General features: G+C 38.4%; 2 protein-coding genes across 8 annotated transcripts in view; one reads left to right on the top strand and one right to left on the bottom strand.

Moving 5' to 3' along the window:
• Positions 1 to 6,672: 6,672 nt before the first annotated feature.
• Positions 6,673 to 47,990, top strand: GRAMD2B (GRAM domain containing 2B). Of its 7 annotated transcripts, none has more exons than XM_015615170.2 (14): positions 6,673 to 6,895; positions 30,432 to 30,554; positions 32,577 to 32,658; positions 32,975 to 33,041; positions 34,018 to 34,121; positions 37,573 to 37,668; positions 38,364 to 38,435; positions 38,557 to 38,637; positions 39,278 to 39,389; positions 41,066 to 41,188; positions 41,367 to 41,454; positions 41,959 to 42,060; positions 43,571 to 43,664; positions 46,725 to 47,990. In XM_015615170.2, the coding sequence occupies exons 1-14, from the start codon at positions 6,771 to 6,773 to the stop codon at positions 46,758 to 46,760; spliced, it is 1,305 nt and encodes a 434-aa protein (XP_015470656.1). In that variant the 5' UTR covers positions 6,673 to 6,770; the 3' UTR covers positions 46,761 to 47,990. The 7 variants fall into 7 exon arrangements, with proteins under 7 accessions (XP_015470656.1, XP_033376363.1, XP_015470655.1 ...); XM_015615169.2 differs by having other exon boundaries at positions 6,674 to 6,895; positions 46,719 to 47,990; XM_033520472.1 differs by lacking the exon at positions 46,725 to 47,990 and having other exon boundaries at positions 43,216 to 43,664.
• Positions 47,991 to 60,650: 12,660 nt separating this feature from the next.
• The window catches only part of ALDH7A1 (aldehyde dehydrogenase 7 family member A1), a 15,940-nt gene continuing 4,501 nt past the window's right edge, over positions 60,651 to 72,089 (bottom strand). The window contains exons 5-18 of the mRNA XM_015615204.3: positions 71,168 to 71,291; positions 70,403 to 70,535; positions 69,751 to 69,795; positions 69,342 to 69,419; positions 68,360 to 68,457; positions 67,306 to 67,347; positions 65,596 to 65,690; positions 64,679 to 64,763; positions 64,296 to 64,402; positions 63,493 to 63,609; positions 62,940 to 63,037; positions 62,705 to 62,778; positions 61,922 to 61,997; positions 60,651 to 61,151 (exon numbers count right to left, since the gene is read on the bottom strand). Of these exons, the coding sequence (XP_015470690.1) occupies positions 61,097 to 61,151; positions 61,922 to 61,997; positions 62,705 to 62,778; positions 62,940 to 63,037; positions 63,493 to 63,609; positions 64,296 to 64,402; positions 64,679 to 64,763; positions 65,596 to 65,690; positions 67,306 to 67,347; positions 68,360 to 68,457; positions 69,342 to 69,419; positions 69,751 to 69,795; positions 70,403 to 70,535; positions 71,168 to 71,291 (1,227 nt within the window). The 3' untranslated portion in view covers positions 60,651 to 61,096. The remainder of the gene's footprint in view (positions 61,152 to 61,921; positions 61,998 to 62,704; positions 62,779 to 62,939; positions 63,038 to 63,492; positions 63,610 to 64,295; positions 64,403 to 64,678; positions 64,764 to 65,595; positions 65,691 to 67,305; positions 67,348 to 68,359; positions 68,458 to 69,341; positions 69,420 to 69,750; positions 69,796 to 70,402; positions 70,536 to 71,167; positions 71,292 to 72,089) is intronic.

Below are 72,089 nucleotides of genomic sequence, written 5' to 3' on the forward strand. Positions count from 1 at the left end.
TTGCAAATGCCTCAAAAAAATGCTCTACACTGGACAAGCATATACAGCAAGTAACTTGGAATGAAAGAAATTAATCAAAGCAAAGAGAAAGGAAAAACCAAATAAAGCAATATCCAAGCTGCAAGTAGGAATTTTGTTTCTTAACAGTGCCAATTCTGTGCTCTTCATGAAGGAAGGATATGAGGCCTATGTAAATTTAAATAATTCTAAATATAAAACCTTCAAGGGAAAATAAATGCTTTAGCTAAGCTTTAGCTTTTACCTAAGCTATAGCTCTTCTTTGGCACTGGCAAGGCTCCTTCTAATTATTCCTAGGCAAAAAGTCTTTTGCTTTCAACACAGTTGCACAGAGAAAGACTGCAGATAAAACCATGCCTGTGTATACAGGGAAATTTACCTCTGAAAAACCATTCAAAAAGAAAAAGTTTATTTTAAAACAAATTGTATCTTTTTATTTTGCTTTCAGGAAGCAGTCTACTGCACAATCACATAAGATTAATCTTGTATCTCTAACCATTATTGTTTGTGTTACATAAAAATATATGGTAAGAGGTAGGAAAGGACCATAAAAACAAGTGGGGGCAAATTCTGCTTGGGACTACATGAAAGTAGTAAACCACCACTTTTCTTATACAAAACAGAAAAACAGGTTTGAAGTGCTTAAATTTCATGGATTTGTTTACTTTACTCCGGGGCTAGTCTAATCACTTCCTGAGAAAATCAAAGCAACCAAATCCATGAACTATTCAGATTATGATTACTATGGCAAGTTTCCATCTAGTGAGGGTTTTCCATGATTCCTACCTGCAAATTAAGTTCAGGGTTGAAGAGGTTGGTCTGACAGTGACTGGATCAGAATTCTGATGAAGCTTCCATTCACCTAGTTAGGGTTTTGTATAGTTCCTCAAATGCCATTTCTATTTTAATAATTTGCTACATGGACATATCAATAAAGCTGTCCTTGTTGGCGTCCTATTGCCATGTTGTTGTTGCTTTGCTGACAACTGTATTACCAGCTGATATCTCTTCAAGGTTATTATGGTCTCATACATCTTCTTGGTGCTGCCCCTCCAACTGAACATTTCTGGAATTTTCTATTTTATTCACTAATGCTTTGCCCATGCACCTTTTGAGAGGGGGTGTCACTATACAGTCAGCAATGATATATTACACGGTACATACCTCATTTACCAAATAAAATGTTTAATAAAACAGAGGTTTAGCCAGGAGGCAGCTAGCTCACCACAAAGATGACAGTAGTATGGATAAACAGAAATTTCCAATATTTCACAATGCTATTCACCAAATTAATTTCTTCCTTTCACGTCAGTAGCCACCAGCTTGGTAAAATATTTTCTCACTCCTAGCAACATTTTACTCTAGGTCTGTCAGTAATCATCATCATTGATACTGAAAGTTTGAAAACATCACCTGGAAAACTTATCAGATTCAGCTGTGTAAATAAAGATATTAGGATTAGTATGACACTACTGAAGAGAATAGATCAATTCATATTTTTTAGTGGACTGATAATATAATAAGATATATAAATAATAGATATAATTTAGAGAATGGGAAACACAGCCATTTAAAAGGCTGAATTTATTTAACTTTTTAAGCATACCCTACAAAGATCCAGTCTTTATTAATAGCAATGGTCTTTCAGTCAACTAGATTAAGTGGTTTTTTTCTTCTTAATAACAAACACAAGTCTCTCACACATGGCAACAAACTCAGTTTTTATCTCAGATGCTTTTCATCTCACATTTTCCTATCAACTTCAGGTGCTCAAGAATTAAGGCTTGAATTTTTAGACTTCAGTGTTTCCTTCTGTTAAAAATTTGCAGTCTCATCTTCTAAGGTAAAGTTGCCTTTCATAACCCCACCACATGAGACTATCTTCTTCACCCCAATGGCTTTTTTCCAAATTCATTGGGTGAGGGTTTGTGTCTTAAAAAATGTTTTCCTGCCTGGAAGTAGAGGCTTCCAAACACAAATACAGACCTCCGAAAGTTGAGCATATGGTAGTTCCAGGATGAGGAACTGGATGTTCATACAGTAGAGTAATTGAAACACCATCTACTAAGGTGACCACCATGAGAGGGAGCAGAAAAGACATAGTTTTAAGAGTATGTTCTAACAACAAAATTACCAAAGAATGAAACAATCACTGTCTTCTGCAAATATGGACACCACACCATTCATTTCTTTCCTGTGTACCTCTAGGAGTAATTCTTCTATGCTACATCATCATCTATCACTCTCATTCCACCTGACCAGTTTTCCGCCTCCTTGCTCCACAAATTTGTCTGTGATTCTACACATGAGTTCTGGTCCCATGCAGCATTCAGAGTAGCACAGGAGGAAGCACAGCAATTGCCTGTAGCACCCCACATATTCAACATAGCATTTGTGTAAGTTCAAGCAGGAACAGGCAAAACTACATACAAACTGAGTACTGCAAATCAAGCACAGAGTAGAACAGATGAAACCCCTGTTCAATAGGAAAACCAAGAAATCTAAGATCAGAAAAAGGAACAGAATATCAAAAACTAGATATAAAATTTACCTAAAAATTTTAGTGATTTCACTGATTTTAGTGATCAACATGTGACCCATATTTCCTTCTGAATTATTTGTGGAAAGGTGCACTTTTCACATGTCCAGCTCAGAGGAAAAAAAATATTAGTTTTTTTAATATATTTGGTCCAAGCAGAAAAAAACCAAAAAGACAATCCTAACCACAAAGGACAATGTCAGTTCCTAATCAGAGCAGCTGTTTCTGTATATACCTCAGGAAAAAAAAAAAATTATGAGAGCTAAACCCATAAAGCAAGAACTCACCTCCCCATTATTCTAGGGATCATAATAGACTAGTTATGCAGTCCAATTTACAGGCCAGTAGTTCTGAGACTCAGAACAAACAGATAAAATGACCGCTCATTGATCTCTCTCTGCTCCTTACTAGAAAACTTATAAGCTTTTGCTGTTACACTCCAGGTAAGATGCAACTCTTATAATTGTACAGAATAATGTTCACTACCATCTCAATTCACTAGTATGACCTTCAGCCACACGTTCAGCAGCTGGTTTATGGCTCATTTGGTTCATTCCTGAATACCCAGATCGCACCACTTTTTTCTTCCTATCCCATAACGTGAGATCATTTAGTAAAGACATAAGAACTTACAGTGTGTGTAACACAGTTGGCATTGTTAATATATTTCTGAGTATCTCTATCTTCAGAAGACATACTCCAGGGACTGAGAAATCAAGAATAATCTACCATTTCTTTTCCTGTAGTAACTTACTTTCTTTTAATAAAAAAAAAATAAAAAAAATGTACATTTTTCAGACAAGTTCTAACCTTTTAGTGACAACTGCTGCAGACTGAAAATAAAATTGTATGAGGTTCAAGGACACCAGCCACATTTTTTCCCTCTCTGCCTGCCTATCAGAAATAATTGCAACAGTCCTAGACTCCACAAGATATAGTCTAGCAGATAAGTGATAACAGAGTGTCAGTGACAAAGGTCAGAATTAAAGGGCATAGTTTGATAACTGAGAAAAATAAGGATACACTTGGCCAAATATGAATATGGAGTTCAAGAAAAGTAGTCTAAAGAAAGAGGAACTCAATAAATAAAGGGGAAAAGTTGTTTTCATCGTATGAGACAGCAAGAGTTAGAGAAAAAATTTTCTCAAGATTACAAGCAACTGAGCTACCAGTTTCTTCAGAACATGAAGAAACAATTCTCTGGGGAGAAGTCCATGTACAGCAGATAGCCACACCATCAGGAGTATCAACTTCTTCCCACACCTGATCCATCGCATGAGAAAAGATACTGGTGTCTGTTAACTACTGCTAAGAGATCTAAAGTGAGAAGCTAGAAAAAGTAAGTTCTGTATCTGCCCCACATCTCTATTGGTGACACTTCTGTAGGTATCTAAACCTCCCTTGACAATATCTATATATACCAGGAACCAGAAAGACATGGAGTGATCAACTGCTTTTAAATTTGCCTAGTGGTTATAAACTACATAGCTTTCATATCCTTGCATCAAAAACAGGCAATCCCAAAGATGGTAATACAGTTTAGATCCACTTGGAATAAAAATTGCATGAAGTCTTATCATTTATACAGCATTATCAAGTCAACCCTTCTGGCCTCCTAACTACAACCAACCACCTACTACTTTCCCAGCCCTAAAATGATCTCCAAAACAGCTCAAAATCACAGTTGTGCAGAGGCCCTAGAAATCAATAGTAAACTCAGTTTGTGTGGACCTGATAATAAGGAGAGAAAATAATTTCTTGCACATATGGTGACCACTGTACCTTTTCTGTCCCCTCTAGAAATGCATCTTGTAGGCCTGCTCCCTTCATCAATCCAGGGAGTTACTGCTGCAACATTCAAGCTAGGTAAGACCTCTTAATAAGCAAGAGCAGTGAGAGTCTCAGGGCACTGTCACACAAACCTTTTTTTCTACACATGGCCATACGTAACACCAATTGTCACTGCAATAAAGCTCCTGAGGTGGAATTGGCAGTGTTAGGTTTATGGATGGACTTGATTTAAATGATTCTGTGATTCTATGTAAGCAGGCCTGAGCTGACCTAAACAAGCTGAGTAACATCAGCTGTTGTAGGCAGGAGCATTTAACTCCCCAGCCTAGCACTCGACCTGGTTAGCATTGCACTTGCATGGCAAACCTAGAAGCCCTTCAGTACAGGCATATGCAATAGTCATACAATTGCAGGCAGGAAGGCATACACTTACCACTTACAATTGTGGTATAGGATGGAAAACAGACATTTAGAAACAAGCACGGTACCCTGTACAAAACTGGAAAACCTGTACCGAACAGCAAAGATACATAAAATTGAAGGAAGGAATCATGTCATAGTTTTTCCTTGCTAAGAATGTTCCTGCAATTACTCATTTAGGGAAAAAATTCAATTACCCTCTCACTGTACTTGCTCTTAAACACAGAGAAAGAACACAGTTGCCATTCTGACTTTTAATGAAGGGGTTTCATTACATTTTACTGTACAAATAGATTGCTTTCAAAGATAAATATGTCATATTAATGATTTACAAGCTCACTATGTCACTTAAGTTTTCTAAACAGTTTTAAGAATGTTTCCTTCTTTGAAAAGAATAAAGACTTCCTATCCTAAGTAAATAGATAAGAAAAACACAACAGTCAAGGCAAATTCTTCTTGTGACTAGAAAAGGAAAAGGCTTTTGTATTTGTTGAAGGTTATATCACTTGTTTTATGGAAGAGTAATAAAGCACAGAGACTTTGCCTAGGTAGGCAGCCCTGTGTTTGTGATCATGCAGGATCAAGTGCAGATTAACAAAAAGGCCTAGAAAGCAGGAAACCAGTATGTACAGCATACTGACTCAAGGAGGCATTAATTCAGAATCCCTGTTACTTAAATACAGCTCCTTAAGTTCAGGTTCATGGGGAATACTTAAAGATGATGGAAAGTATAGATTTTATTCCTTTTCTGCCTTTTTTCTTAAAAGTCTTCTCACATTTATTTGGAATTTTTGCTTCCAAGAAGTAGCTCTTTCATCTTTACTTTTCTTAGCTATTATGCTAATCCTGTATTTCAATAGTTGCTGTTTCCCACATTTATAGATTTCATTACAATTTGCTTAATACTGATCACAAACAAATTTTATATTAAATAAAAAGAACAAACCTCTAGGCATTTAGTTGTGCAAAGAAACTAAAAACAAAAGAAATTAAAAAAACAGAAAAATACATCAGTTTGGTTAGATGTCTTTGCATTTGCAAATAGAACCTGTGAACAGTGCAAATGGATTTGTACTGTTCCACAAGTTGTTTACAGATGTTAAAAACAGAAAGAGTGTATTACTTTAAACATCTTTGGTCAGTCTCACAGATTAATCTTCATTACTATGCGAGTCCAAGATGAAGTTTAACAGAATTTCTAAATGCCTTGGGTACTAAATCAGTACTATTAAGAGGATTTGCAATATAAAGAAACATTTCTGATAATTTCATTCCCCAACCTAATCATTATAGTAATCTTCAACAAACAGAAAATCATGTAAATTTGCAATTAATGAAGGGGTTTCATTACATTTTACTGTACAAATAGATTGCTTTGCCAATTCCTTAGGAAAAACTGGTTAGAAAAACTGGTTTTGTCCAGTTGGGTTCCTGTGTATTGGGAATTAAAAGACTACTTGTACTTAAATTTAACTGCAATGAATTGATTTTACAGCAGCTACATGCACACATGTGGACCAATCTGTCACCAGATAAACAATAATTTTGGCATATTCACAACAGGTGGGTGTAGTCACTTCTTAAACATATACAAATATGTTATTCAAACTTGTATACTTAGAGATAATTCACAAAGTGGAATATATGACAGATGATGTTTTAGGGACAAACCTGAAAACAAAACATCATTTGAAACAGAGTTCTTGTTTTACACTTCTCAATTCATCCAAATAGGTTATTGTTGTTTATTATGAAATTTCAAAGACACAGTTCACCTAGATTTGATGATTTTTGTATTCAAGTAAACTTCAGAAGTGCTGCAGATAATAAAGAAAACTCCCTTATGATGTCACAACACTACGTTACTCATTAACTGACTTTTTAAACCTAGTTTGAACTGGAGTCACACCAAGACAGCACTTCCTATAGCACTGGAAGGCTGTGAGTTCCAAGGCTCACTCTAGAATTGAACTTACCTAAGTCTGCAGTTAGCTCCATTAAAATGCTGAAAAAAGGAAGCTCCTTGGAGGACTCCGTTTTTCTTTCTGAAAGTCACAGCAGCTTCCGAAAATCAAGTAATGACACACCGGCCAGTCCTACAGAGAGTGTCGGATCAGTATTTATAAGGTAAATCCTAATAACGTTTGAGAGTTTTGCATGTGCTCAATGATGGGGCAAGAGGACAGCAACATAGGAAGGCATTGGGACAAGTGCACTAACAAAAATATGCAGCTAAGGAAGCTTAATATGAGAAGGAAACACATAGAGATGATTACTTCATGTGTGTTACATTTTTGCATTGGGAAGGGGAGCACTACTGTAAAGGAAAAATTTGTCATGGAGGACAGAAGTGTATTGTTTTCTCCTTCCTTATCTATTGACACTGAAATAGGGTTTTGAATGTCTATAACATTATATACTAATAAAACTCAAGTTTTAAAGTGATCTCTACGGGATCACATAAATACCTATAATATTTGATATCTGTACAAAACAAATGTAAACTTTGTTAGATCAGGGAGTTTAACAAAATATTTTCATGTGTGTTTTGGCCTAAAGGAACTTCATAATGTTTATTAAAGATATTTTCAAAGTAAGTGCCACCTTGTTTACAGGAAATATTCATGGAACTAGAAAACTTGCTAAATGAATAAAGGGTTTCCTGATAGAACATTGCCAAAAAAAAAAAAAAAAAGAAAAAAAAAAAGAAAAAAAAGAAGAAATCTGTTTTCTTACTTTGTAAGGGTAGACTTGTTGAATTGCAAATTCCCTCTATGGTGCAATTCATTGCAATGCAGAGCTCTGGATAAATCATGCACATTATAGACAGCACAGAAAAATGAGGGAAGGCAATGTCAGAGGGCTACTGGCACTTACTGCTTATACTTCCCCGTCTCCTGAAGGAGCAGGACAAGTAAACACCCATGTCAACCCATCATGTTCAAAATATCATTAGACATCTACTGGTTCTTAATCCGCCTGAAAATTTGTTGCCAAGGGCTGGTCCTTAATTGTTGTATGGTGCCAAACAACCCTGAAGAGTGATTTGGAACCTCTACATAGTCTTTGTGTGGCTGAATCACATTTCTTTGTGGCTGTGCACAAGTTCTTTATATGGGGTGACAAATCTTATCACTAATTGGGTCACTATTATAAAAGAGTCTGTTGGCCTATTTTTTTCTCTTTTGAAATATTATTAAGGCTTTTTACATTATAGCTGCATATCACCCTTTCTTCCAACTTGAATGTCAGATAATGTCCAATAGTTTGAACAGAGAGATAACAGAGAATCAGAAATTTTAAGTTTTAATTAGAGATTTCAAAGACTCTTATCTAGAACTAATTATTTAGAGCTTGTTTTTTTAAAAAAAAAATTTCACATGACTTTTTAATGCCTCTTGATTGCATTTTCCGGTTAGGAGTGGGACATAAGTACATACAGAGGTATTCAGAGGGTGGCAATACAAGTTGTTGATTTTTAACCACTTCCTAATTTGGACAATATAAATTTTGTTCTCCTTTCTGTGTCCTGTCCAGAACACTGGGCAGACAGATGTACCTACTTTTTTATTTACCACTAAATAACCAGTTCACAAAAGGTTGCCATATATGCTCTGGGGGCAATGTGATCAGACCTTACAAAGAGTTAAAGAGTCCTTTAACCCAGATTTCTCAATAATCAACCTGCCTGCCAAGTATTGAGTGGTAGGGGCAGGCCTTCTAGAAAACCAGTTTACTCAGTTGCTGGTTCAGTAAGGATAATGAGATCATAAAACCCTGCTGTGAAACTATACCTCTATCAATAGCAAAGATGGAGTAGCAGGCTGAAAATACTAGACAATCTAAAAAGAAAGATGCATGACAGCACTCAGTGAGCTAGATGGACTGAGCTCTCACCAAACTTGCTCTTCATGTGTTAGTTACAGTCATGACACATTTATTGAAAATGAGCCACATGAAAAATCATGGAAAATGCTTTTGGGAAAAGTAAATGGAGGCTCTCCATTTTTAGGTACTATTTTCATACAATCCTATTTATTTAGAGCATATTTTCTATACATGCACCCACAGAGAAAATCTACTGTATTAATGATCGTTCTTGCTCATTCAAATTATTCATGCCTCAGGACAAAAACTGACTATACGCCTAAGTTTTTATATACATCTGTTTTCACCTCACTGTAATTGGCACCATGTGGATGAGCATGAATTTGGCAGAAACCAGGCCGTTATTAACATTTCATAAAGGGGAGCTCACAGTTTATCACCATGGCAGCATGTTATTCCTGACATAGAGCAAAACTGATTTCAGAAGCAAATTAAGGCTCTGGAGCTAAAGCTGAGTTGTCAGCCTTGCATTATCGATCGTAAATTTGTATTGACAAAAGTACTGGACACATGTCTTTGCAGCATTTTATCAGCATGAATGTATGAAGTTGTTCTAACATTAGAATAAAACATGTTCCAAGAGGCCAGAGCAAAATATGGGCTAAAAAAATAGGGATCTCAAACTCCCATTTGGAGCCCATCCCTATAATATAAGTCAATAACCTGTATCCAGTTCTCCTAAAATTTAGAAAAATCTCAAGGATTTTGGTTTTGAATAATCCTCAGAGTGACTCTAGGAAAAAAACCCCAAACATATTAAACACAAGAAAATTAGTTTTTTCAGCAATTTAGATCACCAGTTCTGTGAATGTCATAATGCTATGTATGTTTATACCAATCCTAACAATAACCACATTGCAGGTTATATATTAAATGCTTTTTAAAAAAAAAAGAAGGTTCAGCATTTGTCAAGCATATTGCTATTAGGTAAAAATTACAAGCAAATTTTTAAAAATTATAAAATAATGTACAACATGGAGAGGTTTGTTTTTTAAATATCTAATGAAAATGGAAGTCAAAAGGGTTCTTGACTCTAGCTATGATCCAGCAGCTCATTTGGTGCACTACAATATGCAAATAAAGTAAATAGAGTACTCACATTTTGCATCTGCAATCTGGCATTAATATTTACCTCTCTTTTGCTTATAACAAAATATCAGAAAACTCTGTAACTTGTAACTAGTAACATAAACTTTAAAGATGGTTTTGATACAGACGGGTTTTTGTTTGGATGCTAAAAGGAACCCTACACACAGATTTTTTTGACAGAAAGCATTTTTAAAGGAAATTCTGCATTGAAATTATATTCCTCAGAATCTTCCAATGTACTGCTGTAAGACTGAGGCTTAGCTCAGACAAATTCAAGAAGTCATGTTAAAAAGATAGGCAAATACCATCTACTAAAAGGTCTGCTGTTTTTATAGCTCAGTTATGAGCACCTGAAAGACTGGAAACCACCTTACTGCTCAATGGCTTGCATTTGGGATTTGGCATTCACCTTTTGTGGCCTGACTAGAAAGACATATTTACACTTGTTTCGGTTTCTTTTTCCCCCAGAGTAATATAACTCCTAGTTCTAAATGAGACAGAACAGTAATTGTATAACCACAGCCAAACAGCTTATTATTCACAACTCCATCTGATGTAAAAGCTGTGTGAAAATTGATAGTATTATTAATTCTTTCACATTATCTTGTGTTCCTCACTTTAACCTTACTCTTCTAAAGTTAAAACAAACCTTTCCTATGCTTCTGGGCACTATAAGCCTGGGCACTATATTTTCATGCAGAAGATTCAATTTATCCTCAAACAAGAAGGTTTTCATTTTCTTACATACTTAATGTACCATACTGCTGCACTTCAGATACTGCCAGATGACTAAAGGTCTTTTTCAACAAAATTATCACCATATTTACACATATCATGAATGCTTGCATGCATGCAGGCATATGTGGCTCCAAAAAGGACCCACACATATTCCTTTATGATACATAGATTAATTACATATATCCATGTACCTCATTCATTAGATATATATCATCTGTTTGATATCCTAAACATACAGCTGTAGTTGGATTTAAATTTTTGTCCAAGTCATCTGTATACAGACATGTCACACTTGGATATTGTCCAGGACTTCCTTGCATTTTTATAATCAGAGGATGACAAACCAAGCTAATGTGACCCACCAGAATAGAACAAGCAATACTTACATTTATTTTATCTTTTTTAGCATAGCTGGACAATATATTAAATTAGAACATCTATTTCTTGTATTAAAAATGGAAATATATTTTTTAAATTATAAATGGAGAAAGTGGATTTTGCTGCCATGAGATTTCACACATTTTAAATTATAAAATCTAGACATCGCAGTATTCTAATATGTTAGCATTGCCATTCATGAGGCATCCAGGCCAATATACTGCATGAAAATATGCCATAATGGCTCTCTTTTTTATCATGAGTTAAGAGGAGACACTGACGTGTGTTTTTCAGCAAAATGCCAACTGGCTGAGTGCTTTCTTACAGCTAGCCAAATGGAACTGTTACATGTCACAAAGCTGCTTTTCCCAGAATGTAAGAAAGTTGCCGTGAACAAATTGGAGCAAGATGAAGGTTCCTTTATTTCAACGGTTCTACTGTGTTTTGCCATTAACCCTCCGTCCCATACTGTTCTTTTGATCACCATGGCCACAGTAAGACGCAGTGGTGAGGCTCACAGTATGCAGAGTGTCTTCTGTGACTTTACACGGGTCATTTTGAAGGTCATTGTCTCAAAAATGGCAGTAAACGTGCTGATGAGTACATGCTCACTGGGAGGTGTGCTGACACCACATTACTAAAACCCCACAAGTTTTGTGTGGCAGTCTCTCCCTTTTGTCCTGCTGGGTGTTTCAGCACACCCAACAGTTTCAGCATGGAGCCACAAGGAACAGCCCCAGCACACTTCACCATTTGTGGTAAGTGCTCCAACTAGCTTCCAGCACAGCTTACTTCATCCGCCCCATGCACTGCCCCGTCCAAAGGGGAGTTCAACTAATACAGTAATATATGCTACCTTAAACAAAAACCAGGAATTGATAGTCAGATAAGTCCAGTAAACAGCTTGGAAGAAAAATATTAGCTGATATGGCTATCTATAAAGTAATTTCAAACTTTTAAAAACAAATAAATTACTAAATTCTTAATCCAGGCAAGGAACAAGACTCAACAGGCCAAAACTGCTTTTCAGTCCTTACAAAATTGCACCATTCACTGTGTTCTCACCCTAGTTATCTTCCACAAACTATTTTGGACCTTGTCTCCATCCATTTTGAGCATACTTCAGGTATGCTAAGTAACTTGAACACTGTTTTTGAACATTCCTGCTTGAATTAGGAGTATCATCAACACCTCTCTATACAGCCTTCATAAGACTATTGGTGTTCAGGTGGGGGGATATATATTTATATGTTTTATCTGAGACTAAAGATAAGATGAAAATGAGGAGAAACAAGAGACAGGTTTACGCTGCTTTTCATATTGAATAAACTAAGAAGTAATGGCTTCAGATTGCAGCACAAAGGATCAAAACCATGTTGCAGATGATTGAGGACATCCCCTAGCTGACAGCAAACACTGGAACTGGTGGCCTGGACACACTGATGATGTTTTAAGAAAAACTTAAAAGAGAAGTATTACCAGGAGTGACACAGTAATAGCAGGCCTTAACTTGTGACTCAATAACTCAGTGAATCTCTCCCCATTCTACTTTTCTCTGATTTCATATGTATCTTAAATCTTTTCATTTTGCAATGCAAGTTTTTTGTACTGTTCCATCTCAAATTTTTTATCCTTTGCTGTGTTATACATAATGGTGAAGGTTCTAATTACTGGAAACCCTGAATCCCCTCTAAGATTTAATGTACTCTTCAAGGAATACATGAACTTTTGCCTATACAGTAATACATTTTTATCACTACTACTGCAGGCATTGAAAAGTAATCCGTAACTTTATGGTGCACTACTTTCTCTCCCCAGTATGCCCTTATGCAGTTAGGGAAAAAGACAGCTCAGATTTTCTGACAATGAATCTCTGCTGGAGACGGCTTGATCTTCAAATACTTGCTTTACTGTATCTGTATATATAAGCAATTATCACAGTACAGTAAAAAGTCCTTTGTACTTTTATTTTCTTTTTATATAAGACTTGATAACAAGAAAAGCTTATGGTATGGCATTCAAGTACATCTCAATCACATGAACAGTTGCATGTTTGCTTTTTTTATATAAGGCACTCCTCCCTGAATATTATTGAGAATCCTGGTATTCAGAGCTTTTACTGCTCAGGAGTGTCCCCCCTCTCTCTGGAGTTGCTGTACCATGTACAGTCTGACAGACTTTGGCCACCGTTTCATTTTCAAATCCTCCAAAAACCCCACAAGCTATAGTCCTGGTTCATTGCTTATTACTTCCACAGTCATTATCAGATAACAGCAAAGTGGACTAAGAATGCGTGTATTGGCAATCTGCCACAACCAAGTCTCTTATCAGAGTTAAGATATTGTGATATGGAAGAAATTACTAAGCAGGGAGCCATTTTTTAGTGCCAAGGCTTTAGGCATCAATTTATTTGAATGTAAGTCTCTTCTGCACTAAATGACTAGACAGATTTATTTAAATCATGTAGCTCTGCATACCTTGAGAATGGAGCCACATGAAACTACGAGATGGACTGAGCTCCAGGACCAAGCAATTCCTTTCTAGTTCTTGCACCACTGAGGTAAAGACAGGAACCTCTGGGAACGAATGAACAGAACAGTCAGTGGTAGCATTTATCTCCTAAATAGGTGGTTAAACCTGATAGACTGAAAATCTAAGCAGTCAAAAGAAAGCAAATTTTATTTATTCAGATATCTAAAAGTCAGATTCTCACGTATTAAAACCAGCACTTCTGCTGAACTGCATATATTTACACAGGAATTATTCAACCACAAGTCTGCCTCAAAATTAGGACTAAATTAGCAAACCATTTTTAATGCAATGTAAAGCCTCCAAAAACAAGATGAGGAGCAGCCACTTTTCCTACTGATTCCAATCGTTCTGTGCACATTTACACAAGACCAATCCTGAGGGTACCTAAAGCCTCACACAGGTTGCTGCACCCAGGAAAAGGGCCTGAAGGATGCCTTCCCCAGCCCTCTCAGTTCCAGCTCTATTCATAGTCCAGGCAGCTGAAATGGCTCCTATTATGTTATGGTTGGATAAAGGAGATGCTGTTATACTGCCACAGGTTGTGTCTGATATAAGGGAACAGGGAAGAATAGCAACATTCTTCCCTTCCACAGGGAAGAACAGCAGCAATCACAGGTACAGGGCCTAACAGGCCTAACAGGCTGAATAATCTCTCTTGTAAATTAAATCTCATTTCCACATGTGCCTTGACTTTTATGTTAAATATTAAATGAACATTAGTTAATGGTGTCTGCCAGAAATACAGACATTTTAAATATTTTCCTTTCTATGCATCTTAGCACGTAGTTTAACTTTTCCTATACTGAAATCAATTAAACCAACATGGTCTAGCAAAAATCATCACAGTAATCTCACATTTTTTGCAGGATCTATATGCCCAAGCATCTATGGCAGTCTTGAGCCATTTCACCATTAACACCTCCTTCTTATTGCTGATTTTCTGAAAGTACTGCAACAATACCTAAAACTTATTTCTTGTACCTCCTAAAGACCAAGTATTCAAAGGCAATTAATTTTCATTCATACTTTTCAATCTGAAATGTACATTAGTATCTATCTCCTACATAGATACTCACTAAAAGAAACTACTCTAATGTACATTTTAGCTCATGTGAATACTGTATATCCCTTTAGCTCATGTGAATAGTCTGCTGTTATAAAGTTATTATGTTATTAATTTTATTAAAATATTAAAATAGACCTTTGTCTAGGCATGTTACTTTGAACTCTCATCCCAGGATTTTCTCTCCTTTGATTGTATACTTACAACCACAGTGTCCGTCTTAGCTTTATGAAAACATTAGTTCACCAAACTGAAACCTAACTGGGTATTAACCAGTAAAAATATAGTAAAGACATTTTTCATTTGTACATTGACAGTTTGTGACTGCCATGCAAGATGGCTTGTGCCAATGCTGCCTTAAATCTTAAATGAGGGCACTCAACTTGCCCCAGAGTTCAAGCCCAAGGAAGGCCAGGGGTAAGCCAGCTTGCTGTTTCTTGCGCAGTATTACATCATTTTGTCAGAATGATTAGAAATGAGACAAGGGCAAGGCCAATCTGGAATCAAATCCGAACAAGGATGTCAAAAAACAAAGAAGAATGTCTTTAAATACGTCAGTAACAAAAGGAAAACTAAGAAGAAGCAGAGAAGGCAGTTACTGAACGCCACATTTGCATTGGTCTTCATTGGCAAGCCCAGCCCTCAGGAACCTCTGACCCAGGAGACCAGGGTAAAGGAATGTCAGAAGCAAGACTTTTCCTTGGTCAAGGAGGATTGGATTAGAGAATACCTTGGCAAATTCTACATACACAAGTCCATGGGTCCTGATAGAAAACACCCAAAAGTGCTGAGACAGCTGATGGACATCATAGCTATGCTCCTTATGATCATCTTTGAAAGGTCATGGAGATCAGGACATTGTGCCTGAGGACTGAAAAAAGCAAATGTCACCCCAATCTTCAAACAGGGCAAGAAGGAGGATGCAGGGACTATCAGCCAGCCAGCCTCACCTCAGTCCCAGGAAAGGTGGTGCAGCACCTCATTCTGGAGGCCCCCTCTATCCACAGGGAGCACAAGAAGGTGATCAGGAGTAGTCAGCACGGATTCACCAAAGGCAAATCATGCTTGACCAACCTGATTGCCTTCCACAATAAAACAAATACCTGGATGGGTGAGGGGAGAGCAGTAGATCTTGTCTTCCTCAACTTCAGTGAGGCTTTTGACACTGTCTCTAACAATGCCCCCACAGGCAAACTCAGGAAGAGAAGACTGAATGGGAGGACAGGCAGGTGGATTGAAAACTGGCTAAACAGCAAATCCCAGAGTCATCATCAGTGGCACAGGCTCTGGTTGGAGGCCTGTCCCTAGTGGTGTCCCCCAAGGTTCAATAGTGGGCCCAGTCTTGTTTAACTTACCCATCAATGACTTGGGTGAAGGGGCAGAGGCCTGCTCAGCAATTTCACTGACAACACAAAGCTGGGAGGAGTGGCCCATACCCCAAAGGGCTCTGCAGCCCTTCAGAAGGGCCTCACCAGGCTGGAGAGATGGGCAGAGAGGAACCTTCTGAAATTCAGCAAAGGCAAATGCAGGGTCCTGCACCCGGAGAAAAATAATCCTGTGCAGCAGCACAGGCTGGAGGCCAAACATGTTGGAAAGCAGCTCTGTGGAGAAAGAGCTGGGAGTCCTGGTAGACAACAAGCTTTCCATGAGCCAGCAGTGTGTCCTTGCAGCCAAGAATGCTGATGGAATCCTCAGCTGTATTTGGAAGAGCATTGTCAGCAGGTTGGAGGATGTGATCCTGCCCCCTCAGTTTGGCCCTGGTGAGGCATCACCTGGAGTGCTCTGTCCAGTACAGGGCTCCTCAGTACAAGAGTAGGAGTCCCTGGAGATGTCCAGCAGGGAGTTACTAAGTTGGTCAAGAGTCTGGAGCATCTCTCTTCTGAGGAAAGGCTGAGGAAGCTATAGGTACCTCCAGCTTCAAGAATGGAAAGACTGGGTGAGGACCTTATCAGTGCCAGGTATCTGACAGAGTGCCAAGGGGACAGAGCCAGGCTCTTTTCAATGGTGCCCAGCAATTAGGAGAGGCAATGGGCAGAAATCAATGCACAGGAAGTTCCACCTGGACATAAGGGAAGAATTGTTTACTGTGCAGGTGACCACACACTGGAACAGGTTGCCCAAAGAGGTTGTGGAGTCTCCCTTGCTGGAGAAATTCAAGAACTGCCTGGACACAATCCTGAGACATATACTCTAGGACAGTCGTGCCTGAGCCAGAATGTTGGACCCACTGGTCCTTTCTAACATGACCCATTCTGTGGTTTCGTGATTTTTCCGTGCAAAAAAAGCAGCGTGGGGTCCTGTTGTTGAGAACGGAAGCTACTTGTCCACTCAAGACCTAAAGCCGCAGATGGAAACATCAGCTAATCACTTCAGAAGTTCACGGCAGTGCAGCAGTCCAGATGCCAGCGTCAGTTTTGGACTACTGTCTGCTTCCACGAGTCACCGGGGAAGAAAACAGGGGCCCCGGCCACCGCCACCTTACCCCCCGGGACCGCGTTTGTGTCAAACCGCCTATCTCCTGTACCCCCGTATAAAACATTAAGGATGGCTTTTATTGGAGCCGGCGGGAGCCGGCGTCTCACACGACAGCGTCCCGACTGAATAATTTAAAGCTCGTAAGGGATCGGCCTCACGGGGAGCGAGAGGCCGCGGAGCGCGCGGGCGACGCCGGGCCCGGCCGAGCGAGCTCAACCGGTTTGTGGCGGCTGCGGCTCCTGCCAGCCCCGAGCTGCGACGGGACCTCCCCGGGGCGGGGCGGAGGAGGCGGAGCAGGCGGCCCGACCCGGCCCGCCGGCGGCGGAGTGCCTTGCAGCGGCGGCGTGAGTCCTGCTGCCCGTGCCGATGGTGCTCATGACCGAGCCGCGGTGCGATGCGGAGGAGCCGAGGGCAGCGCGGGCCGCCGGCCGGCGGGAGAGCAGGGGCGCTCCGCGGCTGTGAGGCCGAGGGCAGCGCGGGCCGCCGGCCGGCGGGAGAGCAGGGGCGCTCCGCGGCTGTGAGTAGTGCCCGCAGCGGGAGAGGGGCCCCGCGCGGCGCCGTGCCCGGGCCGCCCGCGGGGCAGCGCCGGGGCCGCGGGGAGTTGAGGGCAGGGGGGGAGGGGGAGCCCCCCGAGCGCTGGGGCCGCGTATGGGGGCGTCGGCCTGGAAGCTCCCGGGGAAGTCACCAAGGGGACTCCGCCTCCAGGCTTAAATTGGGCGCGAACACCCCCGCTCAGCCAAGATCCGCGCTCGACTTCGGCGTTGAACTCCGAAGTTACGGTTTTAGGAGTAGGGCGTATAAATACTGCTTCTAGTGATTTCACCCAACAGCCTGAAAATCTTTCTGAGCCGTGGCACACAAATTCAGTAGTTGTGCTTTATCACTTATGTTAAAGTTCTCGGGCTTCTGTGAGAAGCTGTGATCCTTTACTCTGGGTTCCAGGAAAACTCAGAACTTTGTCGAAAGTTCACAAAGTCTGATATAGGCAAGAGACGTTAAAATGGCAGTTCATATTGATGTCCCAGAAAACGGAGGATGTCCCTTCTTGGGAAGAAGGGTGGTGGTCACTTGCCCGTCCTGGCATGGTTCCTCACTGGGCTTCTCGCCCAGCGTGGCCATACTCCTATAGTCGCACTTCTGCTTTTTAATCTGAGAAGTACCGTAAAAATTGAGCAGGTGAAGAGGTCGAAAATATTCTTCATGAGGAAGAGGAGGCTCTGCCGGCTGGTAAAGGCTGTCTGCTTGGACTAACTGATGGAAGGTAGGGGAGTCAGAGTGCTCAGAAGGGTGGGAGGACTCCCCTGAGGCTCCTGACCTGCCCAGCCTTTGATGATCACTGGGAACATCAAGAGTTACAGGTCATCTCCTGCTTTGGTCTCTTGCGTCCTGCAGAGATCTCAAGTTGTTTAGTTGCTTGTGCACCATGGCAATGACCATCATGTGAAAATGTTGCTGGACTCAAGCAGCTGTTTCCAGGCCAGGCTGCCAATTCACATGGGTCTTGGCAGTCCCAAGGACAGTGTTTGAGAAGTTAAGCATCTGTAGAACAAGAAACTAAAACAGGTGGGACTTTCTTCTTAAAAGAAATTTAAAATTTCTCCTAATCTGGGATGATTCCTCTTCCCAAAGAATTTTTCTTCACAAATATTTTATCTTAAACATCTTCCAGGAAAAAGGCGGACAAGTTACCAGCAGCTAGCTCTTTCTCTTGAAACAAATTCTGAGGTCTGTGTTGGTTTCGGGGTTTTTTCCCGCAGCTGTTATATACGTGATCTCTAAGCAGATGTATTCCCAAAGTATGTGTATCACAGTGAAATCTGTTGCCAGAAATAACTTGCTTGTTAGAGAGCACAGGGAATCAAAGTGTCTTCTAAGTGTCCTTTATCCTGTATGGTGTAATCACATCAGTGACTTCACACTACAAATGAAACATAATTCCCAGACCTCTAGAATCTTCTGACTTCAAGCCTTGGATCCTGATCCCTACACAGAATTATGCCAGTGAACCTAATGAAGTTCTTCAGGTATGCAAGAGCTGTATCTGATTTTTCTCTTGAAAACAGAACTAGGAGTCCAAAATAGTATATGAAGAGATAATCTTGGAGGCATTGCACATGCACAGGTAACTGACCATCTGTTTTGCCCCCAGGTGTTTAGTCTTTCAGTCCTTCATCAGTTAACAGTTAGAAGCGAGGTCATTCCTAGCCAGTGTGATAAACAGAAAAGTCTTACTCCCTATGATTCTCTAGGTTTTTTAGCTATAATTTTTTGCTGTTCAGTAGGTGTCATGCAGGGAAGAGCTAGGCAGTCTGTTACACTGTAAGATGCAGTGTTCAGCAACAGTAGCCTGAGAGCAGGAGAGTGAAAAGACTGGGAGAGGAGAAAAAAAAAAAACTGGAAAAGTTTTGTCTTAAACTAGGAAATTGTTGAAACATTTGCTCTTCATAAACAAAGTTGGAATTTATTTTCCAGCCCCATTTTACTTAGAAATTTGTCTGAGAAACTCTCGTGTTCATTTGATTGAGAGTTAACCTCACAAGCCAAATTTCTTTGATTTGACTGATGTGATGTTACAGGGGAGGTTGTTCAACTCAAGAAGAGAAGCTTTGATTCAGGTAGAAATGACATTGCTACAAGCCGAATTATTGAAGATTTAGTTTTAGAAGATGTTGTACGTAAGTGTATGTGGATTTGGTGGAGTTTCATTCCCCTCATGTACTTTCAGGGAACAACACGCAACTAACAGAGCTCATGATGATCTCTATTTGAAAAAAAAAATGTTAGCAGGGTGATAGAGGTTTATGGAATCTTTAGTATTTTTTAGAGCACACAGGGAGAGAGATTCATCTGTGTACAGAGATTTATCTGTATAGAGTAATCTGTACTTCCTGGAGGTATGGTTAAAATGTTGTTCAGTTTAGAGGTGAACTTCATAGCTTAACATGCTGCTCCTGCTACTATAAGGGCTCCCTGGGGAATAGGTGTATCTGAAGGGATTGAAGCTGTAAAGGTATTTTGAGTTGTTTTGGGTTGGGTTTTTTTTTCAGGGTTTATTTTTTTGATTAATTTTTCTTAAGTGTTCCAAGATTAGAAACTCAGAAGTTTGTGTTTATCCAACAGGAATTCAGAAGGGTAAAGTATTTTCATACTGATTCAGAAAATGGGCTACTCTGGCATGTTTAGCAATACTTATATATTTGCAAATTTGTTTCCAGTAGATCTCTGTGAGTCATAACCCAAGAGATAACACTGTGTGGAAGATGGGCACAGTTATTATGCAGACCCAAAATAGTGATGTGCCAAAAGTTTGTCATTATGTTGAGCTCCTTCCAAGCAAATAAAAAATTTGTGGACAGAAAAAAACCTTCCAAATGGAGTTCCCTAACCATTACATCCTGATGTGGCCTTGGACCAAAAAGGAGCTAAGCCTTTCACTGTATTTAGAGGATTTTTTTTTAATTTTTTTTTTTTTTGACTGGGAAGTGGGCTGTGTTTCATTTGTGGTGGCATTGGACCTCCCATAGAAGCTGTCAGCCCTGCTTCAGGGGCAGCTGGTGGAACAGATGTTTGTTTGAGCATTAAAAAAAAGAGTGTGGTACATTAAGGAGAAATGGCAGAGGAGTAATAGCAACATATGCCTTGTCAGCATCCCTCTCCTACCCATGCTCGCTCCTGACAAAGTCCATGTAGCACTTTCTGGTACCACTGGTAATATTTGTCCTGGTATGATTCAATCTTGCTGTACAAGTGTGATGTGATGGCTTACAGTATGGCAAGATTCTGCTAATCTTAAGTGGCACTTCTGTCTCCTTATGGTTTCAGAATCAGGTAATGTCCAATTACCACAGAAATTAAGAGACTCAGACTTAAGAGTCTGAAATAAGTGGAAGGTTTTAATTTTATTTTTTTTTTCAGCAAAAATGCATTGAAGGTACCGGGGAAAATATGCTGCTGCAAGCAGTGGAAAATGCTTGCAAGCAAATTGGACACTTCTGTGCAGGGAGTATGTGATTTTTATGGTTTATTTGTCTGGCATATTATTCTACCATAACAGATGTTTCTTAATCACTGTTTATCAGTTGATAAATTAAAGCAAAATTAATTGGCTTACTTGTGCCTAATCAAAATTCACTAATTTTTTTTACGTCTCTTACTTGAGGAAAACACAAAATGCACAGAAAAAAAGGGAAGTTATTTATTACTGACATAAAGTTTTATTTCAGTTTTGATCTAAGTTGACTCCTTTCCATCAGCCAGACTTCTACTGTGGTTTTTTTTGGGTGTTTTTTTTTTTTTTGCAAAGGGAAAAAGGTATAATTATGTACTTTCAGGGGATGAAGACATTAACACATACTAAATATCATATTTTTTAAATTCTTCCCTAGTAGTTCTTCCTTACTTTTATAGAAGTAGTTATAACACATGATCTCTAAAGAAGGAGAGGCTTGAAAATGAAACATTTAAATTTCTGGTGTGACAAGAGTTTTTCAGTCTAGGTTTGAACCTTGATTTGTTCATGATGATGTTTTTTAATAACTTCTGTTTTTTCCCTTTTTTTCTCCCTGCCACTCCTACTTTGTTCACTTTATGTGCATGCTTAAGTTATGAAAGCTGTTCCATGTGTAAATGCATGGTATGGATCTGAAGAGTTATTTTTCTTTCCACCCAGGTGCCTCATGTGGCTAAGGTATTTACTAGTTATATGCAATCTGTGAGAAATGCTTGTTGGGCAGCATGATAACTACAGCTTTGGGCAGCAGGATTTGTTGTTGTTATTTGACAGGTGATGCATAAACATCCCATCACAGTCTTTTTACTTCCGTCTCCATAAATGTTGCAGTCATGTGTTTAGAAATTATGTGCTTATCTAATGAGACCACTGCTGAAACTAATGATCTCTATGCTCTGTACATAGCTGTTGCCAAGTCCCCATATAGCCTTTCCAATGAATCTTTTCTGATCTGTGTTACTTTAACTTAGCTTCTACCTGGCACTGTCTGTCTTTGCCTCAGTCCTTGGAAAAACAGTACACTAAGGTTAGGGAGGTTAGTAAGCTCCAGAAAGAGTGGCAGGAGATAATATGTAGAGCTGTAGTCTGCAGATTGGCAGCTGATAATTTCAGCAGGACAGGGAACACAGAGGCAGACTGAAGCCTTTGCCCTCCATGAATAGAAGAGGGAAACCCAGTTATCTGACTATGAAACAACAGTTCTGTACATCCCCCATAAAATCAGCCATACCCTGGCATGTCCTACATGTGCCTCAGTTTAGCCCTCTGGCTATAGTTTCAGTCTGTGAAAGATAGACCACCTGGGCGAAAGACTCTTGATATACTTTTGTAGCTGCCATCTGTGCTATACTAGAGGAAGAGCTGTTTAGATTTGTTCAGCCTCTTTCTCAACAAGAACGAAGTTTATATTACAAAAGTGCAGTAGATAACAGAATTGTTTATATTCCTATTTGGTTTTGAGAAATTTTAACATACACGTAAATGTGCCAGCATAGGAGAGCATGTTTTGCTGTGGAGGGCAGCTTGTGGCCACTGGAAAGGCTCAGATTGAAGAAGCAGGCTTTGAGAGCATTCAGTGTCATGGTAACATAGAAAACTAGGAAAAAAAATGGTGAAAATAGAAAATCCAGTTGTCCTTAGCAGGTGTCTGGCTACCATTTGTTACATCTGATTCTAATAAGACTACCTTTTTCCAAGACTCTGGAAGGAAAATGATTCCTTATATTCAGTGTCACACAAGATGCTGTTGTGACTGGTGTTGGTTAGACACATGGTTAGGAGCTAGTATTTCCTAGTGTGAAATAGTAGGTTTTGTATTCAATTATCCACATTGTTCTGGTCTTTTTCGTGAACACGTGAGCGGCTCTGTAAGAGTAGTCATAGGTTGAAAAGCTAATGGGAAATTCAGCATTGTCAGATCCTTGGTGAATGGTTCACTTCTGTCCTTGGTGAAATGCATGATGAAATGTCAAAAATGTACTGGGGTATTCCTCAAAACTTCAAACTTTGTCTCCTTGATTAGTATTGTGTATTAAACAAGGAAAGCATCAAAAAGCACAGTAGATAGACACAATGAGAAGTTAATTTTCATCTCATTGTTTTTCATTTGGCTTTGTTGCCCGGTATTCTTGCTGGGGAACCTCACAAAAAAATGTAAATCAGATAGGTAGGGGCATAATCTAACACACTTTAAACAGGGAAATCTTAACAATGATTTGGGTTATCTTTTATCAATGCCAGTTTTCAAAGTCACAGCTTTATAAGAAAATCCAATCCTCCTTTTCTCTGTATATTTGTATATAACTTGTCAGAAGAATCAAAATTATTTTTTCTTATGTATTAAAATACTTTTTGCACAGCATAGTGACCTGTTATTTCTAGATGTACCATAGAACTGAACCCTGCTGGTCAAGGGTTTTGCGGCAGCTTCACTTGCTTCACTCTGCTTTCATCTCTAACTGCATTCTTAGTAGGGCTTGTTAATATAATTGCAGGAGTCTAATGTATTTTTTTATTTGCATTTTGGTTTTGGGGTAATTTTTGTGGTTTTGGGCTTTTGTATTTTGTTTTATTTTTTGCATATTTGAGTCTGATGTAACTACTTAGTTTTTTTCAATAGCACAATTAATGCTGATAAACCGGCATCCAAGTCTTGTAGTATGTTGAGGTATGTTTCTCTGGAACTGTTCTTCCAGAAACCAGAGGTGAAGCTTCAGGCAATGAGGCCTGAATTACGCTTATTCTATGGTGATCAGGCCTCATTTGTAAAGATGCTTTTTTTCAGATAGATACAGTTTGTTTCTGCCTGAGTTAAGGAACAGCTCTGATTGATAGAGGTCTGTAGGGTGGTATTGAGCATACTAATTGTATATAAATACAGTTTTTATCTTTGTGATTAAATTTGGTATTGAGTAATTGCTAGACTTAGCACTAGAAAAGTGCCTTTTCTCTCTTTTGTGCACCCTGAACAAGTTACAAATAAAGAATTTTTTATTTTTCCTTTCTCTTTTCACCTCTGTAAGCTAAAAATAAAAATGTGAATTAAGACTGTATGCTTCCCTTTCAGTATGAATTGTGATTGTATTTTGTCTTGCTTTGGGTTAGATTAGGTAGGCTACAATTAGGAGATATGAAAGTATTTTCTCCTAAATTGTGCATGCAGGTTGGCGAATGATAAGAGCACATGCTTCTTTCCAAAACAGAGCTGAATGAGTGTATTTTGCTTAATTTTCTTTTTTCTCCCCCAGAAGTGTTTCTGTCAGAGATTTCTGTTATGTGCTAGATTTGACTATGCTTATGTTCAGATAAATAGTTGTTGATCATGGAAGCTGCATGGTGGGAATCTTTGGAGTTGAGTGAAGATATATATGAGAGGGCTTTTGCTTTTTGAAGTGGATACTTGAAATGGAAACTCTCGAGAAGACAAGAGAGCTAAATGGCTTGTGTTCCTGTTCTAGTGTTAACTTAGTAAAATATCTTGTTATAGTGTCTCTTGTTTCAGAGCACAGGGAATTCTTCTGTGGCTTTTTTTTTTTCTATGGAACTTGATAGCAGTCTGGTTTTGATTAGACAGGGAATACAGACAGTTAATAATAGATGGTATTTAGAGCAGAGAATTTACATACTTGCTAATGACGTCTGCGGTGTCACAGTGATCTTGCTGATGTCCAAGTGGTAAGGCAGTGTGAAACTTGATCTAGTTATTATGTGAAATGTCTATTCAGTTGAGGAGAAAAACCTGACTTTCTCTGTCCTTAACAGAGTCGCAGGGGTTTCTGTTCAGTATTAACTCCAAAATTTCATTTGCATTTTTAATAAAGACATTGCAACACAAACATATGAAATTATTCACAGGGGAGTAATTGTGTTCCAAGAGATAGATGTGGAATAGAACACAGTAAGCATTTCTGCAATCAATTAGCTAAAAATATAAAATTTGTTTCAGATTTTGAGGCAGTCCTAAAAAATTTTTCATTTCTCTTTTGGTGCTATCTGACATCAAGATTCCAGCTGTACCTATAGGTGTGTTTCAAACTAGAAGTGCCTAGAGAAGCACATGGTGTATGTGCAAGTGCGCCCATCCATATTTGTGTTTTACACAGTTAATGCGCAGCTGTGTAACTCTGCCTCCATTATGCCACATTTGACTCTGATCTCGTGAGAGGAGACTTAGCCTGCTCCTTGAACAACCTGAGGAAGTTAAATCTCAGTCTGGTTCATACCCATTCATATTTACAAACTGACCTTCTCTGTCATGCAGAGTTTCACATCTCTGAACTATCATTAATGCTTTGCTGCTCTCTGTATTTGGTATAAATACATCTGCTGGCTGTAGATTAACTATACAAAAGATATACAAAGTCCTGCACTTCAGAATCAGCTGCTTTATTTCTTTCAGATTTCAGTCTTAAGTACAAGCTGCGTAAGTATATGGATATATACAAACACCAAATGGACACATTATGTCAATCTAACATCTATTTTAGCACGTGTTAAGTAGCTTTCTGCCCCTTTGTGATTAGAGTAGCTGGAGCTTGTTTTCTGTCTGTTTTTATAGTTTGGGAGTCTTAATGATAGTCCATGGTTGGCTAGCCATTTGCATGGTGAAAATGGTATGTGGTCTTCAAAGTAGATTAAATAGCAATTTTAAGAAATTGTTTCTGGGAGATGCGTTATCTCACATAAACAGTGCTGAGTGCCACGTAACACTAGAGCATGGCTATAGAGCTACAGGAGGCATTTTGCTTCTGCATGACCAGACTGTACAGACAACACCTAAATCCTCAATTTGAGCACTATTGCTAGTTTTTCCAGTGTGGAGACCATTCTGATTGTCTATGAAGAAGATTAGCAGCAGGAGGGTTTACAGTGGAAACGTATTTTCTGCAGTCCAGGTGTCAAGTAATTGAACTGTGTACAGTATGATTCAAGCTTATATGATAATACACTTCAGAATCTGATTACACATGCAAAAATGGTTTGTTCAGACTGGTGTGGCATAGAAAAGATACCTAGTAGAATGATGGGGCATGTCTTCTGAAAGAAAAATTTAAGATTCAATCCTAGCAAAAGGTAGTTTGAGACGACTGCTTCTCTAGCACGTGATAGCTCAAGGAAAGTCAGTGTTTAGGAGGAGACCTGTGACCCTCGGCATGCTGAGCAATGTCCTTCCAAGCATTGGTACATTCCATCTTACCCTCTTGTAGTCATCTCTGCTTGAAGCATGTTGCTGATAAGTCTTTTGGATAATGCCTAGATAAATCCCTTCATCCTGCTCCATCCTGCCTTTAAAAACCTGCCAAAGTCTGTCATCTTTATTTGGGATCCTTAAATATTTGGTGTTTTTCCCTTTAAGTTTTTTTAAAAGTAACTCAGTTCTTTACATGCATAGACTCATGTAAGGTAGTAAGAAAGCTTAAATATCAGTATCTCTTAGCAATAGTACTCTTCATACTACTTCGATTCCTTTGTCAAATCCTGTCAGTGTGCCAACAGCTACCCGATAAATCCAACACAACCAAAAGATACTACAGAATGTCACTGTATTTGTTGTGGATATTTTTCTCATGGGGTATACCAAGCATGGTTGTGGACATTTGAGGAGAAATTATTTCCCAACTACTTTGGTTGATCATTTGCACTAATACAGCAGTCTAACTGCTATTGCAAAATGAATACGTTTTGAAGAACATAAGTGAAACTGGACCAACAGGGCTTCTAAGGTAACATGATGATCTAATATATATGTTCCATTCACAGAAGGAACATTGCACCCATTCTGAGTCACATTAAACCCTTGGGAAATATGCTTTGACTCCAGTTTTGCAAACAATTGAAGGTGTACCTAACATCTCTAATTATTCAACAGGTCTTTTTTCCTCCTACATAACTAATCTGCAGTTTGTGGTCTGGGGGTCTGGTTTGTCACAATTTATTGTGGCTTCTGAACTTTTAGAGCAGTTATCAGTTACCATTCCTGAGGGTGTCCTGTAGAAGGAGTTGTATGGCTGCAGGGAAATGAAGATAGTAATCACCATATAGTTCTGGAATTTTGGTCTCTCTTGTGTATGCCTGAGAAGTGTTTGTGTCTGGTTCAGTACTGGGATTGTCAAAGACAGCAGTTGTTCCTTGAGGTTCGCTTTCCAAACTGTGGCCTATTAGCACTTCTCTCTCACATTGGTTTGATTCAGTACTTCTTACTCAAGCTGTATTTGAAGGGATCAGAGGAAAAGTTACTATTTTAGATTAATGTATTTAATATTTTTTCTCTTGAAGAATTCCCATTAATGTGGTACGGTATAACTTTCACAGGGAGTCCGAATTTTTCAAGTCCTGATGAAGGTTAATGTCAAACAAGAAAGTCTGAAGTTCAGAGAATTTTATGCAATTCAAGGAGTTTGAACACGTCTTCCACAAAGCTTTGTTTTCCCAGAAACTACTCAGATCAGAAGAGGTGAAGTTTCTGTGACTTTTAAAATTTATTGATGAATAATGTGTTTCTGAACTACATTGGGATGGAACTTAGTCCACTGCTTTGGTTTATGTATTTCATAGCACTTTCCCTTAAACACAACTAATGTTCATTTTAACTAGCTTAGATACAATGTATGATCACACTGTAAGTGCAGGACTTGGCTTTGAAAATACTCCCTGTGACAACTGTTCTTTATTTGAAAAATAAAGACAACTTCTTTTCTTATAAGTATTATTTTAACAGGCTTGGTGATAGTACCAAATATGTGAGTTTGTTTTCTTTTTTCATTTAATGGTCCCAATTTCACAAAATTCTTTTGCTTTGCCCTGACATTTGCAAATCCAGTTCTTTTATGTGCATCTGCAACAGTTGTAGTGAGAATCACTCATTTTTTTAGTGCTCTTAATCTAATTTATTGTTGTTCTGATTTGTGTGCTCTTTTTACAAAGCATTTAAGAGAACTAACTCACTCATGAAATTGTGAGGATTGCGGGAAGGGAAGATCCTTCTGATACTTATAAAACACCTACTAGTAAATTAGTTGCTGTTTGGAGCTATCAGAAATATAAGGACAAATTTTTCTTTTTCATTTTGTGCAGAAAAAAATAGTTTTTCATTGTGTGCAGAAGGCATGATGATGGGGCGGGGAGGGGGGGGTGTGAAGGATAGACATGGTGAAACAGTATCAGCTGGTAGGAATACACCCGATTGCTTCTGTCAGTGTCATGTGTTTTATGGGTGAATTTCCTCACTGCTGTGCTGCTGTTCTCAGCTGCAGGAGGCATCCTGGAGAGGTGAGCAGGCTGACACAAGTTAGCTCTGTGCTCCCACACACAGTTGTCATCAGGATTAGCGTATTGGGGTGCCTGAGCTCTCTGCCATCTGAAACCAGCTAGATGGAATGGGTTCAGACGCTAGAGGTTGGAAGTAGTAGAAGCTAGTAGGGAAGAAAGAAAGAATGGGTGAGGGAAAGGGAGTAGGAATTCTAAGTGAAAAAAGCAGCAGCAAAGCATATAACCATACTGACAGGTGTGAGTGGTAGAACCTGTGTTGTAGGTTTTTTTAAAAAAGATATTTGTACTATAGAGGCCTCCTTGATCAGCTGGTAGTATTGCCATGTGAGAATAGCAGGCTGACCAAGGCAGTGATAGACACCAGTAAGGCTTCAGGCTAAAGCAACTAATCTTAAAAACAATGCTGTGTTACGTAGTCATGTTCATTTGGGAGCTTCCATGCTAAGCTGCTTTCTCTGAACCTGGCAATTTTGTCTCACCCTGTTCCTTATCCCAGTCATTTCTGGTACTCTCTGGCCACTCATGGAGCCCAACGATTTGGGTAATAGAAATATACCAAGAATGTGAATAAGACGTTTTCAGGATTTGCAGACTTTTGGAATACAAACTTCCCTATGTTTGCAGGGAGCACCTTGAGTTGGTTGTCTATTTGTCTGTCTGCTTAAAATCTCAAACAGCATAAAGCTGCTTGTTTGGGTTTTTCAGGCAGATGGCGTTCCACTTGAATCTCATGAATTGCCTATTTAATTGTCATTTCCATCGACTGAAAATAAAAACTGATGATGTGTGGTCAAGGCAGAGCTGATGCAAGAGTGAAGTTATGGGGAAATAATAGGGTTTTTCCTTACTGGCTTTGTGTATAATTGAAAGGATTACAGCACCAGTAAAGTGTAACTTAGGGAGTAAGAATTTTGTGCCCTTGTGGTGGGGAGTGCTGAGGGTGCTGAGGAAGGCTTAGATATGGAAATAGCTGCTCTATGTAAGTATAAGATGCCTTGAGAATCCTGGCATTTGTCCTGTGACATAAGCTCTAGTTTAGCTGTGAGGTAGGATAACACCTCATTAGACCTCAATTAAGGTGTTGTGAGGCATATCTCTTGATCTTACTCATCAAGCAAAAGATCTTTTTGTGCCCTTCCTAAAAGAAGATTTGATTTGTTTGAGAAGCTCTGTTAGCAAAACTTTTGTCTTGGTAAGAAAAAAACCTGTTCATAGTAAGGACAGTGTCACATGACGACTGTGGTATTGCTGTAAAATTTCACAAATTGAACAGTATAATGGAAAGCTTCTGTAAATGAGGTCATTCAGGCCAGGCATTGAATTAGTGGGCGACACGGTTTGGCTTTCCTCTTTAATCCCAGAGTTTTTCTGGGACTTCATGTTTTTGCAGGCAAGTGTGTGTATGTATTTGTCATGTCATTTTCATTCTTCACACCCTATTATTAATAAAAGCTCTTTTTCTCTAAGTTTTCTGAGTTCTCATTTTGTTGGAAAATTATGGAAAAGAAAGCCAGGGCACGCTTTAATGGCGTATTGCTTAGTCTTCAGACTCTGAGTCCATAACTTTCTGAAGCAGTGGCATGTGCTGTGAAAAGACAATGCACTTTGGTGGCAGCACTGCTTTTGTAAAATAAAACCAATGCTTTTTGTACTTGGAGAGAAACCTTTATTGTGAAAATTCTGCATGAGGACTCTGACAGAAGAGGGAAGTGAGAGGCAAAATAGGTCCTATCTTCCTCTTGCAATATTGAGCCACAAATAATCTGCTAAGCACCGAGTGCTGTCATGCAAGATGTTTTTCTCCTGGCTTGCCAATCAAATTAATTTCCATTAGTCATCTGAGTCTGAGTACTGAACATGGAATGCATTTTTCCTAAACGAGACATTCTCTTCAGAACGGAAGCTAGAGCCACAAATTTTATGAGTACTGAAATATCCTTGGCAGTATTTCAATTTTCCACTCCTCATTGCTGAAATTCCAGTACTGAAGCTCAGATGTATAGTACTGTCAAGTCAGTAGACAAAGATTTTTTCAGAATCTCAGCAGAAATATATATTACAATTTTGTTCTTTAATGTATGCATATATATATATATATATATGCTGACAATATCTATTGTCAGCATGTTGCAGTGGCATCCGACATTACAGTGAATCCTGTAATACACACTTCTATTTATTTGGTTATTTATTTATTTGTTTGTTTGTTTTTCCCCCTGCAGTTCAGATGGAGAAAATGGAACTGATGAGAAAAAAAGGGCTGGAAAATCACCCACTGTGTCGCTGCAGGCCTCTACCAGTGAAATGGAGTATTTTGATGACCGGAAAAAAGTTGATGTTGCTAGGTAATGTCAGAAATGTGGTCAGTTTTCTTCTAGTGAGGTAGTTAGAATGGCTGCAACCCACTTCAAAAGCTAGACTGAGTAGCTGTATTTTTCAGATATCCTAACAGAGGATATTAGCTTGCACACTGTGCAAGTGTATTGGAATCCAGGTACCTTCCTTGGTTGCTCTGTTACCTACTACAAGTAGTCACAATAGAATTTAGACTCTGGGCTGACTTAGTTCCACTGTTCTAGGAAAAAAACATATTTCACTGTTTGGTGCCACTGCTAGTTACATTCCTTTCATAATCAATTTGACAGGCAGTCAAACTGAGCTGCAGTTTTAATCCTGGCCTCTTTCCAGAACAGTTTCATGCTGGAATATTGATTGTCCATGGTAAAACTATGATGTAAGTTTTAATTTTGGACTCTGTGTCGTATATTGCATCAGATTCTTGTAATGTCGCCACAAAGACATTCATTCTTCTTTTGCTGGAGAACTGGAATGCATTTTAAGTGCTTCTAAAAGAAGCTAAAATCCCACATGGATGCTTGAACCTTTGCATCCCTTTCACTTTGTCAACTGAACAGTCAGTGCAAAAGTCACCGGACAGCCTGACACTGTTGTTTTGGTCACAAGGCAAATCTTTTAAAAAAATCACTTAATTTCATGAAATACCTTTGAGGAAAAGGTATTTGAAGGAATACGTTATCGCTTTTTTTTTCCCCCAACAGTTGCAGTCTTACCTCTCATATGCTGTAATTTACTACTTTGGGTGAAGACTAAACATAAGATTTTTGTCAGGCTTACAATTTGTTTTAGTTCTACCTGTACTTTACATGAGCTCACTAATACATGTATTCACATATTTTAGAGTTTTCTGCTATGAGGGACCTCCTGAGGTATGCAGCCAGTTTCTCTGTTAAGTCAGTGTCTAAGTCAGATTGCTACACAATCTCTTTCCAGCTGCGTCTCCGTAACACTCAGGGTTTCTCTTCCTTTCACTGATAAGGTGCTGTAATGGAAATTTTCATAGCACCTTTATTTGCCTACTGTATCTCTAGCAAAATGTGTTTTTCAGGTCATTCCATATGAGTCCTGTGATACGGGGTTTTTTTCTGCTATTCAGTTTGCATCTGAGAGCCTCTGAAAAAGGGCTATCTGATTTTTATACTGTGTTAATATACATTTATTCTGTGCCACATAGCTCTCAGAGAGAGTGTTCTCCTCTTTCTTATTTACGAAACGGTTATCCCACTTCTCTGTTTTTCTGAGCAATCCATGCCATTAATTCTGCCGGTGTAAAATAGGCAAAACTGATTTTACCAGTCATCCATAGAGAATTTAATCTGTACTTGGCTTTTTTAGAGTTGTTTGAAGTTTTGTTTGGTTTTCCAGTATAAATGGTTAGAGCTGTACAAGTACAGCTACCTATACACCTGGCACTCAGAATTCCATTTCATTTTCTGTAAGGTTGCTGTTGTCTTGATGATTTCATTACACTACACTACACTAGAGAGTTCATAGCCATCCTCTGACTTGTGCACCTCTTCTTCTTTGTTGTACTTTTCAAATGAGCTCGCTGCTTGTGTTACAACTTGATAGCTTTCTGTACACTGCCTTTCATCTCAACTACTGAGTTTTGTATCATTTCATCTTCCATTAGTAAGGAATATGCTTGTTTAATATTTCAAACATTATTTAGTATTTCAAACATTGCCCAGAAACGAAGGTGAAGCTAAGCAATGTTATAATTCATTAAGATGTAAAAATGTTTTGAACTTTTTCTATTGCCTTGTCAGCTAGTCAGTTATTAGAATACCTCTTCTAAATTAAAAGGAAGCCTTCATCAGACTCTCATAGCCATCAGACTGACGCAGTTTAAGAAAATACATACTCCTCTGTATCTCTGTAAAATTCTTGATGAATTAGATGAGTTACCTAAAGGATTAATATGTTCCATGGAAAAGCACATCCTGTTGGTAACTTACCAAGAGCAATGCCCTGAAGCTGGGCTTACATCAAATGCTTTAAATCTTCAGGACCAAGAGCAGCACAGATAGTCCAGTCCTGACAATCAAGAGTGACTCCAAGATTGAAAGGAAAAAACGTGCCTCAAATCAGGTAAGGCAGAGACTCTACTTGTTTGTTTACATAGAGTAAAAGTAAACAGGTAACTACCATGACAGGGCTTTTGTTTAGCAGCACTACAGTTCATGGTTGTATAAGGACACAGGTTCCTTTTTCATCAGTGTATTAGAGTCTGGGTAAAGCACAATATAGAGTTAATAGCCACATAGAAAAAAATGAGGATTTCTTGTAAAAGAAGTGGGCAGAGTGGGAAGGTGTGTGGAGGACAGGAAGTGGAGCAGGTCACTTGTTTGTCAGACTGTCTAATAAAGCATGTGTGTTTTTGTTGTGGGGCTTTTTTGTTTTTTAGCTGAAGGCAAATGCACACTTTCATAAGCTGTTTCTAGACGTTCCCATTGATGAGCCACTGAAACAAAGTAAGTGTTAATCCCCATGTTGTTGTTGACTGTGGATCCTAGATAATGTTGTTACTCAGCAAATGTGATGTACAAGAGGAACTACCCAAATTTTGAAAACTTTTAACTCCACTTGCTTAGAGCGACAGGGCCTTGATTCATGTGCAGTAGGCATTGTGTTGTAATCTTGGAAAACTTAAACCTCTGCATGTTTGGTATATTTGGAAATTGTAACCCAATTTGCCATTCCTGGAGAGTAGCCTAATACAGTATTTTTTGGTACTGCATCTTCCTTGATAAAAGCAGTACTTGAGACAGCATTGGTTAAGTGATTAGCTTGAGTTTTTGCTGTTTATGTTTTAAAATTTAAAAACACTAGTAAGGAAATTAATGTTTAAATGTTTAAATAATTTTACTATTATCTATAGTACTTATAAGAAGGGAATTCTACACAGATGTATAGCAAATGTTTCTTGAAAGGAATGCAGGGAAGGTGGTTCATGAGTGAGAAATGGTTTGCTCACTGTCTGTGAAGTAAAAGCAGTATTACTTTACATATGTTGTATCTCTGTTAGACGTCTAGTTTAGACAACGGCCGTAGAGCTGGAAGTTTTATGATGAAACCTTTCATTAAATTCTTCACATTTAAGTAATGCAGTTACCTAGAAGTTAGTAAAAAGTTTTTAGGAGGCTAGGTTGTATTCTCTCAGAAAACATTTTTAACCTTTGGAGGCCAGTTGCACATTACTATTCATTTTATTAATTATAGTTGCTGTCTTTCAAATACTTTGAGTCAAAACTTAGGTCCATGACATCTTCTGATCTTGTCAGTATTAGTTAAACTTACTGAAAACTTCAAGGTTTGACAATGTTAATCAAAAGGTATAAACCTAAACATATCATAGCTTTGTAAAAAGAACAAAACTGAAGCCAAATTGGCTGGGCTTGGCTTGGGTTGTGATTACATTCAAGATTATAGAATATCTATTTGTTTCAGGCTTTACCTGTGCTCTGCAGAAAGAAATTCTGTACCAAGGAAAGTTATTCATTTCTGAAAACTGGATTTGCTTCCATTCCAAGGTTTTTGGTAAAGATACTAAGGTTAGTAAAACATTTATGTATAGAAGGGTAGTGCCATTCTTAACAATTTGCTCATCACCAGAAGTCCAAATTACTGTGCAAGGATAGAATAGTAATACTTCCAAGTTTTATTGAATACAATCACTGTTTATAAGTGATGTTTGAAAAACATCTGAGGACTGTTATTATTAGAGATTGAATCTCTTGTTCAAGGACTTAATGTCTGAAAGAATCAGATGAAAGGAAAGGATGTGAAAGCAGCAGTGAGGGTATTGTCAAATCCATGTAACACAAATGGCAAAAATGTTTGTCTTGGGGTAAGTACTTAGAGGAGGAATGAAGGCTGAAGAGTATTAAGGGCTCCAAGACTATAGTTGGAGCAGTGGAGAGAAGGATCAAACATATTAAGGCAGTTAAAGAGGAAGAACTAAAACTGGCTTCTGACTTGAATAGTGGAGCTCTCTGAAGGAGTCTTCTAGCAGTTCCATTTTGCATAAACACTGAAGAGAATTAGAAAAACCGGTGTGCAAGGTTTTTACTTGTGAACACAGTATGCAGATTACAAATGAGATATGAACTGTTGGGAAGATGATAAATAAGTCTTTCTTGGTGATCCACCTAAATCGTATTACCCCTGTGGTGAATGATATGCATACAGAAAAAACAAAGACTCAAAGACTTGGATCTGTTGATTTGAAGGTTTTGGAGTGTGCTTTGTTTACATAAACTGCTTTGGTTTTGACCTCTTCTGGGGAAACAGATCAATTTGTTTCAAGGATTTCTTTGACTTCTTCCTTTCAGGAGCATCCTTGAACAAAGCTCCTGGTTAGATCCAGTGAATTGAATGCTGAAATCAGTTTAGGGGTTGAGATTATCTCATTTCTCTGCAGTCAACTATTTTGATGGAATGCCATCTGTTGTTAAAAGGCTTTTCATAACGTGAAATAGGTGCAAAGTATGCTTGAAATTATTGACAGTACATTGTCTAGCAACCATATGGGTTATTACAGCACTTAGTCCAGGACTATTGTTGATTTCTAGTTAATGGTTTCTATTAGTCATAGACAGTACATTAACGTGGTTGCTGTATATGTTGGTGAAAGCTATGTGGCACAAAGGAAAAAACATCTGGTTGAATACTGTCATTCAATATTAGTAACAGTTATCTTGGCAATTTATTAAAATTTAGGCTGCTGTACTGGCAATCTTCTGTTCACCATGAGCAAATGTAGTTACTGCAGACTGTGGAACAGCTTTCTAGTCAGCTAAGCTAAATGTACACAAGAATCTGATAGAACTTTACTGAGTAGAAAAACCTGGAAAAAAAATGCAGAATGATGATGATGACATAGTACTAGGAAATTACATTTGTCAACAGGGCTTTAAATTCAGGAACATATATATACACTACATATGTGCTGAAAAGTGAAAACATTTTACAAGATAGGGTAGAATAAACACTGTAAATGTAATTATAGCAATACTGCAAATTACTCAGTTCTGGGTCTTATTTTCAGAAGACATTGCTGGGAAAATTAAGAGTGAAGGTGACAGTCATTATCATTTATTTACAGCTTTGTTCAGCTTTTAAGAATACCACCACGAAAAAAGCTGGAAAATCAGGGATACAGGAAAAAATGATGTCGTGGGTGGGAAAGGAGGAAATCAAGCTGGACAGGAAAAGGAACATTATTAGCAGTCAGATACACTGACAAAGCCTCCAAGACACAAAGCTGCTATTGTTTAAAACTACTAAAACAATTTTAGCTCATGGATAAAGTGTTTTATTGTGAGAAACAGTGGATCTACATATTCTAGTTAATTTTTGACAAGAATTCTACCTGAAAATTTTTTTTTAATGAAAGCTATCATGCAAGGAACAGCGACACAGTTCAGGAATTTTGAGTATGCAATAAAGACACTATGTATATTCAGAACAAAAAAATTGCTTTTGCAGGATTGAATAGGCATTGAAAGACTTTCTTTCCAGGTAGCTCTAATTTGGATATATATGTTGACCTTGAGTCTTCCTTGGATTTAGACATTGTTTTACCCTTTTAAATTACTGTCCATGTTGCCTGCAGCTAAACCTTTTATTCTGAAATAATTATTGTTCCAGATAAAAGTAGCTGTGATCAAACAGTGATTCCACCCTTCCAATCTAATGCTGTGGGAACAGTGCAATATGCAAGTGCTGAATGGAACATTCAAAAAAATGTTAGTTTTGATTACAGTTATGTTATCCATCAAAACTACACAAAGTAGAATGGCATTAACATCTCTGATTTAAAGTTGTTTAAGCTGAATTGTGAACTGAGCCAACTAGAAAAATGGTAAGCTGATTTCATGCAGCTTGTGGTAGAACTTCTGTTTGAATAGTATTTGGCAGTCTTGCAACCAAAATACACAAAGATTTTTTTTTTTTTTACCTGGTACAATTTTTCAGTTCATGATTTCATGTTATTATTCTGAACAAAAGTTAACAAGAAACTGCACAGAGTAACTTCATTCTCTTCCAATGGCATGTTTTAATTCAGTGCTGTGATTGCTAACTGAACAATTTATGGACACTTTTAACTTTGCTTACAAATTTCTCAGGTAGTTCTGAGAGCTTGTGCCAAACGTATTTTTAATAGGATCTGTTTCTTGATCATGGATGTTATTATCCATGATTACTGTATTATAGTATAGTATATTATATTAATATCTAGGATTATTTTATTTGCTTAACTCACTAAACCTCTAGGTTTTTCAACTCACTGTTTCCAATCAGGTTTTTTAACCTTTGTAAATGGGGATTTGTGGGAAGAGCCATGCAGAATATCTGAAGTGAAATACTCTGAAACTTAGCAGACATTAAGCTAATGGAAGCATTAACACAAGCATAACACAAGCAGGAAGAAAAATCGATAACTTTTCAATGGTAATGTAGACTGCCTCCTTGGCACACATAGGAATCAGTTGAAGTCAGGAGGTGTGTCAGTATTGGGTCTTTGAACCTTGCTGAAGGACAAGCTGTGTACTCTCCTGCTTGTTGTAGATCTGTAAGTGGTGAGAAGACTTCTATGTTCATTGTTCAACAAGCTTGGCTTGTCTGATAAGTTCTGAAATATTTGGTTTCTAAACAAAGAAGGATAACTTTAGGATTGGTTCATTTTGCTGATCAGCAGTACACTTAGCCTGTAGTCTTGTGAGAGCCAGAAGTCTTGTCAGGAAAGGAAGACACAAACTAAAGCCCGGATTAGCATTTTTTAAAGGGCAGAAATAAAAGCAGTTAGTTATGGCTTCAGATTATTAGGTTTCTTGTTTCATATGAAATAAAAGTAACCAGAAATACAGTGGAGACATCTTTAAATAGTGAGTGTTGAAAGTGTGGATTATCCCAGTGGCTGGGCTGGCACCTTGGGACAGAGCATGATGCAGATTTGTATGCAAGTATTGGGATTCAAGTGCTACATTGATCTTGTTTCAGATTAGTATACCTGTGCTGTCAGTGACACTTCTGAAGAAAACCAAAACTGCCCTTCTTGTGCCAAATGCTCTGATCATAGCAACAATGACAGATAGGGTAAGTACTGGTAGAGCACAATGGTATTTCAGTGAGAGGATAAAGAAAATAATCTCTTTTTGCCACCTGCTCTCTGTAATCTTTTATTCCCTGTTTTTGAAGAATTTATAGCACCAGAGGAACTGAAAAAGCTGAGTCAGGAGGTGCATACACAGAGTTGCCTGCGTTGTTGGCAGCTCTGTCAGTGTTCTCTCATTTTCTTTTATCTTACCTAACCAGTAATACCTAAGACACACAAAAATCTGTTGTCTTACAGTGATATCCAGGAATTGTAATTACATCAGTCAGTAGGAAATGTGATTATCATATGAGCAGCTTCAGAAACAACACATTTTCATTTCACAAATATTTTGTGGGTGCAGGAGACAGTACATAAAAGCAAGTTTGGGGTTTTGTTTCTTTGAAGTTTTTTTAAAGGATAGGTGAAACATAGCATGGAAAGTGTTTTTAAAAAAATGAACAGATCTGGATTATGCTCTTGTTCTTGCAGCAGAGCATGGTAACTTTTATCTGCCTTTTCTGTGTTTGTGTGATAAACCTCAAACTGTAGGCTTAGAGGGACCGCAGGATTTTCCTGCCATACTAAAGTCCTTGAAAATTGTTTCTTGATCAGCAAAATCACCTGCCAAGTTTTATTTAGATAAAAGGAAGACTGTATGTCTTTTGCAAATAGTCATGGAACTTATGTTTTGCAGTACATGTTTGTCTCGCTCCTCTCCAGAGATACCACCTACAAGCTATTAAAATCTATCTGTAGACATCTTGACGTAAGTACTAGTGGCAGTGAAGATGGTATGTAGCTTTGTGTTCATTATTACTGCTATTCTGATGTGAAATGCTAGATACTTTCTGCTTGTGTTCCTTGTTAACACTGCTGCTTTTTTTCAGGATACAAGCATGGGCAACAGTCCAAATCCCTCTTCTGCAGAAAACAGCTTCAGGGCTGATCGCCCTAGAACTCTGCCCCTGGTAAATGGCTTAGAAGTTTGTTCTTTTGTTGTGTGGCATCTTTCATTGCAAGTACTATTTATAATGCCTGAAGAAAGGAAACTGAAGGAAATCATGGCATCTGTTTCTAAAATTTCCATGAGTCTTTAATGCTAGAAAACAAATTGGAATAATTAGCATAATTATCTGGTGACGTGCCGTTTATATCCATGTGTGTGCTTTGGATTTATTCACAGTCTGTATGTTATTCATATCACTGTCTAGCAGTCAGATTTCACTGTACTGACGCAAAGTCTGCCATGAACAGTTTTCAAAGTGTTTCTAGTAGCAAGTCTTCCTCCGTAAAACTGTTCACTCAACTTCAAGAGCTGTGAAGCCACATGTGATTACCGGAGCCTAATGTGAGTCCAGGAGCTTGTCCTGGACTGACAACTTGTGCAAACTTAGCAATCTTTCTTATAGACAACACAGGAGATAAAGCTTGAATTCTGGTGATGTTATGGAGCTTATTTTTTAATTTGATCTCGACATCTTGGTATCAGAGATTGTCCCTAGTTAAACAGTTCTACGGCTTTGATCTTTGGTTGAGATTCTAGAGGAAATTAGATTGTTTAGATTTAGAAAAGGGCTGAGCCTTTTTGTGATTATTTCTCCCCATCAGGATTTCACTGAAGATTATTCTGATCTGGATGGAATAGTGCAACAGCGAAGACAAGAGATGGAAGAGTCCAGCAGCACAGGCTCACAGACACCAGAGCTGGAATGCTTTCAAGGTGAGTGGGATCATGGAACCCCAAGAGAAAGAGAACGGACTAATTCTCAGTTTTGCTTCTGTATCCCCTTTTGATGTGGAATCTAGATTCTCCACAGTCCTAGAGAATTATGCGGGTTTTGAGGTCTTCCTCAAGGCCCCAGTATACTTACATTTCTGTTACTATGGCCCTCTGCAATCCAGACTCAGACAATGACTTGGTCATCAGCAGATCTAAATTGTCACTACTGGTTCCAGTTGCTTAGTGATGCGAGCAGAGATAGAATGTAGGAGCTGTTCATGCTTTAAAACACAAAAGAAAAATAAACAATCATTACCAATTCTAAAGTAGTTCAAGTCACAGTGTAACTTCTATACAAATAACATTTTGTACCATGGTGGCTTTTGGTCATCAAGGTTATTTTCAATGTATTTTTGTGGGGATTTTTAAACACTCATTTTATTCTTTGCAGCTATTAAGATACTTGAAGATACTATCCAAAGTTGTTCTTTCTTTACCACACTCTTTGTAATCTATTTTCTCAAGTTCTTCACCTAACTAGCAGCCATTCTGATCGAAACTCACTTCATAACTCATACTTCATAACCTCATGAGTACAGCAATACTTGTTTTGTGTAGCTCATGCTGAATATCGTTATGAAAATATAAATTATTCTCTTGTACAATTAATATATGTTAAGATATTAGTATGTTGTTATGTTGTTAGTACTCTGGGTTCCATCTTCACTATAATTTACATAAGAAACCATTTAAAGATACTGTCAATTTTTATAGTAGTTTTCTATCATGTTATTTTTTATTAACTCTCCCTTTTGCTCTGTGTCTTTCGTTCAGCAGGATGATTTGGAGTTATTTGCTTTCATTGGTATTTAATATTTATTGTGCATCTGTCTTTAATTGTGTGGTGCTTTTCATTAAATTGTGACGTCATCGCATGCCACATAAGTGCTTCTCAATAATGTTTTTACTTGCTGTCTTACTTCCTGATAGCTAGTGACTTCTTCAAAACATTCCATTTTCTCTTTCCATAAATGAAAGCCAATACCCAGGCAAAGAACCACCCTAGGAAAAGGAGGTGAAAGCAGGGGTGAAAGGCAGTACGTCTGTCACTCATGGTTGTTTTTGTGCATCATTAGAGAAAATCCAGAGTAAGCAAGGATAGCATAAAACTGAGTGTAATGGGATTTTTCTGTCCCATTTCTTTCAAGATAACATTGGCATTTTTAAAGACAGTCAGGAACAAGAGTTGTAATGTCCTTTTTGAAGTAACAATCCACTATCCCCATTTGATGTTACTGTTAAAGTAATTTAGACTCATTACTCTAGCAAATTCAGGCCTTTTGAGAGATTACTTTTATGACTATAATCTTCTGCCTGGAAATTCAGTAGTAGCTTTTCAACATTTTCATGGGTTGCCATCTTTTAAAAGATCTGGAATATAAATGCAACATGCATCACCTTCTTACAATCCAAGTGCTTCTTTTTATTTGTATTGATGTGGAATTAGTATGTAAGCTATTTCAAGGATACTAAACCAGCTGCCTTCTTTTTACCCAAAAGTACAGAAATGTACCTTTAAAAACTCTCCTCTTTCTCTTTTTCTTGACCAACATAAGCTATCAATGATTTTCTTTGACTTTGTATTTCACATCTGTTAAAAATCTTTCTTTTGACAGATTATCACGTTGTTGAAACAGAGACTCACTTGAAAGTTTCCAAGCCTGAGGCCAAGTCTATTCGTTCAGATGCACATAGTAAACGCGGGCCTGATGGAAAAGCCCGAAACAGTCCTCGAAATGGTAAGAAGTCAAGGACAGATCTTCAGCTGGAATAAATTGAGATAAGTTTGCATAATTAGGTCAGTTCACATAATATGGAAGATGTCTTTCTTTGTTTCTCTGTTTGCATTCTCCTAAACACTGTTTATATTCTGTGGTCTGCTCTCCTCAAAGTAAGGCTTGGTTCTTTCCCTTGCAGGCCACTCTGAAGCCTTCAGGTTCCTCCACAAAGTGAAGTCCCAGAAGCTCTTATCTCTGAACCATGTACTTGTATTTTATGCAATTCTGTAAGTTAGTAATAACAAGATTGTCAAAAACTACGGTTTTCTTATAAGCATGATTGATACCATCTAAGCTTAACTTGAAAAATGGAAATTACTGGAAATTGTGGCCTTTACACTTTCCAAAAATGTGTATATGCATACACACACACACACACACATATATATATATATACATAGATACATAGATCTATATAAGACTGTTGGGATAAGCTGATATTTTACTGGCCATTTACTTTTAAAAGCAAAGGGACTTTAGATTCAGAAAATGTTAAAAGTGTTTAACTTCTTGCAGAGGTTACTTTTGCATGTCACTTAGCAAACATACTCAGGTTTGAGATTTTCATAACTGTCTAAAATACCATTGATGGTATTCCGGAAATGTTTCTAAGAACAATACCTTTATTTTTGAACATGTACAAGTAACAATTTAAATGGCTTTTAAAAATAATTTTGTCAGGTACTGCTAAAGTTTCCTTAACTGATATCCTTTATCTTTCTCTCTTACAGCGTTTGTGTTTTAATACTTTCTACCTTCTACATGAGATATAAAATAAGCGTCCTGGAAGAACGCCTTATGTCCATGACAGCTTTTGATTCACATATTAAGGAGTAAGATAAACTCTGAAAAAATATTGGGGATTTAAAATCTTTTCCCATAGTAAAAGTTCAGTGAAAAAGGTGTAACTTCTGTCGTCAGTCTTAGTGTAATTTGATTAGAATGTTAGAAACATACTTCATACTCTTTGAGCTAGTACCTCTGTCTTGCTTGTATAAAGCTTTATGTTGTCTGTATACCATTTAGAAACTTCTGTCCTGTCACCACAGCACTAAGCCAGAACAAATCCAAACACACCAAGGGGCAGGCATCTGTGTATTTGAAGAGGAAATAGGGAAAAGGGCCATAGTTATATAAATAATTTCTTTCTGTAGCTAGAGTCATGGATGTCATCTGCCTCTGCAGTTAAACAAGTTAGTTTTTTTGTTTCTTTGGATTTTTTTTGTCTCCATGTTTCATAGATAGAAAATACACAAGCATTAAATGGAGAGGTAGCGAAGAGGTATGTGTATTTATAGTTTACCTCTGTAAGTTGTATTGGCTCCCTGCTCTTGTCTTAGGACAAAAGGAGGTTAAATTGGATACTGCTGAGAAGACTAATCAGTTTATTGCGCATTAGATTCTGCCCTAACTCTTCTCCCCTTTTTATAACAGATTTTTCCCCAAGCTGCCCTGAAAAATATGGCTTCAAAAGTCATTTGTAAACTCAGTGCAAAAACTTGCAGCCACATGCAACATGAGTGGAAATGCTGACAGCTGGAGAAGCACCACATGAAAAAGAGAGGGGAAAAATAAAATTCAAGACAGAGCTGACTCAGGCATGGTGGAACTGTTTGCAAAGTGGTTCAAATTTAGCAAGCTCTTACATAAGTGTGCTTTTAATTCAGCTGTCTTTGATTACCCATCCATGACAAAACAGGTCACTCTGACATTGCTCTTGTGGCCATATCAAACAATGACTATACTGTTTATGGTCCAACTGGTCTCATCTGTCATCTGTGGAAAGCAGTAGGACTTGTAAGGCATGTGTCAGAAGACAGAACCAGGTTCTTCATAAAAAAAGGGATAGGATGGAAATGGTGCTCTATCTATGCAGCTTTGCAGTTATATTTTATTATTTTATAATGCAAGAAGTGGGGTAAACCTGCTTCATGTAGTAGGCAATGTCAAAAGCCTTTTTCTCACTTCTGGCTTATTTTTATTACCAGGATACTGTGTTCCTCTTCAGAAACTCTAACACAAGAAAGTCCCGTTTCTGTTGCTCTGATCCCAAACAGTGCAATATACAGGAAGGAAGATCTGATGTGCACTTCTGCAGTGTCAAGGGCTTGGGCTTTCCAATTTCCTCCAAGTCACAGGATGTGGAACTTACGGAACTTTTCAGTTTCTAGAGAATGAGATCATGTAAAAAAATGTAGTCAAGAAGTGACTTAGCACTTTTTTTTTCTATAAACAAGTACAGTTTACAATTTTGCCACTCTGTTGCCAGCTGCATATGTATCCAGTTCTGTTTTCCTCGTTTTTTTGGGTCTGTCACACTTACTATTTCATTCCATTTGACAGACATCAAGTGCACCAAGATTTGGGATCTCACCTGCAAATTAATGCTGATGCCTTTTGTGATGAGTTAACTGCTAATCTTAGAAAATTGGAAAAGGTAACATCATATGATATAATGCAAGTGCTGATAGACCAATCAGGTTTTGCTGATTTTTGGTTCTTGCCTGGGTTTCTATGATCTTTTATGTTGAAAAGTGTTGAGTTATCCCCAGATTCACTACCAAAAAGTGGCATGTTTTCCTAGACAAAGGACTGGTTTTTGGACTGTCAGTTAACCCTGGTATAAACATTGGTATGTGTAAAAGCTTTGCCTTGAGCTGAGACTTACAACCAGGAGAAGTGTCCCTGAGGAAGACACTTTAGGGATAATTATTGCATTGCATAGTGATCTCAACCTTTTCTTTTTTTTCCCCCCCTTTTTTTAATCCATCAGGGATAAGGATTTTGAACTTAACCTTTATTGGTATCTGATGAATTTTCTGTTTGGGGCTTTTGTTGGAGTTTTTGATTAAGAAACTGGTGCTTGCTTACATATGTAGTCAGCTTCTTCACATAAAGTGGCTGGAATCTGCTTGTTTTACTTCAGTAACACAAATGCTGCTGCACCAGTTGTGCAGTTCCCTCTACCTCACCCTTGATTTTTACCATTCTCTAATTGGAAAGCTAAATGTATTTGATGACTTAATTTGGTGACTTGAATTGGAAACCTGTGTGGAATGAGTGGGTGTGTGTTACTTCGTTATTGGGTGTTTTTCCCCTTTTTAAAACACTTTACCAGAGGCTCCTCCGCTGTCATGGCTGGGGCTCGGCTGTGCCCTGCGGTGGGTCCACTGGATGCTGCTGGAATGGCTGTGTCCAGCACAGGACAGCCCCTGGTCCTGGCCCACAGCTGCTGCCTCTGCAGACCTTGCCCCACCTGCCCCCTAACCTTGACAAATGCACCCGTACAGGTGGGTGAAGTGCTGCGTGTTGGGTACACATACACAGGCCAAGCGTGACAAAAGCACTAGTGGAACAAAAACAAAAGTTATTTGAATTCCTGTGTGCTTAAGTCACATGGGATATTTTTGCCTCTGTTTCTAAAACTGAGTCTGTGCCAAGCTCTTTCAACACGTTTTTTCCCCCAAACCAAATGTCTCCAATGACCTAAAGCTAAGACTGTATAATATCACTGTTTACATGTGTGACATGGGTTTTAGAAATACTGCCAAAAAGGGGTTTCTTCCCCCACACCTTCACCCTCTTGGCTATGGAAATCTAGAGTAATGCTGGCTTAACCCTTCTGTATTTTCTGGATAATAATAGTGTGAATATAAGGGGAAGATGCTTACCAGATGGTTACCAGATACAAGCTTCTGCCAAACTGGGTCACTTTAGAGGTTACTGCTTTCTGTCTGCCTGGGACAGGCTGGCAAGATGGTTCATAGGAGACCTCATTTCAGTGGGAAGCCAGCCAGCCAGCCCTTTGAAGCAAGGCTAGGCACTGTCCCACTCCCTTATATAGCATCTGCTTGGAGACAGTAATAGGCAGCTAGATGGTTAGATCATTCAGCTGTTCACAGAGAAGTGACCTTCTGTCCTAAATTAGAGTCGTAAGTGTTGTGCTTTCTTTGTTTAGTGTTTACAGGATTGGAGCCTTAAAGACTTACCTTTATCTGCCAAATATTCAAGGCAATGAAGTGCTCTGCATACAAGCTAAATCAAAATTGCCTGTAGGAGCATATTGCCACATCCTGCTCTAGTCTAGATGAGCAGTGGTTAGAAATCGAATAGCTTTTTGTTCTCTGAGCAAAGTTACTATAGTTGCTTAACAGTTTCATATGCCTTAGTGAAAAGTGCTGGTAACTGGCTGCAACAGCAAAGGTAGTATACATGTTCCAGTATATCTTGACATGTCTCCCCTGTGCTCCCCTGTGACCACAGCACTGTAAACTGGAGCACTGAGATCATCTAGATTAAAAACTAAAAATTACTCTGCAGTTAAAAAACGGTTAGTGCACGAATATGTTGCAATGACTTTGTAAGTGTGACCTTGTGATTTTTACAAGTTCTTCAAACTTGGAGCCAAGGAACTACCATTGTTTAGCAAAATTCTGCTAATTTGGCTTTTAATTGTATTTAGCAGCTTGTTAAAATGCACCATGTCTATCAAAGGATAAAGTATTTAACTGTGGGAGGGCAAATGAGGCCTAATATTATTCATTCACTTACACTAACTTACCAAGCCAAAAGGAAATTCCTGTTTATGTGTTAAGCAACTCTTATAAAATTAGGTGCTTCTTCCTGTCTCCCTTTCCTCAAAATGCCCTTCTTGAGAAAGGGGTGCATCTGGGATAGAAATCATGAGGTAGGATTAAAAAGTGGTATCCTTGATCAGGAAGTACAATGGCTCCTCAAACAGAAGCCTGAACGTAGCTGTGACTGAATCTGTAACCAGTGCCAGCAAGTTACTAAGATACTGAGCTATTGAGAACATAAGTGTCTGGGGATGTGACCTCCTCTCTGCTTTTAATAACAAGGAGATGAAAAGTGGATAAATGGGCTGTGTAAAAATAGGTCTGCTCAAATTATTCTAAAGGATGCAACTGGCTGACATTACTTTCATTGCAACTAAAGGAAGATAACCTACAATCGTTTCACGAAATCTGGTAAATGGGACATGTCTGCTAATGGTTAAAAAACTATATTTTGCTGTGCACACATCATGGCTGAAGCTGTTACAAAACTATTAGAATTATCTATTTAGTCATAGAGCTGTGACTAGGAAGTTTGAGGCTTTTACTGGTTTTTGATCAAGGTGAAAATCATTCAGTTTCTTGTCCCGTTGCTTCTAGCTCTGATTTTTATTTCTGTCTTATTTTCTTGTGACTAATGGAGAAGACAAGCTATAGGAGAAAATTTCAGGAGATATTCATCGTATGAAACTTAGATGTCCTGCTAGTTGATTATCTAGGTGCTCCATTTGAATGCACTTATATTACACTTATTATAAGGGAAGCATTTAACAGGAATACCGTTGGTATGAAGAGGTGTGACAGAACTAACATGCATACAGAGAATATTGAAGAATATGTCTTGTTTTTATTTTTTATTTAAAATACAGTGTAAAAACACTTCTTGCCTCCCAACTCTTTCCCTCTCTTTTTCTAAGATACAGAACAACTTACAAAAGCTACTTGAAGATGGTGAATGAAACATCAATGTTCTTGGACTGCTTCAGACCTCGTTCTTCTGTCTTGACAAACTGTTCCAAAGGAGCTCTGCTGGCCAGAGTTCAAGCTTCTTTATTTTCAGTCCAAGCCAAGCTTAAACTACTGTAAAGCTCATGTCATCATGCAAAAAAGTCAGTTGATTCTTCAGCATGTATCTTTGTATTTTGAAAACATAGATGTAGATCAAACCGTATGTCTATGTTCTAAAAATGAGGGGATTTTTCTTTATTGTGTGTGAATTAATGGATTTTATAGCTTGCTTGATTTTAGAGTTGCTTACACCAGTGCAAACCTGGTGCATATTCTTTTACCTCAACATTTACTTTATGCTTATTGTCATACAAATACAAATGTGAAGAATGTCAGTCATCATTCATGTACTGAAGTGTTGTGTGAATGAGCACATATCTGTTTTAGCTATGATTATGGATTGGTGCTGTGCTCTTCATTTTTACTTGCTTCTCTGCACCCTGACATCCCAAAGATCAGAAAATAGACACCTCTCTGTTTGGGGATGCAAAGTTGTGAATGTTTGAGGTCTGCTCAGTTCTCCAGCGCTGTAAAAAGGCTCAATTCCACTTTCTGTGACGCTGTATCACCACTAAGGGTAAGGTCTGTTTCTACTGGCATTCAGGTTCCGTTGAAGTCAAGCCTGTAATCTGTATGGACTTGCCAATTTACAGTCAAGTTGCTTATGAATAGCAATATGGGTGTGACACACCTGCACAACTTAGAAAAACTGCTTGTCTTCTGTCCACTCATATGGTCTCTGTCCTTTAAGTTAATCAGTATGAAGATCCTCAGCCAGCTTTCCTTGGAGTTGCATGGGGTTTTGGTTGGCTGATCAAGTGCAATTTGTAGTCCAGTAAATGGAAATCTAGTCTTGGTATGTGACTCCAGGGACTGGATATTTCCACATAGTGAGAACTGGCAAATTAATGGTGCAGCAATACAAACAATCAGTAGAATGAATGAAAAAGTGGACACTTGCTTTGTATTATCATATACTGGTTTTTTTTTCCCGGAGTGCCTAAGATGGGGATTTTTAGCTTTCTGATTCACCAAGCAGGCTCATTAGTTTTTAAAAAGCAATATTTAGGATAATAACTACTATCTGTGAAGTAACAATATTGTTTATAATATGCTATGCATTTTATAACCATTTCTGTGAAATGTACCTACTTTGTTTAAATAAACTTTTTTAAAACAAGTGACTCAGTACAATAATTTGGATGAACCCAAGTCCATCCATCAGTTTTGATGAAATGTGATATTCATGAGGCTTATACCTCACAGTACAAAGTTTGTGCAAAACCCAGCACCCTAACACAAGGGGTTAGGATCTGCTTCCTGCTGTAGTCCGTCCATCGTGTGTGACTTCTTTCTGGATCTCAATGACAACAGTAAGAGCAAATTTGGCACCCCAGGGTTTTCAGGACATGTTAATAGTTTTCTCAAATTCCCCAGGTTTTTCAAGTTCTCTCCTTTGAGGGTATTGGATGAGTATGGGAATGTGGAGGCAGCTTGGAGGGCCTTGTGGGCTCCAACATGCCTGCCTGGCTCAAGACTCCACCTGAGCACAGTGTGTAAGAAATTTGTGAGATTTGACTGTTCTCCCTACTGAAGTCTCTGCCTTTGCTTCCTCAGCTATTGTGACTTTATTGGAAAACTCAGCTTCAAACAAAGTTTCCACAAGAAAACTGTTGAAATAAGTGATTATATATTTTTTTCCCCCTTTTCCATACTTTACAATATTACAGCTTATGTAATGTTTTGGACTCTCACCTCATCCTCTGCCTGCTCTTCTTCCCTGCCTTTAATTCTGCACCAGAAATCTCTAGCTCTGTAGTTGAAAAATTGATGCCATGAGTCACTTTTATCAAAGAGACTACAAGAAAACCTGGTTATATCTAGCAGCTGAACTGCATTAGGCTTTTACTTACCTTACAGCGCCAAGTCTGTGCTTTTCTACAGGAGAACAGGGAGAGAGATAATATTTGATAAGTGCCTTAAGTAAATCAGTCAGGCTAAGCCCTTATCATTAGCCACACGGAACAAAATAATTACTGGAGGGAATGAGCAATGAGAGGTGGATGTGTGCCCTTTAGCCTGCTGCAGCAGCATGCCAGGGGAGGCGAGTCTGGACAAAGGAGTGACAGTGTTCTTCCAAGGCAGGAAGGTGAACTACGCTCCAGAGAAAGGATTGGCTTGTGACACAGCGGCCACGTGAGTGCACTGGCACAGTTCTGTGTGACCTCTTCCCTGCGCCTCAGGTGCTACCCTCTCTCCCCCTTTTCCTAGAGGGAGGAGGAGGATATCTTGAGGATGTCTCACTCTTGGAGCAGCAGGGCACAGGTGGGCAGTGTGCAGTACTGAGGTACTTCAGGGAGCACTGCAAGGCTTCACATGGAGAAAGCTTAGAAGTGGAATGATTTAAATCCTGTGATTCAAGCTTGCAGCTGGAGAGGACGGGGCTTGCCCCAGTCAGGTTTGGGAGGGAAGTACTAGCAGCAGGAATAAGTAAGGAAAAGCTGCTTTCCCCCAAGGCTGGAACTCTGTTATTAACAAAGAGCAGGGAAACTTGTGCCAGTGTCTGTGGCAGGTAGTGCATACAGTGGCTACAAGGAGGTGTTTGCCTTTTGGCAAAAGCATGAGTTTGCAGAAGTAGGTGGGAAAGATGTGTGACTTTAAAGTCAGAAATGCACAAAAAATTCTTAGCTCAAACTCTTACTAGCAATTGTTCATAATTTGCTGCAAGGAAATCTGCTTTGAAAAGACAATTTAAAAATTTATTGTGTGTTTGTTTTTCCAGTTTTGTCTACCTGTTGTGCTTCACAGTATAGAGGCTAGAAGAACAGCTGAGTTCTACCAGCCATGCAGGACCTAGTAGTTAGTAGTGCCAGGTTCTGGGAAGATGCTTTGAGTTTGCAGGTTGAAGGCAAGAGGGGCACATCACCTGTGTTTCCTCTAGTTGTAGCTAGTGAAAATAGTAATAAGGATTTGTATTGGCTATCTGGATAGAGGGGTTGTTGAACTAGTTTTCTGTCAAAGTATCAAGTTGATGGTACTGTTGGTGTGAATGCTGCGGCTGGTAGTCTAGGCAGGGAATATGATCTGCTGAAAGCCTCCCTCTCAGCAGAACATCAAAGGTAGCAGCTCCCATTCACATTTGCAGGAAAGACAGTTTTGTATGTGTATTTTTGTTTGAGTATATCTGAGTTTAATACTAGAACTTGCTTTCACTTGAACCTTCATACAGATGTGTACTAATGCTTTCTGCTTCCTGCTACACCTGCACTTCCATTTCCCTGTTTCCACCTCATAGTCGGTTGGCAAATGCTAAAGAAATCTCCAGGCTGGTGTTATCCAGGCCTTTGCAGGCTATTGCTCAGCTGGTTCAGCTGCTAGTGAGGTGTTATTCCCAAATATGTAGGAGATTTTGCATTTACAGAGCAGGTGTGGTGCACAGTAATGATGAGAAAAAGCTGGCTATTTAGACAGGAAAACTAAGCAAACAGCTACATTGAGCAAACAGTTCTTTTTGTGTTCAGTGCCTGTGTGTATGCTTCTATAAGCAGCAGCGGAGTAATGTAATTTGAAATGATTTTACCAGCACCTGCTTTTCAGTTTGCCTGGTGAGACTATCTTGAGTCTGACAGGCAAATTTGCACAAGAGAGAAAATTGACTCATCTCATTTGACACTTCTAGGTTTATGGTTTGAACCCAGTGGAGCGTTCTGCTAAACATGGTTGCATGTAATGAGACTTTACAAAAGGGATGGGTTTTTTGCTTTCTTGGATTTTAAAATCAGTGTAGTATCATTTTATGAATGTAGAGCCTCATAATATTCTGTTCTTTACTGAACAGCCACAAAGAATGTATGTCACTGAATTTCATTTAATTGTATCTAAAGATACTCTCTGTTTATCAGAAGCCATCCTGGATTTTAACAATCAATCAGTCAAATGCGAACAATAGAACAATGTACAATCTAAAGTAGACCCACAGCACTTGGGAGAGTTTATTCCCTGAGCTTCATGAAGTGTTACGATGCCTATCACTATTCCTGTCCAAAATACAGGCATTTCACTTACACAGTTGTTTCAGACTTTCTGATCTTCCTGGTGACATGTGCTGACTCTCAAGTTTCCATTTAGTCAAACCGGCCAGTGAGACTATGCCTACTCATCTTGAATTAAATGTCAAATTATTTGGGTGACAAAGCCTAGATCTAGTGTTTAGAAGACCTTGACTACACCTGCTATTGGTAGTACCCTCAAAAGGGATGATCCCAAGAAGGAACTGATTAGAAGTGTCCTATGAGAGGATACTAGCAGGATTAGTATGATAATCAGAAGTGGTTTTTTCTCCTGTACCTAGTTCCATATCTATTATAGTCTGCAAACAAGGGGTCAGGATGCAGCACCTTAGCAAGCTGACTTTGAACAAGAATTCAAGGTATGTCAGTAAAACCTTTCTCAAGACTGTGTTTTATGTACGAAACGGACAAGAATACTCCAGCTATCCCCTACTGAAGTTAAAAATGCTTTGTATGAATCACATTTCCCAGTAGGGGAAAATAGATGGGCAGTACCTGAGTTGGATGTCTGTTCTCTAAGTAAACACCTGTGCCAAAAAACTTGGAAGAAGGGAGTTCCAGCAGAAATGATTGCCCTCCATATACATTTTATACTGACTAGGCTCGCACTAGCTGCCAGCCTTTGTGAGTTCAGTCTAGATAGTTCTTCCCTCTGATTAATTTTTAAAATTTGTCCACTGTGGGTAGAGCTTCTGCTGATGTATTTTACTGCCTGTGTGACATTCTTGTCTTCCCAGTTTCTGTACTAAGTTCATTTGGAATCTGCTTAAATGTTCATTATGTTCTTAAATTTGAAAAGATACCTTTCCCTGGCTTTACATAAACAGCAAGCTTGTGTCATGATGATGTGGCAGCTGCATCATGTTCTGGAGCTGTGACATTCTACATTAAGCTTCAAACAAGGATTTGATAGTCTTTGGCAATGCAGGTCGTTTGGACTGTATAATAAAGGCTTCTTCAACTCCTGTTCTCACTTAATGGTATTGATAAGGTAATTTTCCACTGACTAGGCATTTTAGCAGTGCTTAGCAGGAGATGAAAGGAAAATCATTCTGATGTGCTGTCAAGTACAAAATTAAAAATCAGCTCTTCACACTATCTACAGGTAGATGGATAAAGTCTCCCTCCAAGAAGAAAAGGTAATGAGTAACTTAATTATAACCTTACGTGCTAGATATGGCATGCAGGGCAAAAAACAGTTCTGAATTCTTCCTGCACTTAAAGCTTGCTGTCGTGGCAATGTGCACACGTGGGCTCATTCCAGAGCAAGGGCAAGGTGAGAAGAAAGTCAGCTTGTACTAACAGCTGTTTCCACGACATATGTAATGAACCACAAACCTTCTCTCACAAACGAAACATAAATGCCTCAGCACTGACTTATGATACTTGCATAAAGAGATGTCCTTCCATGTATTTCCCAAAAACTGTTTCAAGTGATGCCACTGACAGCACACATGAAGAAGACAATATAATCCATGTTAACTGACCTGAAAACGGTCACACTTCTAAAGACTCTGATCAACAGTAATGGCTATAGGGAAGAATCCTGTATGAAAGACCAAGTTCTTGATTGTATGAACATATTGTCCACACTTCTCTTCCAAGTCTCTTCATGGATTTCTGATTCTGCAGTCACTCTTTGACCATCACAGTAAATGCTACCACAAAAACCCACAAAGTTTGTGGGTTGGGGTCTAATTGAACTAAGAAAGTACACGATTTGTGTTAGGACTAAGGATATGAGACTGTTTGTAGCCAAATATTGAGAGCTCTAATAATTTACTTACTCCCTCCTTCTGCTTATAGACCATCCTCTGCCTCCATTTCCCATCTTGTTCTGCCAGATGTAGCCTGGATCCAAAAGCTGATCTTCTAAATAGTAACCCATCCAAAACCAGTTAATTTCCCATTAGAGATATGGATAAGAGTCTGTAAAAGAGCCCAGTATCAAATGCAGGCATGTTGAGCAATGTCTAAAATAATGTTTTAGGAGCCTTGCTGACATCACAACTTTTTTTCCTCTGTTGTTTCTGTAATTGTATTCCATGTAAAGTGAAGCAACATTGGAAACCGCAAGAATATTCTGAGGCAAGTTCTCTGCACGTCTGTCGTGTACCTCTGTGCTTCCCCAGGGAGCCACAGCTGCAGACAGCAGACCAGATCTGTCAGCAGCAGTAAGTTAGGCTTCTACACAACCCTGGTGCCTTTCCTGAGATTAAAAATGAATGTAAAGAAGTCAGCACTGCCTGATCCTTAAGGTTTTAGTCCTTCATCTGCCTGAGTCACTTCAGATTCATTCATGTCCATTCCCTCTGCCATTAAGCACTTAACTGAAGCCAGCTGTGACTCTCCAACCTGACAGCATCTGCTTCCCTTAAAAACCAGTATTACTGTCACCCTACCATCACTACCTTCCTGGTCATGTGCTGCTGCTTCCCATCCCTACCCGTATACCTGTGGTGCAGTATCCCTTATTTTCTTCCAGGAAAATTAGCTGGAGTTATCTTGTGCAAAGTCCACATTGCAAAGGTATGTTGCATCACCTTTGCTGCATCAGCTTTGCTAAATAGATTAGAGCACCTGAGTAATCATTTGGTGGGGGAGTGTGGAAATGATGAGTCTGGGGCACATACACATTCATACCTTACGGGTAGATGCGGAAGATGCTGCTTTAGATACCTATTTCCCTTTTAGCTGCACTTTCCTGTGTTTAGACCAAGGTTGGATAGATGGTTCATACACATCCCTGGACAAAAAAGCAAACAGTTATATCTAGGTTTTGTTAGATCCTGTGTCCTGGCTCAGGTAAGAAAACTTACCAAATCAGGCTGACAAATGTTTCAGGACAGCAACTGATACAGATTTTTTGGTGGGCCACAGAGAGAACAGCATTGTTTCAGAGTGGAGCACATGCCCTGTATGGGAAACAGCAGGATGAGACAACAGCTTAACCAAGATCCTGTTCAGCCTCTGATTCAATGCACAAGCCAAAATCTTACTCTGTAATGCTCTGACCACATCTGTATAAAGGAACTCTCTTCATAATGAAATCCGTCACTGCTCTGTGTGACTGTGGAGCAATTCTTGGAAATGGAAATCTTGTAGATTTGGAGACAGGAACGGACCTTGCTCAGCCAAAGATGTTCTTGGATTGCTCTTGCCTGCCAGTCAGGATATGATGCAGTCAGGCCATCACATTTGTGGCTCTACAGTGTGATGCCTTTATTTGGGACCTCTGATCCCTGGCAGTGAGCCCTGCTGATGAGAAATTGGGAGGGCACCCCAGATGGATGGGTGTAGGCTTCCACAGTGGGGCAGGAAGGGCAGCAGGAAAGCACAGATAGCTCTTTTCTTGGACAAGTAGGACAGCAGAAAAACATATTGGAGAAAAATACAGCTTTTTTCACCCACTTTCCTGGGAAAGAGCTGCAAAGGAAATAATCAGAACAGATTGGGGAGAACCCGATTTTTGTGTCTTGGCTGCACTTACTGTATTCATCTTGCTTGGGTGGAAGAGAGTAAAAATTTATATCTTGAGTCTTAGTTAAGTGGCCCAGTAGATACAGAGTCTCTATCCCCAGCAAATACAAATCTAGAGTAATTAGGCAGAATTATACAAACAGAAACAGTAGAAATTCAGAAAAAAAAAAAGAGCACAAATATTTTTGGCTCTGCTGTCGTGATTTACTGAACCATAACAAAAGTTGACTAATCCTTCAGTATCAAGGAATGAGAAGCCACAGAATCATGCAGTTGATAATTTTTTTTAAAAAATAGCGAGTTCATGGAGATGCTACAGATACTATTATGTCAGCCTAAATGTATTTAGGAAAAAAAAAAAATTGTTTTGACTTGGATAATACCTGCTGTATTTCTACAACAGAACTCAGTGCAATTTCTGGCAAGCAAATCATGAAAGACCATGACTTCCATGTTTTAACCCACATTGCAGAAGACGTTTTCTTAGCAGCTTAAATACAAAATTCAAAATATGTTTTCTGAGTAGCTGAAAGGCATTGAAAACCAAGAAATCATTAATCTTTTGCATATTCAGCAGATTCCAAAATAGCAATATCTCATCATTTTTCAAAAAAAACCCCAAAAAACCAAGCTAAGACCCTGAAGAATTACAAACTTCTCACTTAATTAGAAAATTTGTGGTGTGAAGAATTCAAAAAAGAATTGTGCACAGTATTCTTCAAATCTGGTGTTTCTCATAAGAAAAACACAGCATGGAATAACACAGGCTAAGCACAAGGAAGAGTTACCCTTTCTGTGAACTTTCAGTGTTTGTTCATAAAGAAGAAGGCAGTGAACAGCCGGAAGAGAAAATTATATGATCAGCCTGCAAGCCAGTGTACTTAGACAAACAGTGGCTGACATCAATCTCACAGAGATTTGAAATGCATGGTTTTGCAACATCAGAGATGATTTTTAAAAACACAGAACAAAGAGACTGGTGTGGTGTTTTGGCTTGGGGCTTTTTTTCACAAAACATGCTTCATGATATTGGGACAATTTTTATAAAAAAGAACACATTAAGAGGAACACAACCATCAAAACAATGTTCTGAGACACCTTCCTCTGTGTTTTTGGTGTGTTTCTTTCTTTAATCACAGTAGATAGTTTTGACAGCCTGTTAGTCATGCTCCCATCAATGAATTCTGAGCAGATTTGGAGGTTTGGGGTGATACTGTACTTTGGTGAATATGTCTATCTATGTCTCATCTGCCATAAATGCAAACTTATGTGTTAGCCTTAACTACATCTAGCTCCTTTCCCTGCATTTTCCTCACACAGCAATCCTCTTATCCTTTTATATATTCAAAACCACGCTCTTTCAATTTATCCTATTTTGTGCACTCTGCCCCACCTCCCATTTGCAATAGTCTGACCTTCCACAGCATTCCAAATGTAACATCCAGCAGTTAAAATCCCGGTACTGGGTCTTATCTGTCTTCAATCCTGCTTGGGCCTTTCACATTGGCTTCCCCATCATCAGCATCTCATCATCTTTTCTGGTGATTTTGAATTCCTTATCCACTCTTTCATGAGCCCTTTCATTTTCTGCAGCCAACAATATCTTCCAGCACATTCTCCAATAACACTAAGTCTGCTTTTCAAACTTTGCAGGGAGTCACTTCAGCATTACATTGGCAGGGGAAAAATAAATAAATCAGCAACAGAGCTAACTAAAAAACATGGGAAGAAAACAGGCAGGCAAAATAGAGTCACAGCAGCCAGTGTTGGTTAAGCCAAACTGAAGTCCTCATATTGAGTTTTTAACCCACATGGACTTAGAACGACAGCAAAGCTTCAGAGGATAGTTCAACTTACGTTGTTTCCTGAAACATCACCATGACCTTATTCTGCTATTTCTGCTTTAAACCAAGACCACAAATTAGCAGCTGTCCAGGTCAAACTGAGAAGAGGACTGTGGCAAAGAGTCAGCCCCAATCTCTCCAACACACAATCATGAGCACATACAGCTGTAGGTGAATACAGTCACACAGGAGCTAGAAGGCAGTTTATATTCTGGGATTCTGCAGGAATCGTGCTAAAAATATCAGCAATTGTGGTAAAAAATGTAGTTAAACAAAATGCAACTCAAAGAGGTATGTGCTACACTTTTGAGATGTGTTTCTAATACAACTGCTACATTAGACAGAACAGTTTGTATTATAGATCAGTCTGAATCAGGCCAGCGAATGAGTAGCCTTATAAAATCCACAGAAGACAAAAATTATTAACATTACAATAATAATTAATTATTACTTATTAACAGTTTGTGGAGTAACTGAAAATCTTTGGAAGCAAGAGAGGTTGTATTTATTCTGTTCCTCCTGAATATCTCATTTCCAAATTCTGCACACTGCCGTTTCATTACCTCTGTAACACTCTGCTCCATAAGCGAGCAGGTGATGTTGACTTCACTATCACAGCTAAGGAGGTTTGGGACACCTCTAAGGAGAGTGTCAGGAAAGCATGAAACACAATTGCCATACTGCCAGCTTTCCAGACTTTAATGTCATGAAAGGATGTGTCTTCCTCTGAAATTCAGAGATCTAACTTGAGCTGTTTATTCCTCCTAAGTCTCCCTTGAAATCACGCTGCAGAAAAAGAGCTATAATGCCAGAGAATAGAAGCATACTGGGTAAATTAAGTATTACACCATTTGTTCTCCCTGGCTGAAACACTATTATTTTTAACCTTTGGCTTTTGGAGTTAATGTTTTATATAACAATTGCACTAATCAACTGAGGCTTTTGCAGAATAGAGTGTATTTAATTACTAGCTCAGAGGCAGCAGTCTCAGATGTACTGGAACATAAAAACCATTCAGACAAAGGGGTCTGTGTTCTACACAGCTGGCTAGCAAATGCAAAGGCTGCACTTAGGCAGGCTTTAGCCTGACCAACAGCGACACCGGGAGGAACACAAACGTTTTTAAAAAGGCTCTGCTATGCTCTGCTGTGTAAATCCCTGTCCAAAATGCACATGCATTTTCCTATTATTAGGAGGAAAGTAGTGAGCTGTATGGAAAATCAGTGCTAATAATTTAGCAGAAAAGAAAGACTGCTAACCAGTATTTACCTTTGTACCAGCTATCCATAGGGCAACCACGTTCAAAATGTGAGCAAAGATGCTTCTCACTTCAATCAGCACTTCAGTGGCAGCAGATGTTTGCACACTGAATGCAATTAATCCATTAGTTTTCAAACACCAAGCATGTACTACATGACAGCATGGCTTGCTGATTAAGGAATACCAAAGAGAAGACACTAAAAAAAATCCTTATTAAGTCACGGTTTTCACTCAAGAACTTGATTCTGTGTGATTAAGTAATTTTACCTCTATAAGTCTTTTTGTTTTTTTCTGCTTCCACTAGGAAAATAAGAGAACACACTTGTGCAATACATGGCAAACACCTTAGCACAGGACCAAAACAGACAGTGATTCAAAAGAAAATCCAGGCACAGAAGTCTCCTGTAATTTACATTTTTTCACGTAGTTACTAATGAAGTTAACACAGAGGCACAAATGGGCTAGTATACCTAATGAGTCTCGAATGCAGGACCTATACACATGACTTCTCATACAGAAACATGGATGCCACAAATTAAAAGTTCTGGCAGCCATGTGGTTTTGAACTCATCCAGCAACAACAGAATGATGAAAACACCACCTGAAAAGAATGTGATATAACAAGAATGGGCTGGTGTACTATTGCTGAAGGAAAATGGTAAATATATTCCCAGTTGCTTTAAATTCAGCACTGCAGGACCACTTTTTGCAAAGTCCCAAGCTGACACCTACTACTGGCAAGCAGTATTGTTTCCTGAAAATTGTCACCTCTGCAAGAAGCTGTGATAGGACACAATAGGATAAAAGAGAAGCAGCCTACAGCTCCCATTCTCACATTTCATTAAAAACGCAATTTCTCTCTTTATCAGCAAAAATATTAGTAGAATTTTCATTTTTCTTCAGGTAATAATGTAGCAAAAAGAAAGGAAGTTACTTGTAAGACTGTTCCCATCAAGGTCATTTCACAGTAAGCAATACTGTGCTAGCAAATGAATTATTGATCACGTGTCATTTAACACTTGTTATTCACTGGTGTTACACACTCAGCAGTAATTAAGTTTATGCAACACTGGAAGACGCTGATAGAATTTGTATTAAAACTGCAAGACCGTTATGTTGTACATACCAGTAGCTCCAAGACACATTCTATGAATTCTCAAAATTTCTTTCCTTGGGAGAGGTAACCCACTGACAGCTAATGCAATTTACAATCTCCTGAGTGGGCTTTCCAAATTAAAGCAGAAACTGAGGAACTGTGTACTTATAGTATCTTTAAACCTCCTTAGTTGAATACTTTATCATAACCATAACTACTTACAGGCACCTCAATGCTTGCCAAAACATTGCAATCTGCAGCAGCCTTTAAAAGACACTCTTCCCAGAAGCCAGGAAGCAAGCCAATTCTCAGATTGTTCATCACCACACGTAAGGAATTCAAAGCTGTCTGGAAAGGGAGGCAGCACTATGATTACCTGCTCTGATGCCACACTAGCAGTCCACTGACAGTGCAGATAACAGATCTTTGGAATAGTAATTCCCATACTTAGCAAAAGTGGAGCTGAATTTGTAACCTACTTACAGAGAGCCCACTGTCTCTCTGCCTACATAATGTGGGTCAAACTCACGTACTCGTAACACCAGCAGCAGTTACACAAGTACATCAGCTGAGTCCCCTGGGCTACCCTTACAAAAGTTTATATTGAAGAAGGAGTTAAGCATCAAGACGTCAAGTTAACCTTCAGAAGTTTAGTGTGTTAGCTATGCAGTCACCTCTTGATCACATTTGTGCATTTATTCCACTCATACTAGTTTTCAGATAATGATTTGAAGACCAAACACCAGACTCACCATACCAGTTTTGTTCACAACCCGAGTTCCCCTATGTAAAGCCAGATGGCAAAATCAACCTTAATCCTGTAAATTAAACAGCTGGACTTGTGAGATTATTTTACCCTAAAAGAGTATTTTACCCTAAAAAGAGCTTCCGTTTTAAAGAAAAAACAGAGGCTATGAAACATGAGGCTATCCAAAAACTAGCTGATATGCTGCTGATAAGCTGCTGATAAGCAGCAAAAAAATTCTTTAACTTATTTTTCACTGTTAAGAGTTTCATAGTAACATTCAGTGCCACAGAATAGCATTAGAGTACAACTTCTAAAAAATGGGGCTATTTGCTGAACAATTAAATTTGGGAATTTAATTCAAAGAATTAATTTTAATTTAAAATTTAATTTTAATTCAAAGAATTGTTTATTTGCCTTATCTGCTAGAGATTATCTGTCTGCTTAGGGTATGTCAGTTCATTCCGTGTGCTAACATACAACGCTTTTTAATGAAATGGCCAGACACAAAGAACTGGAGGAGAGAATACTCCTGGCAGTAAGAGATTCAGAAGGAAAAAAAAGCTGCCTAATGTTTGATCTACAGAACATGACACCCAAAATATTTGTATAACACAAATGTAAGATTATAAACACTATTTTAAAACTAGAAATAAAGGTGAAAGGAGACCAACTAGCATTGTGGTACGGTGGACTTTCAACCCAGGTTGCATGGCATGGCCCTCAAAACATCATCAAAATAAATCAATAGTCAAATCAGACTCCTAGAATCGGAGCCCATAAAGAATAGTTCTGCCATCTTCAGAGATTGTGGAAATTTGGTATATGACATTGATGAGAAAAGAAATCCCCAGAAACAATTTATTGAGGACCTCAGAAATCCCTGTGGAAAGCTAAAAATCAGGCTAATAGCACTGTGTCTTTTCTCATCATGAGGCCTGAGCAAGACTCTTAAATGAGCTCTTGCTGCCTGTAGTCTCCAGTGGCCAAAATAAACCCTCATTTGAGATAAAACACAAATAAACAATATGCCTTTCCCAAAAAAGTATTTCATCTGGCTGCATTTTCAGTTCTCATCTCCAGCTGGTTTAGTTGTAGGATATCACAAGAGCTGTGACCACCTGAATTGGCTGTAACCCCTTCAAAAGGAGATACCAAGACGCAACAGTAGACCTCTATCTCACAACATCTGTGCTGAAAGTCTTTCTGAAGGAGAGGCAGGAAAACTAAAGCAGTGCTTTCAGCCCAGTGATTCTTCTCCCAGCCAGCAGCTCAGTGTGTGAAAATGGAGAGTCCACTGAATATTCCTGCTCAAAAACAGTGAATAAAACAAGAGAAACCCAAGATATTTCACAAAATGTACCTTTATTTATTAATTTAAAAATAGCCCTGTACTGCAGCCTAAATACCCCTACAGCACCAGTTACCTGCAGAAAACTTGGCACACAGTTTGAAACACAGACATCATAGCTGGAAATATCAGCAAAAGGTGAGGAGGGGACAGAGGCAGTGTTGGTACTGAAATACAGTGTTAAGGCAACAGGTTATCCAGGCCACCTGATCCCAAGGGGGTTAGTTTTAGTCACCTTCCCCCCTTCCCAAAAGCCACAGACTTCTCATTTGAATACTAAATTAGTAAATACATACATAGAAAGTGAAGCAATTTAAGAGTAGCTGAATTTCTGACAGAATTTGTTTCATATAATTGATTTTTATCCCCATGATGCTTAGGAGCTGCTTGATTCTGAAATACTAGGACGGTTCATAGCACAGCTATTCATTCATAAGGCTGTTACTGAAACTTGATTCCTTGAGCCAAGGGCAAATCTTTGCTGTAGTTGATTGTACTGAAAGAGAAACAAGAATTTAGAGACCAGACTTAATCACTAAGATTATGCAGTTCACTTCTCTGTACAAGCTTCTGATTCCTGTCACATCTGAACAAAAGACTTCTCTAAAGCAGTTTGCCTCCTGAAAATTATGACCTAACTTTACTCCAGATTTCAATACAGTAACCATATACAGGAAAAGACCACATCTTCCTTCATCTCTTCCTTTTTGGAGAATCTTACTTCTCTTTACTTAATCTCGTACTAGAAGAATGTCCACATAGAAAAATCAAGGTGGGATTTCTCATGTTTGTAAGACCTTGCATGGAAAGCAAGGACAGCACAGATAAAGGCTATGGAAGTCAGCAGAGGATACTAATGGTCATCCACTATGGGCTGTCAGGAGATTTGTGGGGAGAGAACCAACACACAGCTGAATCACCTACCAGAGGTAATAGTAGTGCCCTCATGGTCTCCTGTCTGTGGTTGCAACTCAGTGTATTTCCTGATAAGTTTCAGTCATTTTTCAGATGAATTTAAAATCAATCAAAAGGGGACAGGGGAAACCCCAAAATTGCCTTTTTTTTTTTTTTTTTTTCTCTTTGGAAAGTTAAGAAATTGTCTTTATATAAACCTTTCAAATCTTCTACTATTAATGTGAAGAAAAAGCAATTACACTTACAGATGTTATCGTCCATTCAGTAAAGATAGAAACCTTGTAGTCAAAGACTTAGATGTTTTGAACTTTTGGAAGTTCATAAATAATTTAAATTTATTTGGTCTCTTACCAAGTAGACCGTCTCATATAAAGTTTCCATGAATCACTTCCAGATTCTCTTCCCCCACCAGTGTGCTTTTCACCACCTGTAGTAAAAACATAAATTAAAACCTATTTTTGGACATGGGAATCTAGACTAATTCCAGGAGGTAAGACATTTTTATAAAAATACATAGGAAAACTCCTTTCCCTTGTCCTATATCTGAGCTAAATTAACACCCCATACAACACATACAGGTAGCTCTCTCCTCATGCTTGATTCAAAAAATTATCTCCCTGGAATTCAAAGTCTCATCATGGCATGAGAGGGCCTGGTTTTAAAAACATTTTGTCTTAAGACAAGTGTACAAGAATGTGCTGGCTCTTATACTGTTTAAATGGTAAGAATAATCCTTCTTCCACCCCCTCACTTCCTTAAATATATACAAAAAAGAAAAATAAAGGCAAAAAAATTTTATTTAAAGATTTTTCTCACAAAAATACTACATGTCAATATACACAGAATTGCTCAGGATTGTTTTAATTAAAACTTTTATACAGTTTTCCATTTGGCATATCTTTAAACACCGCCAGAATGTATCTCTGAGTTACATTGCTTTGATGGAGGGGAGGAGAAGGAAATAACACATGGAATTTTTAAAAACCAAATACAGGTATTTTTTAAAATTTAAATCTAACTACTGCTAGTCAGTATCTGTTTTCTGCTAAAGCAGTACGATTCAAAATTAACTTAACTGTTTTCTTAGCATTTAAATGGACTGATTAAAACCTTAAAGAGGCACAGGTAACATACCAAAAGCACCTCCAATCTCAGCTCCACTGGTTGGGATGTTAACATTCACAATGCCACAGTCAGATCCTTTTGGCCTACAAAGATAAGGCACAATTCCTCCTTAGGATCAGGAAAGGCTCCCTCCCTAAAATGCACACTGTAAAATACTCAACTAGCTTTATGCACAGATTTACAAAAGACATAGAAGACTGATCTTACGTTCCTCAGGAAAGTATAAAAATAATGGAAATTATACCCAAGCCAGCGGAAAATCCTTCCCAAGTCCTTGGTGAAGATACTGCTGGAAAGACCCTGTTTTACTTCATTATTCCAGGCAAAAACCTCCTCTTCCTCCTAGAAGAAGCATGTATCAATGGTTAAGCCATGACTATCCAATGCAAAGTAGTTACAAAGAAGCTCTGTGAGAAAAAACCGAAAGACCACATACACCATAACGCAAATGTACAGAATGGCACTGGCCAAACACACCCAGACTACGTCAGAATACCCGCACTGCTGCACAACACACAGTCTGCTTTTGAGCAGATATGAACAGCATCAACAATGAACACTAACAATAGAAATCTGCTCCTGTACAGATTCTCATCGTGACTCCAGTGCTCTTCACACAAATGCAGCTACACAGTGAGGTGAACAGCAGCTATCTCACAGCGCAGAACAAGAGCTACCACTCTTCACTTCTTCACTGAAGCGCTGGGACAACTGCATGGTTATGACACACGTCTGAGATCTGCCTCGTGATTCTACTGTTACCATCCTTGACACCTGTTTCCCCAGTGTTATTTTACCTTAAATTTCAGCACATATAATATGGGGGCAAACGTCTCAGTGTGGACAATAGGCGCATTATGAGGAAGGCCAGCCACAATGGTTGGTTCAACATAGTTTCCAGGGCGATTTATAACCTTCAAAATAAATAAAAAATAGCCAATTAAGTTCCACTCAGCATCCAGCTTAGTATTAGTGTAGGAAAGAAATCCTTTATGGTCTGATTACTACAGCTGAGAAATCAGAGGCAGAAGGGGAGGTAGTCTGAGTAACTTAAATTTTACTTAAGTATTTAAAACACAGAAGCATAAGTTATGTCTGCTAAGGATGTAATCAAATTGTGAAGTCTGGCAGCTGAAACTTCTTTTCTCCTACTTGTACGCTACTTAGAATTTTAAAGGTATAAAGAAGTTGCTAATGAAAGACAAGAAGTCCCAGAATGATAAGTCAAGGAGAATTAAACATCCTGTATGATGAAGATGTATAAGTGGCTGTCTTGAATCTCCAGTATTTCCTCAAGTTAGATATTGTGAGGGACACAACTGCAATTTTCCTTTTTTACAAGTTTGACATTCACCATTTACATTGCTGTTTTTATTTTCACTTTCACTTTCAATTGGGGTGTGGAGCAAGAGTAGCTTCAAAGTAGAATTGCCTTTACTCTGAAGACAGGATTCCAATTCAAACATTCTCAATCAAACCAAACTAACATTCTGTAGTGGCTGACAGGACAAGCTGAGGTACAAGCTTGACCTAAGCCATCATGTTACCGTATTTTTGTCCTAGAGAACAAACTATAGCAGGGAAAATAAATTTAACTCACCTTTCCACCACAGACCACAGAGCCACCTTGTTGTTTCGCTTGTTCTACTGCATCAAGGAACATTTTCACTGCTTCTTTGGTATGAAGAGGCCCATACAGAGTGTCAGCTAAAAAAAAAAAAAAAAAGTTTCAGAAGCATAATTTCATCAAAACTGTGTATGTTTGAAAATAATCATCTAGGGACTAACTGTTCAGTCTGTCCAGGATGAGAAGTATTAGCCAGATTCTTCATCTTCCTTTCAGAGCTTGTATTCTAAGTGAAACCAGCTATTTCCACCCCCTGGTAAATTGCTAAAATTTGATACTTTGGATCTATAGTTGCTTCTGAATTTAAACAGAAAGAAACCAACAGCTAAACCCATGAGTTGGAAATAGCTACTTACGATCCCATGGATCTCCAATGCGGACCTGGGCATAGGCCTTGGCCAGCTTTGTCACCACCTCATCATGGATGCTTTCATGGAGAAACTAAAATGTGGTAAGAAAGTTATAAGACAGCACAGCCTATGTAACTATTCCTGAAGTCCTACTGCACTTTGAAGGGGGGTGAATGAAGAATGGAAATAGTGTTGTGCATATTCAGCAAATCCCAATATTAGAAAGAGACAGAAGCCTCCAAAACAGCACCAACATCACAAAATGAAGATGTAAAACCTTCTGAATAAAGTTCTGAAACAAGCCAAGAAACAAAAATCTGTTTAAATTTTACCCCATCTCAGAACCAATGTGTTCTGTAAACATTTCAGTTTAGTGTTCTAGAACAAAAACTCAAGAAATTTTATTGCTACAGTTTGAGGAACCACTGCCCATTCAATACACTCAAATCAATTAACCCACATCCATTTTGCCTAATATTTACTGAATCAACCCAACTCTGACAAGACTATACAGACTATACTGCTGAACTTGTTGAAAATGACTGGTTAAGAATTAATAATAAAATAGGTAACACAGACACCCTTGCTTTGCTGCAACATAAACACTGCACCAAAATCTATAGCAGTCACACGCAAAGCTCTGGCAATGAAAACAGAAATACAGAACTTGGCCAAGTACTATTTTCCCAACTTATAGCATATTTAGAATTACATACAAAGAAACTGTTTAGAGCTAGAAATACACTGGAATGAAACTATGTTCTTATTTTCCCACCACACATATTTTTGACAAAATAAAAATATGTTTCAAATATAATTTGTTGCTCTTCACAATATTAGGAATTGTTAGGAGTCTTCTGAGCCAATTTGGAATTAAGTTAAAATTCAGAGTTACTCAAACCAGACAATACATATTTACTCACCAGCCTTCTAGCAGTTGTGCACCTCTGACCTGCTGTTCCCACAGCAGCAAATAGAGCAGATGGGATGACCAGGTTCAGATCTGCATCTTCAAACACTAAAAAAAAATTAAACCACAAGGATGTTACTGAAGTAAACAGGCAGTTCACAAGACTTAAGATGCCAAACAATATTAGAAACTTCAGGCTAGTCAAGAAATATTAGGAACAGTTGCACTAGCACATCATGGTAAGATACAGGGAAACACCTTGAAATTCCTACTATTTCTCTGCAGCTGGAATTAGACACATGCAATTGGACAAAATTATAGGTTTGAACTACTGAACAGAGCCTTTTGCAATGAAGTTTGCAATAATTTCAGCTTTCTTTTAATTCAAGAAACTACAAGCAATTTCTTGCCATTTCTCCACCTTGTCCATCTTTTACTCAGAAGTTTATCAGCATAAAGTAGCAATCATAAAGTGTATCCAAGTGGCCTTGCAAAAAGCATAGCTAAAACACACAGATGTACAGTAACATAAAATGAGCTGAACAAATGAACTGAACAAATTAATCTGGCTAGAAGACAATGAGATATTTTATAAAGCTCAAAGGATCCCCTCAGCTTAGAGGATCCTTTGAGACCCCACAAAGGTCTCTTAAGCATCCAAAACTATTACTAAGTTTAGGAAAAAGTCAATCAAACAATGATTATGTGACCATTCAAAGTCAAATCCAGAAAAAGCAGGATGTTAACATTAAAAAAGAAACAATTTTCAAAGCATAAAACAAGTTTATACTACTGGCTACAAAGCAACACAGGAAAAAAGAAGGACCTGCTGAAATATGATTTTCAAGAGTAGATGATGTAGCATCATGTTTATACTTCAAAAGATCATATGTAAATAAGCACATTTGTCCAGAATATGTGAAAGGTGAAACAAAAGGAAACAACAGAACAGGACAGCAATTTAGGTATTTATTTAGCTTATATATTCTTTCCACCATGTTGCTCAGCTGTATAGTATTTATGCTGTTTATCTAGGAACTGGATCATACCCTAAGGTACTTAAATCTACAAAATGTGCTACTGAAATAAATACCTGCATGCTTTTCTTTCAAGTATCATAAGTATCTTAAACTTCATACACAGGTACTCATACTCTAAAATGCTAAAAGTGTAGTGTTCATGAGATTACATAAAAAAAGTGCAGTCAGGCATTCAAACAGGCTTCCCAGGGAAATGGTGGGGTCACTATCCATGGAAATATCCAGAAGGTATGAAGATGTGGCACTTAGGGACATGGTTTAGTGGTGTGTATGCTGGTGCTGGGTTAAGAGTTAATGCAAATCTTCAAGGTCTTTTCCAACCTTAGTGATTTTATACCTAAAACTATCCTGAAATCAAACTTAGTTTAGCATTGTCCACAACCCATTATATTGAAGCTTTCTGCTTCTCTCATTCTACTCTCCTCCTCATCACTGATTACTTAAAAGACCTTGGACTCTCACTTTTTATCTTACAACACTGCTCCCTGCACAATACCAAACACAGAAAAACCCTGCAACATTCTATTATTCTATACAAACTATATATACTTTTAAAAGCCCAGTGTGGGGGGAAAAAACAAACCAACAAAAGAAACAGGAGAAAAGGGACAATTAGCTATGAGTATTTGCGTACTAACTTCCAAATATCATCTACAGAACTAAATTTCTACAGTGCATATTACCAATAATGGCATTGTTTCCTCCCAATTCCAGCAGGCTTCGACCTAATGAAAAACACAAAATAAGTTATGCCATGCACACATGTATTCACTGAACCTCAGTCAGTGAGGTTACCTCTAACGAGAGCTAAGCTTCATGAAATGCATTTTATGGGTAAACAAAATGTTTTAGAAATCACAGTCAATTAATTACTCTAGCCAAAGCAGAAAATTACACCAAATACTACATCAATCACATGTTGTGAAGACACCTGCAAGCAGTTATGGCACAGAAAAGTTTATGAAGATAGGCAAAAAAATAGCAAAGAAAAAGATGGAAACAGGAAAAAGTTGCAGAATAAATAGTATGACATAGATAAAGAATAAAGTTCAAAATGCACACGAAATTTAACTTGAATTTAAATGAATCTTGTTCATTTCCCTGGCAACTATTTATCTACAGTCTGGGGCAAAAAAATCACAACCTGTATCTGGGTGAATATTTACTATCTGTTCTGTTTCTGGGGGGCTTTTTTACACTTGTATGAACAAATGTATGAAACCAAAAAAACATCTTTGTAAGGCGCTGTTTATTAGACCTTAAAATCCAGCAGCTGAGATTCTTGCCTGTACACTTTTAAATATTTGCAACAGAACAGTACCTCAAAAATGATCACTTTTCTACTATATTTATCAGCAGTAAAACGTGAGAGGGAGTGTATTCATGAATTCTATTCAAATTTCCAAAAGACCATAAGCCCTGGTTGTTCACCCTAACAATTTCCATACAATTAAACACTAATGGACACCACCACACCTCTCCCCTGTAGCTCTGCAGGGCTATGGAATTGTGGAAAACCTGGAAAAAAGATCTGAATTGTAACAGAACTAACTGACAAATGCCATATGTATCTACGAGCAGTTTCAAACCCCCATTTATCCAAGACAAAAACAAAACAAAAAAACAAAACAAAAAAATAGGTAGCACAGCTGAAACAAACTGTTATTTTAAAATCTTATGGAGCACCACTACCTTCACCAAACATGGAAAAAAACAGAGAAGAACCCATACACTCACCAAATCTCTCCTGAACCATAAGTGCTACTTGCTTGCCCACTTTTGTGCTGCCAGTGAAGGACAAGAGGTCCATCCTCTCATCTCTTGCCATTGCTGTCCTGCACAATGGGACACAAAGCACTGTGCTCAACAAAAGACAGGCGGACAGAAAAGCAGCTTGCACCTTTCACATACATCAGCTTCAGCCAGGGAGGTCTTTAAAGCCAGAGCCACTTCTTTGAAACATCAGGTGACCAAGCTAATGGCAGGAAAGCTTCTTAGCCAGAAAAGAGGAACAAGGCTGTTTCCATCCACCTTTTCAGGCCAAAAAAGTATCATCTATAGTAACACTGAAATTCAGTCTAAAGTATATTGTGAGATCAGCTCCAATTGTTATGATCCATAAGAAAATATGCAAATCTGTGACATTTTTAATGCTTGCCATATGTTTTGCCTTCTCTTAAAATACTCAAAAGATCTATTTGAATATACATTTGTACCGGGGATTTCCTCATTGTAAAAATCAAACAAAGTGATTTGGATTGTGCAGCTTCCAAGCACAGGTATACATCTATGAGCAAGTGCAGGGTCCTGCACAAGCATGGAAAAGGGGAATGATTCTCCTTCACAACTAATCTAGAAGTCTAATGCACTATACATTGAAAACTCTTAAGACCATGGTACCAGGAACCAAACATTAGCTGTATTCTTTGGGTGTAAGCATATACAGAAGTGGAATATAAACTTAGTCATGTCTCTTCATTAAATATCAGACAAGTTCTTTCTTTGCAGCTGATCTCAAAACAGCAAGTATTATTACATATGTATTATATATGTATTACATTTAGTGCAGGGCCAGAGTTTCAGATGAATTGATAAAAATCATGGCAACATGTGCATGTACTGGGAACTCCTAGAGACTAGAATAACTTTACAAGAAGTACCTCAATGAATATTCTTTACCTTTTATAAAGGTTCACAAAACCCAAGAAAAGTTACCCACCCAATGTCTGCTCCACCACAAACCAGAGAGCAGATTGCTCCTGGCAATTTGTTATCCTCCAAGACTTTGGCAATTATCCTGGAATCAAAGATGTACAAATGTTAGAGATTTCTGAAAGGTGAAAATAGGGAATGAACCATTAGGATTGTCTGGGGGTTTTGGGTAGTAGTGGTTTGGGGTAATTGTTCTCAGGAGTTAATACACTATCTACAAGACTTAGTAATTACCTATTTTAAGGGGCCGACTTTTATTTAGCATTTTAAAATAAGTGTTATTGGTAATGCACAAAAAGTACTTAAAATGCTAATATAAAGTAACAATAAACCTAAGGGAAGTATCACTATAAATTTTTTTCTTTGGAGAAATTCTCCCTTTTATTGAGACAAGTATCAAAGAAAACAGAACTCACTTTGTAACAGCAACACTAACAAGGGATGTTGTAGGAGCACCCTTCCTAGAAAGAAAAAAAAATACATTATCTTCTTATTCTTTTCAATTCTTTAAGAATAAGAAATAATTCAAATAAGCAAATAATTCGGAAAATTTTTAGGGTCTCTGACCTACAGCACACTTTGGTTATCAGGTACAAATTAAGACAGGAACTCAGCCATTTCCTTCTGCAGCTGAGCATTCAAAGCAAATTCTACTGAAATCCATCTGGACGTGGGCTAGGCCAGACTTTAGAGTGAAAGAGGTAGATGAAAGCAAAGCAAGAGACAGGAGAGAAAGTAGAACTACTTATTTAGATCTTTAATCTTAGCTGTACCAACTCTGAATATAATAACTACTACTGCTGAAAGCCCTCTCCCTGGGTTATTTTTTTACAGGCCATTTGGCTAAGTCCTAAGTGCATCTGTACTTTAGTACCTCAAAAAGAAGCCACCACAAAATTAAAAAAAGCTCTCTCAACAAACAGACCTAAAAATAAAGAGAATGCAAGCCTACATTAGACAAAATCAAATATCCAGGAACACCTGACACTAAATAGCAATTTAATGCCTCTCAGTTAATAGCTTTCTAATTTAAAAATACTGTTAGCAGAGCAGATAAGTAGATCTTACCAGAGGCAAACGTTTCCACAGATCATTGCAATTGCGCTGTTCCACCCATAAACTGCCACAGGGAAGTTGAAGGCTGTGATGACTCCTACTAGCCCAACAGGATTCCACTGCTCTATAAGGGCATGGCCAGGTCCTGAAAACAAAGCCACAGCATAATGCAGTTTTCATCCATTTAATGTCTGGGGTATTTTTAAAAAGGGAAGATATGTAAGCAAGACACCTAGCATCACTCTTCAGACTACCACAGCATTAGCTTGCTAAGAGCTTTATTATTTGTGCTCTGCAGCTTACCTGGATCAAGGTTAGCTAGACTGTGCAAAAAGCTGATCCGAGAACATAAACTGTTATTATTTTAGCTATTCAGTTAACATAACGATGACTTGTGGTAATCGATAACTGGCAAAGAGGTCTCTCCTCTCTAAGTACACTTCCAAACTTTTTACTTACTTTACCACCTTTCCTCAGTAAAGAAATCAAAGAACCTAATGCTTCAGAGAAAACAGATGAAATGACTTGCTTATCTGTCATTTCATTAGATACTTCAATAGCTGGCACTACTGCCCATCACATCTATTCCTAGAGCTCCCTAAATAACATACAGAACAGAGATCTTGCTGCACCACAAGACAGTATATTTAAATTACACCTCCATATCTTCATTTCTTTAAAGAAAAACAAAACAAAATAAAACAAAACCCAAAAAAACAACCCCCAAAAACCCCAAACCAACCAACAAAGAAAACCAAAAAAATAACACATACTTACTTTCTGAAGGCAAAATAGGTCCACCAATCATTCGGGACAAACCAACAGCATAGTCACAGACATCAACATACTCCTGCACTTCCCCAACACCCTCGACAAAAATCTTTCCCATTTCCAAAGAGACCTGAAAAAATTCAGAATAGGACAAAACTTTTTTACAAAATTCCTTGGATCCTAAATATATTTTGTCTCCCCCTAATGTTGGGTGTGTCTACTCACCACGTAAGATTTTAACACACATTTTTTTTCATTAGAGGAGATTCACCTCTTCCCCAGTTATTCAGAACTTAAAGAAACAACAAGGGTCATATCCCAATACAACAGGAATAAATTAGAAAAGGAAGTTAATGGAGAAAAATTTAAAAAAAAACATACTGAAGGAATGTCCAACACTAATGAGGGTCATACACTTAGATGAACAAAACCTTGGATTTACATCAGCAGGCTTGACCACATTGTACAAGCTGGAAAAGAGGGATTACTTTACTCCAGCAAAAGAAAACAGCGACTTACATTTTTCATAAGCAAACTACTCATTTTACAGCATCTCAAAGCACATTTGAGAGATTTCATTTACAGACACTGCTGAAAATTCTTATACATGTTTAGTATTTTAGTAACCTGGGATGTTTAGGATCAATTTATCATTTTTTTTTCTGAAGTTGATCTTAAACTACATCCTTCTCTTAAAAATATGTTAGATTTACTCAGTTGAAATATATCAGTGAGAATAAGCTGATATTGGAAGATATCTTCATCCAGAAGTGAGAAAATTTCAAAATTTAGGAACTGAGAAATCATCTACTTATCTCCACTCAGTTTTGTAGTCATGCTCTGATAGCTAGGTGTGGCCTTCAAGCAGATATCACCTACCACTCTACACTGATGATTATACTTTAAAAAGGCTGTTGAATGAAGTATC

Source organism: Parus major, chromosome Z, assembly GCF_001522545.3.
Source record: "Parus major isolate Abel chromosome Z, Parus_major1.1, whole genome shotgun sequence".
Classification (NCBI taxonomy): Eukaryota; Metazoa; Chordata; class Aves; order Passeriformes; family Paridae; genus Parus; species Parus major.

Bases quoted from the DNA above. Each gene is read 5' to 3' on its own strand.
- GRAMD2B (XM_033520472.1), top strand. From the start codon at position 6,771: ATGCTGAAAAAAGGAAGCTCCTTGGAGGACTCCGTTTTTCTTTCTGAA. The intron at 30,555-32,576 runs GTAATGTCAGAA...TTAAATCTTCAG, and splicing joins AAAAAAGTTGATGTTGCTAG to GACCAAGAGCAGCACAGATA. The intron at 39,390-41,065 runs GTGAGTGGGATC...TTCTTTTGACAG, and splicing joins AGAGCTGGAATGCTTTCAAG to ATTATCACGTTGTTGAAACA.